Source organism: Ranitomeya variabilis, chromosome 1 (genome assembly GCF_051348905.1).
Source record: "Ranitomeya variabilis isolate aRanVar5 chromosome 1, aRanVar5.hap1, whole genome shotgun sequence".
Classification (NCBI taxonomy): Eukaryota; Metazoa; Chordata; class Amphibia; order Anura; family Dendrobatidae; genus Ranitomeya; species Ranitomeya variabilis.
In genome coordinates this window covers 1046072337-1046144425 of record NC_135232.1, presented here as the reverse complement: position 1 = coordinate 1046144425, position 72089 = coordinate 1046072337, and the positions used below count along the sequence as shown (strand labels likewise).

Below are 72089 nucleotides of genomic sequence, written 5' to 3'. Positions count from 1 at the left end.
ATAGATACTCTCATTGGTGGTGTAGTGGTACTATAATATGGGTCTGTAACTTGAATCAACTCATGTATTTTATGCTTTACAGACTAATGATTATACAAGCCACCAGCCAAGTTTATAAACTCACTAGATGGTGGCCCGATTTGAACGCATCGGGTATTCTAGAATACGTATGTAGTTTATTTATGAAGATTTTAGAATAATGCAATGAATACACAGGATTTTCCGGTTAAAATATATACATTGTCATTAAATGTTATTGCTCATAGAACTTAATACAACTGAACTGACAGTTTACTGGCACTGTGACTAACAGAACTTGTTCAGTAAACGTGACTGAACTACGTGGCATTGTGACTGACAGAACTTGTTCAGTAAACGTGACTGAACTACGTGGCACTGTGACTGACAGAACTTGTTCACTAAACGTGACTGAACTACGGGGCACTGTGACTGACAGAACTTGGTCAGAAAACGTGACTGAACTACATGGCACTGTGACTGACAGAACTTGTTCAGTAAACGTGAGTGAACTGTGGCGACCAATCAGCAGCGCGGGATTTCCGTTACAGACAGAATTAGACGATTATATAGTAGATGTGCATGATCCAAGTTCTCATTGGTGATGCAGCGTTATTAAACTTTAAAAATAGGTGTACTCACTCAGTTGCTGAGTTGACATGAAAGTCCTGTTTGCAGCGACGTTGCTGTGAGGGGTTAAGGTGAGCGCTGCATCCTTGGAGAGGAACGGATGCACACTTTTGTGAGTAGGCAGGGGAGCAGCACCAGGGGGAGGTGAAGCCACATGTGCAGAGCCAGGGAACGCTCTGGCCGGTAGCGTCCCTGGATACCCAAATCTAAGATGGATGGTGGCACTGAAAAAAGAGTGTGACATCACACAGTGTGGTGTCCAGGAGGAGAAAAAAGGAAACCAACGCGTTTTGGGGAATACTGTATTCCCATTCATCAAAGTATCTGCTCTAGGCTGCCTTCTTCTGAGCTCCTCTCTGCTGATTTATGGCTGAAAGTTCAGGAAAATAAAAACCCTCCTGATGACTGAGGGTCCTGGATTAACCACGTGACCGGCCTACACTGGACCATTTAAACGTACCACCTATTCCTCCCTCATATATGGTTCTGATCACTGCCTCAAATAGCCCATCTGTTCAAACTTGACGGGCTGAACATCTGTTACCATACAGGGTGCCCAAGACAGGGCATCCGCATTTCCTTGCCACTTTTCAGCTCAATGTTCCACCGTGAAACTAAAATTCTGTAATGACAACAAACATCTGGTGACCCAAGCATTCCTCTCCTTGGCATTCCTCATCCAGACGAGGTGTGAGTGGTCCATTACCAAGCGGAACCACTGTCCCAGCGAATAATATTGTAGGGATTCCAAGGCCCATTAAATGGCCAAGCAATCCTCTACTATGATTGATGTTCTTCTCCGTGCACCTCCTGCGACAGAACCTACTTCAGAGCCATCCATTTGAACAAGAAAACAGTTCCTAAAGTTAAGAATGGTGAGATCAGTCAAGGACAATCCTCAGACCACCTCCAGAGAGCTGCAGCATCAACTTGCTGCAGATGGTGTCACTTTGCATCGGTCAACTATACAACGCACTGTGTTTTTTTGCCGCCATACATAACGCCTTTTTGTATTACCAAACAACTCAATCTTGGTTTCATCAGTCCACAGGACCTTCTTCCAAAAAGAAATTGGCTTCTCCAAATGTGCGTTTGCATACCTCAGCCGACTCTGTTTGTGGCGTGCTTGCAGAAACGGCTTCTTTCGCATCACTCTCCCATACAGCTTCTCCTTGTGCAAAGTGCGTTGTATAGTTGACCGATGCACAGTGACACCATCTGCAGCAAGTTGATGCTGCAGCTCTCTGGAGGTGGTCTGAGGATTGTCCTTGACTGATCTCACCATTCTTCTTCTCTGCCTTTCTGATGTTTTTCTTGGCCTGCCACTTCTGGCCTTAACAAGAACTGTACCTGTGTTCTTCCATTTCCTTACTATGTTCCTCACAGTGGAAATTGACAGGTTAAATCTCTTAGACAGCTTTTTGTATCCTTCCCCTGAACAACTATGTTGAATAATCTTTGTTTTCAGATCATTTGACAGTTGTTTTGAGGAGCCCATGATGCCACTCTTCAGAGGAGATTCAAACAGGAGAACAACTTGCAAGTGGCCACTTTAAGTAGCTTTTCTCATGATTGCATACACCTAGCTATGAAGTTCAAAGCTCAATGAGGTTACAAAACCAAAAAAAGTGCTTTAGTAAGTCAGTAAAAAGTAGGTAGGAGTATTTAAAACAAGAAATTGATAAGGGTGCCCATACTTATGCACCTGTCAAATTTAGTTTGAATGCAGATTGCACATTTTCTGTTAGTACAATAAACCTCATTTCAAGGCAGAAACATTACTGTATCCAACAGTTATTAGATATATGAAACTGAAATAGCTGTTGCAAAAAAACAATTTTTATAAAACATTTAGCTTAAGATTAATAGGGGTGCCCAAACTTTTTCATATGACTGTATCAATATCCAGCTACCAAACCCGCAAGCAGTCCTTGGGCAGTTGCCAGAAACAAGTCCTTGCCCTTGATACCACTAGCACCTTAGAGCGGTGACACTAGTCCACGAGACTGGTTTAAGGGAAACTGGTCTCTTGTCACCCTCACTCCAGAGTACCCGCTCAGTATGGGCTCGGTTTTCACTGACCCCAGCAGAGTGTTGTGTCCCTTTTCCAGGCTCAATGGATTGATGGGTCCGGTGTGATCCCTGCAGTGGGGCAGAGTTCTGTGCCAAGTCCTGGGTGGTTACATAACTGTTATGATCTGGTGGCCTAAGAGCAGCATGGGATGTACTCTGGAGAAGGTGGTACCTGTACTGACCGCAGACCCTGAACCTAACACCGCAACTAGAAGTAGCCGTGGAATGTACCTAGCGCTCCCTAGACATCTCGACACAGCCGGAGTACTAATTACCCCTAGAGATAGAAAAGGGAAAACTATCTTGCCTCAGAGAAAATCCCCAAAGAACAGGCAGCCCCCCACAAATATTGACTGTGAGAGGAGAGGGAAAAAACATACACAGACTGAAATGAGAATTTAGCAAAGGAGGCCACTTCTAGCTAAATAGAAAGGACAGGACAGAGTACTATGCGGTCAGTATTAAAAAAATAGAAAATATCCACCACAGAAAATACAAAAACTCCACAGCTAACTAAAGATATGGAGGGTATATCTGCATCTCCAGAGATACCAGCTTGGCTAAAAAAAATCCTAATACAGACCAAGCTGGACAAGACAAAACATAGAAAGGAACTGAACAATAAGACCACAATATGTGGACAGCAAATCAAGGCCAGAACTTATCTTTGTTGAAAAGAACTGCAAAGCAGAAGGAACCAGGCAGGGATGTGAATCCTCCAGGAACAATGGACAACTGGCACTGACTAAAGGGTGAAGCAAGACTAAATAGCCCTGTCCAAATTGCAAAAGGTGAAAACACCTGATAAATGCTGTGATTCAGAGACAGCCGCGCTACCACTTACAACCACCGGAGGGAGCCCAAGAGCAGAATTCATAACAGTACCCCTACCTTGAGGAGGGGTCACCGAACCCTCACCAGAGCCCCCAGGCCGATCCGGACGAGCCAAATGAAAGGCACGAACCAAATCATCAGCATGAACATCGGAGGCAACAACCCAAGAATTATCCTCCTGGCCACTGCCCTCACTAAAGTCTCTAATGACCTACTAACAGCTAAATCTAATGGTCACTACTCCATGCTAATTCTCTTGGATCTTTCCGCAGCATTCGACACTGTGGATCATCAGCTCCTCCTCACTATGCTCCGCTCCATCGGCATCAAGGACACCGTTCTGTCTTGGTTCTCCTCCTATCTCTCTGACCGATCTTTCACTGTATGTTTTTCTGGTTCCTCCTCCTCTCCCCTTCCCCTTACTGTTGGGGTTCCTCAAGGATCAGTCCTAGGCCCCCTCCTCTTCTCTTTGTATACTTCCCCTATTGGACAAACAATCAGTAGATTTGGTTTCCACTACCATCTCTATGCTGACGACACCCAATTATACACCTCTTCTCCTGCTTTCACACCGATCTTCTTAGAAAACACCAGTGATTGTCTTACCGCTGTCTCTAACATCATGTCCTCCCTCTATCTGAAACTGAACCTGTCAAAAACTGAACTCGTCGTGTTCTCTCCCTCTACTAACCTACCTTTGCCTGACATTGCCATCTCCGTGTGCGGTTCCACCATTACTCCCAAGCAACATGCCTGCTGCCTTGGGGTCATCCTTGATTCCGAGCTTTCATTCACCCCCCACATCCGATCACTGGCTCGCTCTTCTTATCTGCATCCCAAAAATATTTCTAGAATTCGCCCATTTCTTACTTTCGACTCTGCAAAAACTCTTACTGTCTCACTTATTCATTCTCGTCTGGACTATTGTAACTCTCTACTAATCGGCCTCCCTCTTACCAAACTCTCCCCGCTCCAATCTGTCCTGAATGCTGCAGCCAGGATCATATTCCTCACCAACCGTTACACCGATGCCTCTACCTTGTGCCAGTCATTACACTGGCTACCCATCCACTCCAGAATCCAGTACAAAACTACTACCCTCATCCACAAAGCACTCCATGGCTCAGCACCACCCTACATCTCCTCTCTGGTCTCAGTCTACCACCCTACCCGTGCCCTCCGCTCCGCTAATGACCTCAGGTTAGCATCCTCAATAATCAGAACCTCCCATTCCCGTCTCCAAGACTTTACACGTGCTGCGCCGATTCTTTGGAATGCACTACCTAGGTTAATACGATTAATCCCCAATCCCCACAGTTTTAAGCGTGCCCTAAAAACGCATTTGTTCAGACTGGCCTACCGCCTCAACGCATTAACCTAACTATCCCTGTGTGGCCTAATAAAAAAAACAAAAACAAAACAAAACAAAAACAAAACAAAAAAAAAACAACAACAAACAAATAAATAAAAAAACAGGTTCCTCGCATCATGTTCTCATACACTTTATGCAGTCAATAGCCTCTGTGTCTGTACTGCTACATACTTAGGCTGTTAACTGGTTCATGCAGCTTTACATGAACACCCGAGCCTTACACTATGGCTGGTCCAAATAACTAAAGCAATTGTTACCATCCACCTCTCGTGTCTCCCCTTTTCCTCATAGTTTGTAAGCTTGCGAGCAGGGCCCTCATTCCTCCTGGTATCTGTTTTGAACTGTGATTTCTGTTATGCTGTAATGTCTATTGTCTGTACAAGTCCCCTCTATAAGTTGTAAAGCGCTGCGGAATATGTTGGCGCTATATAAACAAAATTATTATTATATTATTATTATAACCCTTCCATTTGACAAGATACTGAAGCCTCCGCCTCGAAAAACGAGAATCCAAAATCTTCTCAACCACATACTCCAACTCCCCATCAATCAACACCGGGGCAGGAGGATCAACAGAGGGAACAATGGGCACCACATATTTCCGCAACAAAGATCTATGAAAAACATTATGGATGGAAAAAGAGGCTGGAAGGGCCAAACGAAAAGACACTGGATTGATAATCTCAGAAATCCTATAAGGGCCAATAAACCGAGGCTTAAACTTAGGGGAAGAAACCTTCATAGGGACATGACGGGAAGACAGCCAGACCAAATCCCCAACCCGAAGCCGGAAACCAACACAGCGACGACGGTTAGCAAAACGCTGAGCCCCCTCCTGAAACAGCACCAAATTGTCAACAACATGAGCCCAAATTTGCTGCAACCTGTCAACCACAGAGTCCACCCCAGGACAATCAGAAGGCTCAACCTGCCCTGAAGAAAAACGAGGATGAAAACCAGAGTTACAAAAGAAGGGTGAAACCAAGGTAGCAGAACTAGCCCGATTATTAAGGGCAAACTCGGCCAATGGCAAGAAAGCCACCCAATCATCCTGATCAGCAGACACAAAGCATCTCAAATAAGTTTCCAAAGTCTGATTAGTTCGCTCGGTTTGGCCATTTGTCTGAGGATGAAATGCGGAAGAAAAAGACAAATCAATGCCCAGCCTAGCACAAAAGGCCCGCCAAAACCTAGAAACAAACTGGGAACCTCTATCGGACACAATGTTCTCCGGAATGCCATGCAAACGAACCACATGCTGAAAAAACAACGGAACCAAATCAGAAGAGGAAGGCAACTTAGGCAAAGGTACCAAATGAACCATCTTAGAAAACCGGTCACAAACCACCCAGATAACTGACATCCTCTGGGAAACCAGAAGATCCGAAATAAAATCCATAGAAATATGCGTCCAAGGCCTCTCAGGGACCGGAAAAGGCAAAAGCAATCCACTAGCGCAGGAACAGCAAGGCTTGGCCCGTGCACAAGTCCCACAGGACTGCACAAAACAACGCACATCCCGTGACAAAGAAGGCCACCAAAAGGACCTACCAACAAAATCTCTGGTACCAAAAATCCCAGGATGACCGGCCAACACAGAACAATGAACCTCCGTAATCACTTTACTAGTCCTTCTGTCAGGAACAAACAATTTCCCCACTGGACAGCGGTCAGGTTTATCAGCCTGAAATTTCTGAAGAACCCGTCGTAAATCAGGGGAGATGGCAGAAAGAATCACCCCTTCCTTCAGAATACCGACCGGCTCAAGGACCCCAGGAGAATCAGGCAAAAAGCTCCTAGAGAGGGCATCAGCCTTAACATTCTTAGAACCCGGAAGATACGAGACCACAAAATCAAAACGGGAGAAAAACAGGGACCATCGGGCCTGTCTAGGATTCAGCCGTTTGGCAGACTCGAGATAAATCAGATTCTTATGATAGGTCAAGACCACAATACGGTGCTGAAAAAAATCAAAATATCATCCAAATATACAATCATGAATTTATCAAGATAATTCCGAAATATATCATGCATGAAGGACTGAAACACAGATGGAGCATTAGAGAGTCCGAATGGCATCACAAGGTATTCAAAATGGCCTTCGGGCGTATTAAACGCAGTTTTCCATTCGTCCCCCTGCTTAATACGAACCAGATTATATGCCCCTCGAAGGTCAATCTTAGTAAACCAACTAGCCCCCTTAATCCTAGCAAACAGATCAGAAAGCAAAGGCAAAGGGTATTGGAATTTGACCATGATCTTATTCAAGAGGCGATAATCAATACAGGGTCTCAAGGAGCCATCTTTTTTGGCAACAAAGAAAAAACCTGCTCCCAATGGTGAAGAAGATGGCCGAATATGCCCCTTCTCCAAGGACTCCTTCACATAGCTCCGCATGGCGGTATGATCTGGCACAGGCAGGTTGAAAAGTCGGCCTTTAGGGAACTTACAGACTGGAATCAAGTCAATAGCACAATCACAATCCCTATGTGGTGGAAGGGATCTGGACTTGGGCTCATCGAATACATCCTGGAAATCTGACAAAAACTCAGGCATTTCAGAAGAGGGGGAGGAGGCAATTGACATCACAGGAACGTCACCATGAACCCCCTGACAACCCCAACTAGTCACAGACATAGATTTCCAATCTAATACCGGATTATGCATCTGTAACCATGGGAAACCCAGCACAATAGCATCATGCAAATTATGCAACACCAAAAAACGACAATCTTCCTGATGGGCTGGCGCCATGCACATGGTCAGCTGTGTCCAAAACTGAGGTTTATTTTTAGCCAACGGTGTAGCATCAATGCCCCTCAAAGGAATAGGACTCTGCAAAGGCTGCAAGGGGAAACCACAATGTCTGGCAAATTCTAAGTCCGTTAAATTTAGAGCGGCGCCTGAATCCACAAATGCCATGACAGAAAATGACGATAATGAGCAGATCAGGGTCACAGACAACAGAAATTTAGGTTGTACAGTACTGATGGTAACAGAACCAGCGATTCTCTTGGTACGCTTAGGGCAATCAGAAACAACATGAGCAGAATCGCCGCAGTAAAAACACAACCTATTCTGACGTCTGAATCCTTGTCGTTCAGCTCTAGACACAATCCTATCACACTGCATAGGCTCAGGACTCCGCTCGGAAGACAATGCCATAGTGTGCACAACTCTGCGCTCGCGCAAGCGCCGATCAATCTGAATGGCCAGAGACATAGAATCACTCAGACCAGCAGGCGTGGGGAACCCCACCATAACATCTTTAACGGATTCAGAAAGACCCTTTCTGAAGATTGCCGCCAAGGCATCCTCATTCCATTTAGTCAGAACAGACCATTTTCTAAACTTCTGGCAATATGATTCTGCCGCTTCTTGACCCTGAGACAGGACCAACAAGGTCTTCTCAGCATGATCCACTGAATTAGGTTCGTCATACAATAACCCAAGCGCCTGAAAAAAGGTGTCTACATTAAGCAACTCCAGATTCCCAGGTTCCAGGGCAAATGCCCAATCCTGGGGGTCACCACGCAGCAGAGATATAATAATTTTAACCTGCTGGATGGGATCACCAGAGGAACGGGGTTTCAGAGCAAAAAACAGTTTACAGTTATTTTTAAAGCTCAGAAATTTGGACCTATCCCCAAAAAACAAATCAGGAGTTGGAATTCTAGGCTCTAAAACTGGAGTGCGAACGATATAATCGGAAATACCCTGTACTCTAGCAGCAAGTTGATCCACACGAGAAGCCAGTCCCTGAACATCCATACCAGCGCCGAACTCCTGAGCCACCCAGAGGCAAAGAGCGAAGAGAAAAAAAAAACACAACAGACTACAGAAAAAAAAAATGGCTCAGCACTTTCCTTCCCTTCTTCTGAGATGCGGTTAACTCATTGTTGTCCAGTTGTACTGTTATGATCTGGTGGCCTAAGAGCAGCATGGGACGTACTCTGGAGAAGGTGGTACCTGTACTGACTGCAGACCCTGAACCTAACACCGCAACTAGAAATAGCCGTGGAATGTACCTAGCGCTCCCTAAACATCTCGACACAGCCGGAGTACTAATTACCCCTAGAGATAGAAAAGGGAAAACTATCTTGCCTCAGAGAAAATCCCCAAAGAACATGCAGCCCCCCACAAATATTGACTGTGAGAGGAGAGGGAAAAAACATACACAGACTGAAATGAGAATTTAGCAAAGGAGGCCACTTCTAGCTAAATAGAAAGGACAGGACAGAGTACTATGCGGTCAGTATTAAAAAAATAGAAAATATCCACCACAGAAAATACCAAAACTCCACAGCTAACTAAAGATATGGAGGGTATATCTGCATCTCCAGAGATACCAGCTTGGCTAAAAAAATCCTAATACAGACCAAGCTGGACAAGACAAAACATAGAAAGGAACTGAACAATAAGACCACAATATGTGGACAGCAAATCAAGGCCAGAACTTATCTTTGTTGAAAAGAACTGCAAAGCAGAAGGAACCAGGCAGGGATGTGAATCCTCCAGGAACAATGGACAACTGGCACTGACTAAAGGGTGAAGCAAGACTAAATAGCCCTGTCCAAATTGCAAAAGGTGAAAACACCTGATAAATGCTGTGATTCAGAGACAGCAGCGCTACCACTTACAACCACCGGAGGGAGCTCAAGAGCAGAATTCACAACACATAACGTTCAATCAGGCTAGCCACCTGATCTAGATTGCCCAGGTCCCCTTGCCCCACCCAGCTCTGAATGGCTACCAGCAGACTTCACATCAACCAGTCGACTACTACCAATCTTGCTACCTCTTTACCATCTAAGCTCAGCTCAAGGTCTCAGGCTGGAGCCACGTTTTTACAGGATGCAGTAAATCATATGCCTGAGACCTAGCGGGTTGGGCCTCCACAAAGGACCATTTGTACACCCGTTGTGCCCATACATACATTAACCCTCACCCGGGCCACGATTTCACCTTTGAGTCTCCCATAGTACTGGACATCCTCCTGGCTGAGGTCGACATTTGCCTTCCAGGCATCACCCGTCAAGAATTAGGCCAACATTTTAGGCTACTGAGAGACCAACTAACTCTCCTGCTCCGCTGTTCCTTAGAACATGGTGAGAAAGGCTTTCAGGTCATCCTTTGGACTCATCTTTCTCATAGCCGATCTGACTTTGTCACGGGCCTCGGGAAGGACCAGCATTGAGGATGAGGGTCTCTCTCGCGAGGCCGCAATTTGTTGTACTAAAAGGCTGTTAGTCTGCTGCACATAGAAGAGAACCAACTGCATTAGGAGTTCCTCCATCTTGTCAGTTGGCCTGAGTTGTAGCGTTGCAGGCTTAATCACAGACATGCAGTTTTCTTCGGGGTATGCCTCAATTTACACTACTCGCATTCTCCACCATATGTAAGGCAGCAGCGTTTCCACCAGTGAATTAGTGAAGCAGTGACCCAAGTAAGATCAACATAAAGGGCTTATTTGCCAACTTACAAAATAAACTCACAGCTTTATCATCCGGTTTGCAGACAAAAACGCCTGTATCCAATTTAATGCCGTGGGCACCTGCACCATCGTAGGAATCTTGGGTGCATAACAGCTTTGCCCAAATCTCTGGTCTGTGTTCAACCTCACCCAGCCAGGCACACACACAGAACCTCCGGCCTTTCTGCACAGGATAACAACACTTACACACCCAACCCTTACCTGCAGGTTTAAATGTGAATTGTGGGTATGGGCTCCTTGCAAGACCCGGACTGGAGGGAAAGATCCGTTCCACTACCTTTCTACCGATCTTTCCAAAATAAAAGCCCATATCAGGTTTTCCTAAATCTGACTTGGTCAAATAACTTGTCCCAGTCCACACTTACCTTTTATTTTGTGTTGTAATTACAACACTCTCATATATAGAGAAAATAGCGGGCACCACAAGGATAAGTAGGTCAGGGATCAACCATGTGCATATATAAAGGACAATCGAAAACCAGAACAAGAAAAAAGATATGCACATCAATGGGATCAACCTTCAAAGAACATATATAGCTTTATTAATACAAAAAGGCACAGCAAGACATGCATTTAAAAGCATTTAAAAACAAAAAAAAGGCACATGGCAAATACGCCACATGTAATCCCCCAGACACTTGGAACACAAATACCAAAAAGCACCATCTAAAGTACATCAGTTGACAAAATATATATGGACACATACACCAATAAATAACCATCTGCTACCAGCTATGTACTGCAGGCATAAAATAAACTTTTACAAGGGAATATAGACATAGGCTAAGGCTCCCCATCCCGGACCTGTTTACCAAGTGCGTGCGCAAAAATAGCAGAGTTTAAAGGAAATGTTACCCAGGAAACTGGGAGCAAACCGAACACATATTTACCAAATTGTGTCATACAGAAATGAAAGCCACAGGATTAGGTCACCCAGAGAACTGGGAGCAGAGCAGATAATATACTCAGCGAAGCCTGAACGTGCAAAAAAGCCAAGCAGCAAGGTGGTAGCAAAATACAAAGTGCTCGTGCTGGGGGGGGGGGGGACTGGTGCCCCACGCGTATCGATGCTATAGAAGCGTCTTCATCAGGGGAAGTATAGAACACACAGTTAGTCTTGCTCTGATATAGCCACATAATTAAATTAAATAAACATCAACTGTGAGGACGGCGTGTGGTTTCCTGATGGCTTGTGCAGACCGGCAAATACTTCCGGTTCAACAGGTTAGCCCAGCCGCGCATGCGCAGTAGGTTATTTCTGCCACATTTCCGAGGCTGTGTAGTATCAAACACAGTCCCGGCGCTGGGGTTACTATAGCTACAGTGACTCCGGATTGCTCAAACACTGCGCCTGCGCAAATGCATCAGAGGGGTTATTTCTGCCACACTGCCGAGGCTGTGTAGTATCAAACACAGTCCCAGCGCTGGGGTTACTAGAGCTACAGTGACGCCGAACTGTTCAAACACTGCGCCTGTGCAAATGCATGAAAGGGAAGCTCCCACACAGCAGAAGTACCAACATGAAGCGCCTGCGCAGTCCGACGAACTAGCTGCAAGGAAAATATATAGAGAGTGCAGCATGGACGTACACCCATCATAGGCGTAAAAAGCAGAGGTATGTAAAAAAAAGGATTTACAACAGCCAGACAAACCAATAGCAAGCGCCCCAGCTATGCGATGACCTAGTTAAATAGGTATGATTGAAATATCATTGCGCAAATTGCCGAAGGCACCTGACCAGGTGAATATATCTAGTAAAGAAGGAGTACAAAAAACAAATGCACACTCACAATGAACAAGGGTCAAAAAAGTGTATTAAGTGGGACCCCAGATGGTCAAGGAGGTGCAACAACATGGTTAAAAGGATATATATATAAATCAGCATAGAGGTCAGCAAAAATGACCACGCTATGAAGAAAATATATATAAGGTGCCATGTGAGAACACACTCATTATAGGCGAAAATAAGCCCGAGTATGTCAAAGAAAATAATTCCTTACAGACGCCAAACCAACCAATGGCGGGCGCTAATACAACGCAACGACCTGGTTAAGCAAATGTACGCATGGATGAGTATGGTCGAAATACAACGGCACTAATTGCCGAGGGCGCCCGAACAGATAAACATACCTAATAAAGAAAGGCACACTCACAGTGGGCAAAGATCAAAAAAGTGTATTGAGAGGAGCCTCAAATAATCAAAGCAGCCCAATTGTAGGCGCCTGCACAGTACGATAACCTTGTTAGGAGGATATAAGGATAGGTCAGCATATTATATAGGTCAGCGTTAATAACAAGAAATGCCAGAGGCACCAAACTAGGTCGGCATCTCCAATCGGGAATTGCAGCCAAACAGAAAATTCACAGTCTATAGATGGTAATACAAACATCAGAAGGACAAATTCAATCATGCATGTCAAAAGCGGACATGCTAGTAAGTGCCAATACATGTTGGTAAGCACCTTTAATTAGTCCCAATAAATTACCTGGGTAGTAGGGGAATGTACATGCCCCAGAAGGCCCCATAGACAAATAACGAGTAACAAACAGGCTATAATATCCAAAACATAGCATAGCTGATAGCAGACACAAGTCATCAAGAATAAAGATAAACAGAAGAACAGAACACAGAAATATAAACGACGCCGAGGAGTCTGGAACCATAGGGCCAGCAGTCCTGGGATAGTCCATCCTGCTGCTTGCTGCTGTAGCTAGAAGGGAATCAAGGAATGTGAGCATGTCCACAGGATCTACAATGAGACACAAAAGAACGCAAAAATAATAATAAATACAAACGAGCAAGAGGGGAAGAAGAGGGGAGAAGCCAAGAGGAAAGCAGTTACTCATGTTTGTTTATAAAAGCCAGTATATAAAAGTTCCTCATTCATACCCGCCGGAGCCAAACTGTTCAAATTGTAGATCCATTTGGATTCTTTCCTGAGTAACTCGGGTACTATACTCCCACCCCTAATGTCAGTTTTAACCCCCTCCAAACCCATGACCCTGAGTCCCCTTGGTGATCCCCCATGATGGTGTAAGAAATGTGTGGCCACTGAAGAAAGATTCTTACCTTTGTCAAGGTCTTGAGGACAGAGAATGAACTTCAATCCAATATTGCGGCCAGCATGCAGCCAGTGGGTAAGGAAAGGGTGAATCAAAACACCGGAAAACCCCGACCATATGACCCAAAACTGGTCCCGCCAAATTCAGGTGACAGGTTCCCTTTAAGGGGAATGGTCTGGTCACAAGCTTACATCACAAGGAAACGGCTACAAACAGTTTGCTTCACTACACAAGTGCCCACCCGGCCCATTTACGCAATAGCATACCGAGGGGCCAATTCCTTAGATTGAGGAGGAACTGCACCACCTTGCCTGATTTCCAGGAGGAATCACATAAGCTCACGGAGAGGTTTCGGGCCAGAGGGTACCCTCGAAAGATCATATCCCAGGCGTACCAACACTCCCAGCGAGTGACAAGGGAAGAAATATTGAAGCCTAAGAACAGGATCTCCGAGTATTTGTAAGTGCTCCGAGATTTCGTTTTGTTGACACAGCTGCATGATATACAGCTACTAGCCAGCATAAGTACATGTGGGGGTTGCCTGGTTGCTAGGGAATCCCCACATGTAATCAAGCTGGCTAACAGATGTAAATCATTCAGCTGCGGCGAAGAAAACTAAATCTCCGAGCACTAAAAAATACTCGGAGGACACCCGAGCGTGCTCGGGAAATCTAGAGTAATGAGTATACTCGTTTATCACTAGCAACGACCCTTGTATATTGTTCCCATCAATGCCTCACAGTGTATAATCTAACAAGTGGGGGTTCCATTTCTCAAACTTTCTCTAGTGTAAACAAAGAGGGTCCTCTGATCCCCTATTTATCACGCTAGAAATAAGGAGTAGGATGACCATACAAGTTCAGGAACCCTGCTGTTATTGAAAATCCTCTATCTGTCCCATATGCATATTCCCTATGATATAGTCACAGAGTTTTTATAGAGGATTTTGAGGTGGATTTTCTTCATAATCCACAATAAAAAAAATCAGTTCAAATATTAAAAAAAGTTTTACTAATGGGAAATCCACATTTCTGTTAATACAGTGAGGTCTTTTCCAACAAGGTTTTGAAAACTTTGCTAGCGAAACCAAAGAAGTAACTGGTCACAGAAGTGGATTCCTCATAGAATCTCGTCTAAACTTTACAGTTATAGGAAAAAGTTTGGGCACCCCTATTAATCTTAATTTTTTATAAAAATAGGTTTTTTTTGCAACAGTTATTTCAGTTTCATATATCTAATAACTGTTGGACACAGTAATGTTTCTGCCTTGAAATGAGGTTTATTGTACTAACAGAAAATGAGCAATCTGCATTCAAACAAAACTTGACAGGTGCATAAGTATGGGCACCTCACCAGAAAAGTGACATTAATATTTAGTAGATCCTCCTTTTGCAAAAATAACAGCCTCTAGTCGCTTCCTGTAGCTTTCAATGAGTTCCTGGATGAAGGTATTTTTGACCATTCCTCTTTACAAAACTATTCCAGTTCAGTTAAGTTTGATGGTCGCCGAGCATGGACAGCCCTCTTCAAATGATCACACAGATGTTCAATGATACTCAGGTTTGGGGACTGGGATGGCCATTCCAGAACAGTGTAATTGTTCCTCTGCATGAATGCCTGAGTAGATTTGGAGCGGTGTTTTGGATCATTGTCTTGCTGAAAGATCCATCCCCTGCATAACTTCAACTTTGTCACTGATTCATGAACATTATTGTCAAGAATCTGCTGATACTGGGAGGAATCCATGCGTCCCTCAACTTTAACAAGATTCCTGGTGCTGGCATTGGCCACACAGCCCCAAAGCATGATGGAACCTCCACCAAATTTTACTGTGGGTAGCAAGTGTTTTTCTTGGAATGCTGTGTTTTTTTGCCGTTATGTATAACGCCTTTTTGTATGACCAAACAACTCAATCTTGGTTTCATCAGTCCACAGGACCTTCTTCAAAAAAAGAAATTGGCTTCTCCAAATGTGCTTTTGCATACCTCATCCGACTGTTTGTGGCGTGCTTGCAGAAACGGCTTCTTTCGCATCACTCTCCCATACAGCTTCTCCTTGTGCAAAGTGCGTTGTATAGTTGACCGATGCACAGTGACACCATCTGCAGCAAGTTGATGCTGCAGCTCTCTGGAGGTGGTCTGAGGATTGTCCTTGACTGATCTCACCATTCTTCTTCTCTGCCTTTCTGATGTTTTTCTTGGCCTGCCACTTCTGGCCTTAACAAGAACTGTACCTGTGTTCTTCCATTTCCTTACTATGTTCCTCACAGTGGAAATTGACAGGTTAAATCTCTGAGACAGCTTTTTGTATCCTTCCCCTGAACAACTATGTTGAATAATCTTTGTTTTCAGATCATTTGACAGTTGTTTTGAGGAGCCCATGATGCCGCTCTTCAGAGGAGATTCAAACAGGAGAACAACTTGCAAGTGGCCACTTTAAGTAGCTTTTCTCATGATTGCATACACCTGGCTATGAAGTTCAAAGCTCAATGAGGATACAAAACCAAAAAAAGTGCTTTAGTAAGTCAGTAAAAAGTAGATAGGAGTATTTAAAACAAGAAAATGATAAGGGTGCCCATACTTATGCACCTGTCAAATTTTGTTTGAATGCAGATTGCACATTTTCTGTTAGTACAATAAACCTCATTTCAAGGCAGAAACATTACTGTGTCCAACAGTTATTAGATATATGAAACTGAAATAGCTGTTGCAAAAAAACAACTATTTTTATAAAACATTAAGCTTAAGATTAATAGGGGTGCCCAAACTTTTTCATAGAACTGTACATTGTCAAGTCAAAAGGCTGCAAAATAACATATGGAAAATAAGAAATGCTTCAAGAACCACATAATGAAGCTCTTCAACAACCATGCCAGATCTGAAAACATCTTAAAAATAAAAATTACATGCATAACTGTCATGCATTTCTTTAGAAAAGCATATCGGCCTCAAAAAGACTCTGTAGGAATGTACCAATGCTTGGATTAATTATAACTCTGTAGATAAATCCACTTTTCAGGAAAGAAAAACCATCAGGAATGCGTAAGATTCCACTTGAGATTACAAACATGGACCTGGCTTACAATGACAGGTGTCTTGTAACTAAATACAAAAGTTTTGTTTTTGATGATTCACAATGAGATAAATGACAGAAGCACAACAAATGAAAGTCATTGTGGTACTCGTAGACTGACACTTATCAATCATGATAACTATACATGACAAGAAAGTGCACAATGCAGCCATTGAACATTCATGCAGATATGATCAACAAACAGATCTGACAGATTTCTGACTAATCTTTTCTCATACAACATGTTGATGGAAGGCTACGAGCGCAATCCGAGCTGCTTCTGATTCTTCCCATTCAGCCATTTCCGACCCTTTGACACTCTGTGGGTCAGTTCTCCCAATGCTTCTATGTTTTTCATGGTTTCTTTCAATTGCTTGATGTTCATTCCTGCGTCATTCTTGATGGTATCCAATCAACCGATCTTTGGTCTTCCCTGTTCCCTTTTACCACTGACCATTCCGAGTAGTATTCCCCTGTCTAATGAATTTACCCTCATCAGATAAACTTTAAGCATACATTATGGAGATTAACTGACCTGGGAAGGGAATAATAATATAATCCAATTGCCTACAAGGGCAAAGACCCACTGGAGATCAATAAAATGTTACCTTTATTAAATTAAGGCCGGCACCCCTCACCTTACGGGGTCGTACAGGCCAGCACCCCATGTGGTGGTACAGGCCAGCGCCCCATCACCTCATGTGGTGGTACAGGCCAGCGCCCCATCACCACATGTGGTGGTACAGGCCAGCGCCCCATCACCACGTGGTCGTACAGGCCAGCGCCCCATCACCTCATGTGGTGGTACAGGCCAGCACCCCATCACCTTATGTGGTGTTATAGGCCAGCACCCCCTCACCTTATGTGGTGGTACAGGCCAGCACCCCATCACCTTATGTGGTGGTACAGGCCAGCGCCCCATCACCACGTGGTCGTACAGGCCAGCACCCCATCACCTCATGTGGTGGTACAGGCCAGCGCCCCATCACCACGTGGTCGTACAGGCCAGCGCCCCATCACCTCATGTGGTGGTACAGGCCAGCGCTCCATCACCTCATGTGGTGGTACAGGCCAGCGCCCCATCACCACGTGGTCGTACAGGCCAGCGCCCCATCACCTCATGTGGTGGTACAGGCCAGCGCCCCCTCACCTTACGGGGTCGTACAGGCCAGCACCCCATCACCTCATGTGGTGGTACAGGCCAGCGCTCCATCACCACATGTGGTGGTACAGGCCAGCGCCCCATCACCACGTGGTCGTACAGGCCAGCGCCCCATCACCTCATGTGGTGGTACAGGCCAGCACCCCATCACCTTATGTGGTGTTATAGGCCAGCACCCCCTCACCTTATGTGGTGGTACAGGCCAGCACCCCATCACCTTATGTGGTGGTACAGGCCAGCACCCCATCACCACGTGGTCGTACAGGCCAGCGCCCCATCACCTCATGTGGTGGTACAGGCCAGCGCCCCATCACCACGTGGTCGTACAGGCCAGCACCCCATCACCTCATGTGGTGGTACAGGCCAGCACCCCCTCACCTTATGTGGTGGTACAGGCCAGCACCCCATCACCTTATGTGGTGGTACAGGCCAGCACCCCATCACCACATGGTCGTACAGGCCAGCGCCCCATCACCTCATGTGGTGGTACAGGCCAGCGTCCCATCACCACGTGGTCGTACAGGCCAGCGCCCCATCACCTCATGTGGTGGTACAGGCCAGCGCCCCATCACCTCATGTGGTGGTACAGGCCAGCGCCCCATCACCTCATGTGGTGGTACAGGCCAGCGTCCCATCACCACGTGGTCGTACAGGCCAGCGCCCCATCACCTCATGTGGTGGTACAGGCCAGCGCCCCCTCACCTTACGGGGTCGTACAGGCCAGCACCCCATCACCTCATGTGGTGGTACAGGCCAGCGCCCCATCACCTCATGTGGTGGTACAGGCCAGCGCCCCCTCACCTCGTGTGGTGTTATAGGCCAGCACCCCTTCACCTCATGTGGTGGTACGGGCCAGTGCCCCATCACCTCATGTGGTGGTACAGGCCAGCGCCCCCTCACCTCATGTGGTGGTACGGGCCAGCGCCCCCTCGCCTTATGTAGTGGTACGGGCCAGTGAACCGCACATTATACAGGGAGACTCAGGCAATTGCAGATGAGTGATGACACCAATCAGCTCAGAGTTAACGCGAGCTGCACAAATAAAACTGTATTGTGATTGGTTGATATGGATGCCTGGTGAGCCTCCTCAGGCAGGGCATGCCGGGAGTTGTAGTCCAGTATCAGCTGTGCAGCGTCAACAGCAACACACAATCCTGCACTGCCTAGAGATGGAGGGGCGGAGCCCAGGCGGATGTGTAGAAATCCCGGCAGCGCTGCAGGTGACAGGACAGTCGGCCATGTTGCTCCTCCCCGGGACCGGGTTCAGCCTGGTGGCCGGCTTCTGGTCGATCTTAGACGTGGTCTTCCTGTCGGCGCTCTTCTTGCATCTGATCGGGGACTGCAGCAGCCACCGCGTCGGACTGTGCAGCGTCTTCCAGGACCTCATCCGCTATGGGAAGACCAAGCTACGGGCGCGTCCCGCGTGGCTGCGCTGGTTCGACCTGCCGAAGAGGTGAATGCTACGGTCACGTGTTGGGTCGTTGTTGTCCGTAGCAACCAATCAGGTTGCGACTTTCATCTGTAATGTGATTGGTTACTGCCCCCAGTCCACGTTCTGCCTGGACTCTTTTGCCACCTGGCAGCATTGCATGCTGGAACTTGTAGTTCGACCTCAGACCCTACGTGTGTGTGTGTGTGTGTGTGTGTGTGTGTGTGTGTGTGTGTGTTATATGTGGGGAGTTATTTTATTTTCAGGAAGCAGGTTTTCTCTTAGGGTATGTGCACACATTGCGGAATAGTGTTCGGATTTTTCAGCTGTGGTTTTGCAAAATACGCAGGTAAAGTGCACTGAGTTTTACCTGTGGATTTACCGCAGAATTCCTGCGGATTCCACCTGCGGTTTTACACCTGCGGATTCCTATTGAGGAGCAGGTGTAAACCACTGCGGAATCCGCACAAAGAATTGACATGCTGCGGAATAAACAATGCAGCGTTTCCGCACAGTATTTTCCGCAGCATGTGCACTGCGGATTTTGTTTTCCATAGGTTTCCATGGTACTGTACTATGCATGGAATACTGCTGCGAATCCACAGCGTGTGCACATACTGTAGCCTTAGGTGTGGGGGCTCCTGGGCGCCCACTGCACACACTGGCTGGTGACAGTTCTCAGAATCCGGCGTGGCCTCACATATTACATCAGTAATTTCCACTAATGTTTGTAAGGCAGATTCTCAGCACTTGTGACCGCTCCTGGTTTTGTCTTACAACTATCACCATGACCCTTCAGAGTGGCCCGAGGCTCCGCTGTGGGTTGGATTTCCGGTAACACTGAGCGCTGTAGTCACCTGTACACTGTCAGCTCGCTGCACACACGGACCGTGCTGGGAGTGCTGACCGCGCACCTACTCTACAGTGCAGGAACTAGCTGCTCCCGGAACACTCCGATGGCTGGAAGTGAGCGGCCGCAGGAAGGATAACAGTGAATTTTCTCCCTGTAGTTGCTGCTCCAGTACGGCCACATTCACACATTCAGTATTTATAAGTCAAAACCAGGAGAGGAACAATCAGGGGGAAAGTATAATAGAAACACGTCACCACTTCTGTATTTATCACCCACTCCTGACTATGGGTCAGTGTAACAATGGTGCGTGTAAGTTCATTGTCAGTCGCACATTTTTATCATTGTAAACTTTTCCTCACAGGAAGTAAATAAAGCTACAGCCCAATTCATTATTATTATACTTTGTTTTGAATCCTTTTTTTGTGCACCACTTTGGGCGGAGATTAATGAGGCACATGTGCACCGCCCTATAGAATAACTTTTGTCCAAGTGCGATCCAATACTTTGTCATTTCACACTTGGTCTATAAATATGGCCACGTGCACAAGCCCTTAGGGTATGTTCCCACGGTCAGTAAATGCTGCGGGTTGGATGCTGCCTACTTCCAGATGTTATAGCTTAGTGGATGTAATTTCAAGAAATCCAATCTCCATTATGTGTGCACGGACCCCCATGGCATCCCTGCGGAGACGGACATGTGGAGCGTCTTTCCAGACCGCAGCATGTCTATTTCTCTTGGGGAGCCGAGAGCCTCTGCAAGATAAATCTCACCCATACAATTTATTGGACACGGTGATTCCGCATGGTTCAATGATCACATGCACAATCACCTGCATTGAAAAGCCAGCAGCGCTTTGGACGGAGCGGACATGTGCTACATCCAAAGCGCTGCCTAATACTGACCGTGGGAACGTACCCTTAGATGTGTGCAGATACGGCATTGCACTCAGCTGCCCATGTAAATGATCCTCGTGTTTTATTGCACGATCTACAAAGGTTTTATTTTCCATAAAGGTGACCCTGTGCAATTTGGGCAAGAATGACAGACCACCTAATGTGTGTGTGTGTGTGTGTGTGTGATGGCTTTGTGGAGCAAGCAGGGGCAGGCTTGTTGCATTTTAACGTGCAGTTGTTTATTCGTGTGCGACAGCTTCTTACTCTGAGAAGCCGCGGACTCCCTCCTGTATACTTGGGACAACCACGTGTGCTGCCCACAGCTATAGAAGGGGTAGCGGCATTTTTATGTGAAACCCGCATACTTCCCTGGACACATCCAGAATCTCCCACCCCCCTACTGTACAGTCACGCCCCACATTCTAATCCTGGGGTGCTATACACGTGCCTACAACATGAGGGTACTGATATTAGTAGATTTATTGTTTGTGGAGTGACACTCCTAGGTGCAGCATCCATCTGATGGGTAGATTATTAGGAGACACTGATCACATTTCATTTATACCACTTTTTTTGTTTACAGGTGGTTTTGGCATTTCTATTTTTTGTCTGTAATCTGGAATGGGGCATTGCTGGGACTTCTTGTGCGCTCCTCACTGCTAGGTGTCCGATTACCACAATGGATGCAGCTGCTACTTAACTTTTTCCACAAGGACTCCAATCAAAAGATATCGGGTGAGCACACTGTTGCATTTCCTTTTCATAAACTCGCTTACAATAGGAATCCTAAGGCTATGCACCTACAAAAGGGCATTAATAAAGAGGACAATTCGCATTGTCTGTGGAGGTGGGGCAGAACAGTAGCCATCATTACTTATCAGCCATCCAGAGAAAATAGTTCATATTTGCAGACGTCTGTAATTTGTATCTATGAGGCCATGTCACACGGGATGTTTGGTTAAAAAGCCGCTACGAGAGAACGTGTTGTATTTGCACATAGGACTTGTCTGCTTGTTGCAGGAATACTCTGGATTTTCCCTGCATCATAAAGTGTGAGATCTGTGGCAATCATTGATTTTCTGCACTGTTCCCATCAGGTGCATCTTCAGTGTGCTCCAATACTATGTTCCAGTTTCCGCAGCTGCATGTCTCACGGCTGCCGCAACACATGAAGGGATTGGCGGATTGTTAGACCACCCCTGCTTGTGTTGCGGCTGACGAACAGCCATGAGACATGCAGCCGCGGGGACTGGAACATGGAGTATCTTCAGGTGCTCTAGTACTATTGGCACCCGAGCATGCTCGCTCCTCTCCTGATGCCTCCAGGTGCCATAATGAATCCTGTCAGAACAGAACACAAGCCTTTAGGGCTCATTTCCACATGCGAGGCACACGTCCGTATCTCGCATGTGGAAACCAAGCTGTGGAGCCGACACTCCAGAGCGGAGCGTGCGGCTGCATAGGAACACATGGAGCTGCACAGCTCCGCTCCAAAGTGCCGGCGCCAGAGCTTGGTTTCCACATGCGAGATACGGACGTGTGCCTCGCATGTGGAAATGAGCCCTTAGAGGCGCTGTTCATGTTCTGAGTACCCCTTTCTGCATTGGCTAAAGTCAGTGCCTGTTTGCCTTAAGGAGAACCTGTCAGAACGACGTCTATAATCAGACTAGTAGTATGGCTCTATAAGTCATAGAGCAATAATAAAAAAAAAAAAATAATAATAATAATCTGAGCCACTGCTGATAAATTGAGCATTGCAGGAACATGCAGAATAGCTTGGAAGTGCAATGTGGGTGTTTCTATGTACTCGGTTCACGCCCTCAATACACTTCCAGGCTAATCTGCATATGATTTGAAAACCCTATTTCTCAGTGATGGGGTTTTTAATTGCTACAAGAAATGTGGTGTTCCACAACCAATACCACTGGTAAACATGAATATGACACACAACTGAAAAATTGTGATAAAATGTTAATTTTTATTATTATAGATCACACAATAGCGATAAAAACATTAAGGGAAAAATATCCACAAGTGGAATGAGAAAAAACAGGAAGTGGGGTTACAGTAGGGTGCAGTTTTTATATCACAAATTGATTACGCAAATTGGAAAAATAAATAATAAAGATGCAAAGAGTAATAGTATTCAGTAAAAATAGACCGATGCATAGAATTGTATATAATGATTACAAGTAAAATAGAATAATATAACACATCTATGCAAAATAAATTAGCGCAAGTTCAATTAAATAAGATCAGAAAAGGGGGGTCACTATAAATAAATAACAATTAGTGTAACACAAAATGATATGGTCAGTAAACTAAAATGGCATCAGTGATGTAGATAAATGATATAATTAAATAAAAACCAAATAGCGTAGCTCATAGATTTAGTAAAGTGATGGTGCTAAAAATCACTCAAAAACTACATACTATGGTACTTTATTGCATAAATACACAAATAAAGGGACAGAAAATAAAATAAAAAGGAGTTTTCATACATCAGTATTACAAAGTGCCAAATTAACCTTTTAAAAGCTCAGGTGAAATGTGCGTTGTGCAGCTGCAGTGTATGTGGGGGTTTGTATCAATCGGCCAGCTTATTCATTTGGTACCGGCACCCTGTAATATTGATGTATGGACACCACTTATTTTCTGCCTCTCTATTTGTGTACTTGTGCACAGCATACCATAGTATGTAGCTTCCTGAGTGATTTTAGCACTGTCACTTTACTTAATCTATGTGCTACGATATATATATATATATAATTTTACTAATTCTGGTGGATACACAACGCTAGCTGTAATCAATTACATGTTTTGACCTATGCTACAAGTTTGATAACAGAAATCGGCCTGACGGGTTCCCTGTACTCTCGCCATGGGGCACATACTTGCTGACTAAACATTTATGAAGACGTTTGCCATCATGTGCACAATGGCTGATTTTGCTACTGAAGGTTTTCCTTTCCGCACGCTATGTGTTACAGATGGAGAGCTGTCTACCCTTATGGCTCTGTCCTTGCTGTGGCTACACAGTCTCAGACGGTTACTTGAGTGTCTATATGTGAGCGTCTTCTCCGGTGGTGTCATCCATCTTGCTCAGTATTGTCTTGGAATTGGCTACTATCTCCTCCTTGGGATAACTGTACTCGATCATGCAGAGTTGGATTACAAGAAGGGTGAGTGTGAAAAATATATTCTCAATTTTCAATATTAGATGTGAATTACTTTTCCTTTAAAAACCAGAATTTAAGGGGACATATTGAAGTATTCAATCCTGGGGAAGGGCTAGCTGCAAGGGGTGGAGGAAGAGGAAAGCACAATTTGTGTAGAAAACTGTCATGATCTATTGCTAAATCTTCCCTGTTGCATTGATTCATATGAAGAGGGTCCACGGTAAGGATACAGCCAGAATTGTGGCCATCAGTTAGCGGAGCTTTGCCTGCAGCCAGCCGCACCGTGTTGCCATAATCTTTGAACCGTCACCTGCCCATGCTCCAACTCAGCTTTGCCTTTAAAGTGCATTAGTAAAGGGGTGTCCTCCTCTGTGTTCAGGAGTACACCACACCTCAGCCTAACTGATTCCTGCGTGCCGGGGGGGTGCGCTTCTGAAGATGCTTACATCAGCGGCATGGTCCCATTGCTGATCCAGGCTGCGTGCTCTCCCATGTTTCAGCAGAGGTAGCCTTGTCTCTGCAGCATCTAGCCATCTGGCCATCTTCAAAGTTGCATTTTGCAAGCACCTGCTCCTTGCCTAGTAGTAAACCAGCCACCTCTAATACACTGCAGGGGTGGTCGGTTACTTGGGTAACAAGCTTTAACCCCTTCATGACCTTGGGATTTTCCATTTTTCCGTGTTCGTTTTTCGCTCCCCTCCTTCCCAGAGCCATAACTTTTTTATTTTTCTGTCAATTTGGCCATGTGAGGGCTTATATTTTGCGGGACGAGTTGTACTTTTGATTGACATCATTGGTTTTGCCATGTTGTGTACTAGAAAACGGGAAAAAAATTCCAAGTGCGGTGAAATTGCAAAAAAAGTGCAGTCCCACACATGTTTTTTGTTTTTGCTTTTTTGCTAGGTTCACTAAATGCTAAAACTGACCTGCCATTATGATTCTCCAGGTCAGTACGAGGTCATAGACACCTAACATGACTAGGTTATTTTTTATCTAAGTGGTGAAAAAAAAAAATCCAAACTTTGCTAAAAAAATTTTTAAAAAAATTGCGCCATTTTCCGATACCGGTAGCATCTCCATTTTTCATGATCTGGGGTCGGTTGAGGGCTTATTTTTTGCATGCCGAGCTGGTGTTTTTAATGATACCATTTCGGTGCAGATACGTTCTTTTGATCGCCCGTTATTGCATTTTAATGCAATGTCGTGGCGACCAAAAAAACGTAATTCTGGCGTTTCAAATTTTTTTCTCGTTACGCCGTTTAGCGATCAGGTTAATGCATTTTTTTTATTGATAGATCGGGCGATTCTGAACGCGGCGATACCAAATATGTGTAGGTTTGATTATTTTTTTTTGATTGATTTATTTTGAATGGGGCGAAAGGGGGGTGATTTAAACATATATATATATATATATATATTTTTATATATTATTTTTTTCACTTTTTTTTTACTTTTGCCATGCTTCAATAGCCTCCATGGGAGGCTAGAAGCTGGCACAACACGATCGGCTCTGCTACATAGCAGCGATCTGATGTTCGCTGCTATGTAGCAGAAATGCAGGTGTGCTATGAGCGCCGACCACAGGGTGACGCTCACAGCTGCCGGGGATCAGTAACCATAGAGGTCTCAAGGACCTCTATGGTTACTATTCAGAAGCATCGCTGACCTCCGATCATGTGACGGGGGTCTGCGATGCGCTCATTTCCGGCCGGAAGCGCCGGTTAAATGACGCTGTCTGCGTTTGACAGCGGCATTTAACTAGTTAATAGCGGCGGGTGAATCGCGATTTCACCCGCCGCTATTGCGGGCACATGTCAGCTGTTCAAAACTGCTGACATGTCCTGGCTTTAATGCGGGCTCACCGCGGAGCCCTGCATCAAAGCGGGGTTCTGACCTCGGACGTACTATCCCGTCCGAGGTGAGAAAGGGGTTAAACTATAGAATTAAAAAAAAATGTGTGTATATATATATATATATATATATATTACACATTACACTCACCGGCCACTTTATTAGGTACACCATGCTAGTAACGGGTTGGACCCCTTTTGCCTTCAGAACTGCCTCAATTCTTCGTGGCATAGATTCAACAAGGTGCTGGAAGCATTCCTCAGAGATTTTGGTCCATATTGACATGATGGCATCACACAGTTGCTGCAGATTTGTCAGCTGCACATCCCAAAGATGCTCCATACAAGGCAGGATGGATCCATGCTTTCATGTTGTTTACGCCAAATTCTGACCCTACCATCCGAATGTCGCAGCAGAAATCGAGACTCATCAGACCAAGCAACGTTTTTCCAATCTTCTACTGTCCAATTTCGATGAGCTTGTACAAATTGTAGCCTCAGTTTCCTGTTCTTAGCTGAAAGGAGTGGTACCCGGTGTGGTCTTCTGCTGCTGTAGCCCATCTGCCTCAAAGTTCGACGCACTGTGCGTTCAGAGATGCTCTTAGGCCTACCTTGGTTGTAACGGGTGGCGATTTGAGTCACTGTTGCCTTTCTATCAGGTCGAACCAGTCTGCCCATTCTCCTCTGACCTCTGGCATCAACAAGGCATTTCCGCCCACAGAACTGCCGCTCACTGGATTTTTTTTCTTTTTCGGACCATTCTCTGTAAACCCTAGAGATGGTTGTGCGTGAAAATCCCAGTAGATCAGCAGTTTCTGAAATACTCAGACCAGCCCTTCTGGCACCAACAACCATGCCACGTTCAAAGGCACTCAAATCACCTTTCTTCCCCATACTGATGCTCGGTTTGAACTGCAGGAGATTGTCTTGACCATGTCTACATGCCTAAATGCACTGAGTTGCCACCATGTGATTGGCTGATTAGAAATTAAGTGTTAACAAGAAGTTGGACAGGTGTACCTAATAAAGTGGCCAGTGAGTGCGTGTGTGTATATATATATATATATATATATATATATATATATATATATATATATATATATATATATATATATATATATATATAATTTTTTTTTTTTTTTTACTAAGAGGTAAACTGCAACGGTGCTTGTTTTTAACACTTTGCAATTTTACCCACTTAACCACATGAGACTTTAACCTCTGCTTATAAACAAAAATTCAGACTTGTATAACAGCAGCCGATGAAGAGAACCAGGAGGTGCGATATAAAGTCAATTTTTATTTAACACAATAATATAATCATACATAGAAAAAAACCTGTAAAAGAGCAGAAGGGGGAAGTTCAAAGCTAATTTTTATTTTTTTCCCCACTGTTTTATTGCCTTGTTCAGCATTGGTTGCTTACCCTGCATAGTAATGCCTGCTCTGGCCTTATGCTAATTGGTTAATTGCTGATTGTGGCCATTTGGTGCCTAATGCTAGCAGTCATTTCTTTTCATATACAGTTAGGTCCATATATATTTGGACAGAGACAACATTTTTCTAATTTTGGTTATAGACCTTACCACAATGAATTTTAAACAAAGCAATTCAGATGCAGTTGAAGTTCAGACTTTCAGCTTTCATTTGAGGGTATCCACATTAAAATTGGATGAAGGGTTTAGGAGTTTCAGCTCCTTAACGTGCCACCCTGTTTTTAAAGGGACCAAAAGTAATTGGACAGATTCAATAATTTTAAATAAAATGTTCATTTTTAGTACTTGGTTGAAAACCCTTTGTTGGCAATGACTGCCTGAAGTCTTGAACTCATGGACATCACCAGACGCTGTGTTTCCTCCTTTTTGATGCTCTGCCAGGCCTTCACTGCGGTGATTTTCAGTTGCTGTTTGTTTGTGGGCCTTTCTGTCTGAAGTTTAGTCTTTAACAAGTGAAATGCATGCTCAATTGGGTTGAGATCACGTAACTGTCTTGGCCATTCAGGAATATTCCACTTCTTTGCTTTAATAAACTCCTGGGTTGCTTTGCCTTTATGTTTTGGGTCATTGTCCATCTGTAGTATGAAACGACGACCAATCAGTTTGGCTGCATTTGGCTGGATCTTGGCACACAGTATGGCTCTGAATACTTCAGAATTCATTCGGCTGCTTCTGTCCTGTGTCACATCATCAATAAACACTAGTGACCCCGTGCCACTGGCAGCCATGCATGCCCAAGCCATCACACTGCCTCTGCCGTGTTTTACAGATGATGTGGTATGCTTTGAATCATGAGCTGTACCGCGCCTTCGCCAAACTTTTCTCTTTCCATCATTCTGGTAGGGGTTGATATTGGTTTCATCTGTCCAAAGAATGTTCTTCCAGAACTGTGCTGGCTTTTTTAGATGTTTTTTAGCAAAGTCCAGTCTAGCCTTTTTATTCTTGATGCTTATGAGTGGCTTGCACCGTGCAGTGAACCCTCTGTATTTACTTTCATGCAGTCTTCTCTTTATGGTAGATTTGGATATTGATACGCCGACCTCCTGGAGAGTGTTGGTCACTTGGTTGGCTGTTGTGAAGAAGTTTCTCTTCACCATGGAGATTATTCTGCGATCATCCACCACTGTTGTCTTCCGTGGGCGCCCAGGTCTTTTTGCATTGATGAGTTCACCAGTGCTTTCTTTCTTTCTCAGGATGTACCAAACTGTAGATTTTGCCACTCCTAATATTGTAGCAATTTCTCGGATGGGTTTTTTCTGTTTTCGCAGCTTAAGGATGGCTTGTTTCACCTGCATGGAGAGCTCCTTTGACAGCATGTTTACTTCACAGCAAAACCTTCCAAATGCAAGTACCACACCTCAAATCAACTCCAGGCCTTTTATCTGCTTAATTGAGAATGACATAACAAAAGGATTGCCCACACCTGTCCATGAAATAGCCTTGGAGTCAATTGTCCAATTACTTTTGGTCCCTTTAAAAACCGGGTGGCACATGTTAAGGAGCTGAAACTCCTAAACCCTTCATCCAATTTTAATGTGGATACCCTCAAATGAAAGCTAAAAGTCTGAACTTCAACTGCATCTGAATTGTTTTGTCTAAAATTGATTGTGGTAATGTCTATAACCAAAATTAGAAAAATGTTGTCTCTGTCCAAATATATATGGACCTAACTGTATATTTAGTCTGGCTGGGATAGCACGTGTGCCGGGTCACGTGCAACAGTATAAAGTGCTTGGCAGTTAAGACAGGTAAGGTGCATAAGTTTTTCATACAATCATGCTTCTTGGTCAGTCATACTACATTATGCATTGATCATATCAATCTGCTTCTTATTTGTTTTTACCTCTGCTTTCTCACAACTCGCCTGCCCTTTAACACATTCTGTGCACTCTCTCCATATCCACCCCTCTTTTCTCCCTTCTCCCATGTATAACTCTGAGGCTCTACTGACATTTCTTAGGCTAGGTTCACATTGCATTAGGGCAATCCGTTTAGCGCTAGCGGATTGCGCTAACGCAATGTTTATTTAGGGGCCGCGTTCAGGGGTCGCGTTAACGTCCCCGCTCTCGCAGATCCCCGATCTGCGAGAGCGGGGAACGGACCTCGGGCGCGCCGCGGACGCTGCAAGCAGCGTCCGAGGCGCGTCACAGAAGAACGGCACATCACTAGCGCGAGCCGAAAAAGGCACGCGCTAGTGATGCGCTGCAGGCGAAATTTACATTGCTGTCAATGGGTGCGCTAACGGACCCGTTGCACGGCGTTAATTGCGACATTTTCGCCGTGCAACGCTGTCCGTTAGCGATCACCCACTAACGCAATGTGAACCTAGCCTTACCCACTCCAAACCATCCAATACCTCCATGCAGCACTGAAAACGTTCATACAAATCATCCCACCACCTGCTCTTTCTGTTTTTTCTCCTTTTACTAGTTGCAGGCGACATCTCCCCCAACCCTGGGCCTCCCTCCACCAGCATTTATTACTCCCCTCCAGCTACATATAGAAATCCTGCTAATCTTACTAACATTCAGTGCATGCCTTCTCCTATCGCTTTCCACTGTGCTCTCTGGAATGCACGGTCTGTGTGTAACTAACTTACATTCACGATTTTTTCCGTTTCTAATTCCCTTAACCTTTTGGCTATTACAGAAACCTGTATCCAGCATTCAGACACTGCTGCCGCTCTCTCGTTTGGTGGGCTGAAATTTTCACATACCGCCAAACCTGAGAACAGATAAGGGTGGAGGTGTTGGTTTGCTCCTTTCATCACAATGTGCTTTCCAGGTTCCCCCCCCCCCCCCCCCATTTCCCTCACTTACATTTCCTTCCTTTGAAGTCCACGGCGTCAGACTCTTTAAGCCCTTCTCCTTGCGAGTGGCGGTTGTTTATTGCCCTCCAGGCTCTTCCCGCCAGTTTCTAGACCACTTTGCCACCTGGCTTACTCGCTTTCTATCCTGTGACATCCCCGCCCTCATCATGGGAAACTTTAACATCCCTATCAATGATCCCCCTCTCCCAATCTGCCTCTCATTTTCTTTCTCTAACTTCTTCATTCGGCCTCTCACAGTTTGCTAATTCTCCTACGCATGAGGACGGGAATACTCTGGACCTGGTTTTCTCCCGTCCCGGCTCGCTGCACGACTTTACTAACTCCCCTCTCCCACTCTCGGACCACAATCTTCTTTCCTTCTGTCAAGAATTGTCTCCTCACCCGGGACACCCCCACTTACCACACTTATCGGAATACACGTACCATTAGTACCCAGCAGCTTATGGATAATCTCCACACATCTTTAGCCCCCATGTCCTTCCTATCCTGTCCAGACTTAGCATTGTCACACTTCAGTAATACACTGAAGAATGCCCTAGATGAAGCAGCACCTTCTACACGCAGAAAGACCCGACACAGACAACGGCAGCCCTGGCACACTATGCAAACACGCGTTGCTCAAGGTGTGCAGACCGACAGTGGAGAAAATCTGTCTTAGCAGAAGACTTCATCCACTAAGTTCATGCTCAAAACTTTAAACTCTGCCCTTCATCTGGCCAAACAATCCTACTTCACCACCCTCATCACCTCACTATCCGACAACCCAAAACGACTTTTTGAAACCTTAAACTCCCTCCTGTAACCTAAAGTACAGGCCCCCATCACCAACCTCAGCGGTGAGGATCTGGCCACATATTTAAAATCAACCACATCCATCAGGATATCTCAGCCCAATCTCCTCACTGCCTGAATCCCCCTTCCCTGCCGCACCTCAAGCTCACTAGACATCTTTGAGCCTGTTACAGATTAAGTTTCCAAGCTCCTTGCTTCTGCTCGGCCTACAACCTGCAACAGTGATCCCATTCCTTCACATCTCCTGCAGTCTCTCTCACCAGTGGTTACCGCTCACCTGACTAAAATATTTAACCTCTCTCTTTCTTCAGGTATCTTTCCCTCATTTAAACATAGAACAGACGAGGAAATGAATCCAAAAAGATAACCTTATGTCTATAGTTAAATTGCTTTATTAAAGTGCAAGGCAAGAGAACAGTGATGACAACAGAGTCGCCCAACAGTGAATAAAAACAGAATGTAGGACACTAGAAAAATGCACCTGCTGACTCATAGAAATAATCACTATGAACATTAAATAATAATACATAGTCAGAATAACATAACCAGCAGGGGATATTACCTATACCCAATAGACCTATACTATATACCTATTGGAAGACCGCTATAGCCCATATATAATTGCACAGTAGTTCATAGACAATACCATCATTACAGAAGCTATAGAGAGCGGTACAGATAGCTAATACATCACCCTGAAACACGGTGTTGGACAGGTGCAGAGTCCCGGTGTCTGCCCCAACGCGCGTTTCGGCACTCCTTCGTCAGGGGGGGCACAGAGTGGACTACAGAAATTGTGCAGTATAAAAGGCCAAGAACCGGAAGTGAACCCGAGTCGTGCCCCGGATGTAACCTCGCGTCTCCTAGCAGCCGCCGGTACAACAAAGGAAGGTAGCGCTATCCAGGCTGTGAAGGCCGATACACGTGGGGCCCCACGTGATCCGCCCACAACAGACACTGTATCGACGCACTGTATGCATTATGGCAATGCCCCGCAAGTTGTAGGTAATTTATGTCTACGTAAGACTATCAAAATAACCCCCCCTCCCCTTCCCTCTTGTCTATATAGTGATGATGATGATTTCGCCCTTGTATGTACCTCTGCGCATGCACCCGCCGGTTTTTTTCCCTTGGAGAGCGGCAGTACAGTGTCTGTTGTGGGCGGATCACGTGGGGCCCCACGTGTATCGGCCTTCACAGCCTGGATAGCGCTACCTTCCTTTGTTGTACCGGCGGCTGCTAGGAGACGCGAGGTTACATCCGGGGCACGACTCGGGTTCACTTCCGGTTCTTGGCCTTTTATACTGCACAATTTCTGTAGTCCACTATGCGCCCCCTGACGAAGGAGTGCCGAAACGCGCGTTGGGGCGGACACCGGGACTCTGCACCTGTCCAACACCGTGTTTCAGGGTGATGTATTAGCTATCTGTACCGCTCTCTATAGCTTTTGTAATGATGGTATTGTCTATGAACTACTGTGCAATTATATATGGGCTATAGCGGTCTTCCAATAGGTATATAGTATAGGTCTATTGGGTATAGGTAATATCCCTTGCTGGTTATGTTATTCTGACTCTATGTATTATTATTTAATGTTCATAGTGATTATTTCTATGAGTCAGCAGGTGCATTTTTCTAGTGTCCTACATTCTGTTTTTATTCACTGTTGGGTGACTCTGTTGTCATCACTGTTCTCTTGCCTTGCACTTTAATAAAGCAGTTTTACTATAGACATAAGGTTATCTTTTTGGATTCATTTCCTCGTCTGTTCTTTGTATGCTATTTTTGATAACCGTCTTTTTCCAATACCTGGGCAAAATTACCTCGGCTGGGAGTAATTACTACCATTACTTAAATTAATTTAAATTATAAACTTCCCAGATGGTATATTATGTACGTTTTTTGCCCTTGGTTACCCCTATTTTGTCTCATTTAAACATGCCATCAAAACCCCTTTACTTAAAAAGCCATCCCTGGACCAGAACAGCACTGCTAACTACAGACCTGTCTTTAGCCTTTCTTTCATCTCTTAACTCCTGGAACGCTTGGTCCACTCCCGTCTAATCCGCTATCTCTCGGATAACTCTCTTCTCGACCCCTTACAATCTGGTTTCTGCTCTTTTACACTCCACTGAAACTGCCCTCACTAAAGTCTCTAATGATCTAATAACAGCTAAATCCGAAGATCATTGCTTCCTGCTGATTCTCCTGGATCTCTGTGCCGCATTTGACACTCTGGATCACCAGCTCCTCCTCACTATGCTCCGCTTTACAGGCCTCAAGGACACAGCCCTCTCCTGGTTCTCCTCCTACCTCTCTGACTGCTCCTTCACTGTATCATTTGCTGGCTCCTCTTCCTCTCCTCGTCCCCTTACTAACGGGGTTCCGCAGAGCTCAGTCCTAGGCCCCCTTCTCTTCTCTCTATACACGGCCCCTGTTGGACAAACAATCAGCAGATTTTGGTTCCAGTATCATCTCTATGCTGATGACACCCAATTATACACTTCTTCCCCCGACATCACCCCTACCCTAATTCAAAATACCAAGGGTTGTCTGTCTGCTGTCTCTAACATCATGTCCTCCCTCTATCTGAAACTAAATCTCTCCAAAACGGAACTTCTTGTGTTTCTCCCTTCTACTAACCTTATTCTACCCAACATCGAAATTACCCTGGAGGGTTCAACCATAACTCCCCGCTGTCTTGGGGTCATATTCAACACCGAACTTTCCTTTACTCCCTATATCCGATCACTCACTCGCTCTTGTCACCTGCATCTTAAAAACATCTCCAGAATCCGACCTTTTCTCACCTTTGAAACTGCTAAGACTCTTACTGTCGCTCTTATTCATTCTCGTCTGGACTACTGCAACTCTCTTCTGATCGGTCTCCCTCTTACCAAACTTTCTCCTCTCCAATACATCTTGAATGCGGCAGCCAGGGTCATATTTCTGTCCAGCCGCTTCACTGATGCCTCCATCTTGTGCCAGTCATTACACTGGCTACCCATTCGCTACAGGGTCCAATATAAACTCATCTCAGCCACAAAGTCCTCCACAGTTCTGCACCGCCTTATATCTCCTCTCTCATCTCTGTCTATTGCCCTACACGTGCCCTCCGTTCTACAAATGACCTAAGACTAACATCCCCCATAATCCGATCCTCACACCTCCGTCTCCAAGACTTCTCTCGTGCTGCGTCAGCTCTCTGGAATGCACTTCCCCAGACGATCAGACTGATACCTAGCCCCGACTTATTCAAGCGCGCTTTAAAAACCCATCTCTTCAAACAAGCCTACCACATCAACTACTCAGTAAACTAACTTTGCCCTGTTCCCTCCTTCCAAATATTATTCTGAATCTGCACCCTACTATTCATCTGTCTCCACACCCTCCATGCACACGATAACTGCACTTGATACTTGACTATTGCACTTAAACACACGGGCTAATGACCGGATCATGCAGCTTTATATGAAAATCCCTATTAATTATAATTGCCAGACCTGAAATAACAATCACTTTTAACCTATTGTGTCCCCCCATTTCCTTGTAGATTGTAAGCTTGCGAGCAGGGACCTCACTCCTAATGTCACTGCTTTAAATTGTCTTAACTTGTATTGAATTTGTCTGTACATGTCCCCGCTTAAATGTAAAGTGCTGCGGAATATGTTGGCGCTATATAAATAAAAATGTATTATTTTTTTATTATATATATATATATATATATCTTATTGAGTCATTTAGTGTGTTTATCCTCCTCCTATTTAAATGTATTATATGAAAACTACACAGGATTTTTTACACCATAGACTCTTACAACAGATTAAATATAACTAGCCTTGATCTAGACTAATTTATTGGCAGGCATCTTGATTCAGTTTTGTGCTGGGTATTTGTAATCTCTTACAATACAAGCATAGTCCTACTTCCATCTCCTATATACTATTGATGGTATACACTTCCCCCTTCTGGGCACTCTGCTCTTTTACAGGTTTTCTTTTCTATGTATGATTTTATTGTTAAATAAATTGATTTTATATCTCACCTCCTGGTTCTCTTCATCGGCTGCTGTTACACAAGTCTGAGGTTTTGTTTGTATACTAAGGTATGAAGTGCCAGTCTCTCTATATACGGACAACTTTTGATAAACTATTTATTTAACTTCTGCCTGACTGTCCTATATTTGCTGTTTTACTGACTTGGCACCTGTTTCATAATGTTTCAGATTTTGAAAATGTATGTAGGAGTAAATTAAAAAGAAGAAAAAAAAAATTCTTGTGACTAAATAGTGCTGTGCATGCGTCATGCAGCTGCTGGGTTGTGTGCTTGGTTCCCTTTTTTGTGTGTGTTGGATGAGCGGAACAAGTTATGTCTTAAAGGGGTTGTCCGATCAAAACTGACAAGTCTCCAGTCAGTCCGTATGACTGCAGATTTATGAATATCCTCGCCCCACCCCACCTCCTTACTTATATATATATATATATACACACACACACACACACACACACACACACACACACACACACACACACACACACACACACACACACACACACACACACACACACACACACACACACACACACACACACACACACGAATTCGCCGGTTTGTGACCCGGGACCGGAGGGTATGTATGAGTTGCACACACCCCAGGCCAGTGGGTGCGGCGTCGCTCCATACAATTAGGGTAAGGTTGGGTTGTGCAGATAAGAGCCGTCTCGTCACTGCGCAGAACATACGTTGTACTATTACTCTTTCAGGATATATATTTTGTCTTCTGCATACATATCTGAACACCCCTGTCATGATTCTCTACTTTTGCAGTCACCGTTCCAGGTCTCGTACTACAGCTGCGCTGGTACCACATATTTGGGTGTCTTCTTTATATTTGGGCCTCTATGCACCAGAACAGATGTCATATGATTCTCGCTGGGCTCAGGAAGGATAAATCTGGTAAGTGAAATACTGATCTAATGTCTGGGGCTGAGCTAGCTCAGATCGCGGCATTTCTAACCATTAGATCTCTTGCTACTGCGGCATCTGAGTGGTTAGATGGCAGGGTGTTGATCTGAGGCAGATGAAACCCAGTTTCCATACATGAGATGTGAAATCGGTCACATGTGAACGTACTCCTACTGCGCTCCGATTATCCGCTAGTAACCATATAGACACTGCTTTAGCGTCATGACGCACTTTGCTCTGTTCTGTTGCAGGTAAGGTGGTGACCATGCAGCACGTGATGCCGTCTGGAGACTGGTTTGACAGCGTGTCCTGCCCTCACTATTTTGCTGAACTGCTGATTTACATTTCCGTCGCCTTCCTCTTTGGACTAACACATCTTACTTGGTGGCTGCAAGTTTTGTTCGTTTTGTTTAACCAGTCGTTGGCTGCTATTTTATGCCATGAGTTTTATCTTCAGAAATTTGATTCGTACCCCACTAACAGAAAAGCATTTATACCGTTTGTGTTTTAACAACAAATGACTGACACAGCCCATCAGGAGCGGGTGTCAGGTCTCGCTTCGCTCATCACTATTAATCCTCATGGCCAATATAGGAGAATATGTGGACAGCTCTTCGGATCTCTGTTTTTAGTAAATACTTGCATTTCCAATAAAATAAAAATGTGTATAAATTGACAACTGGATGTTGCCATCCCCCTGCTACACGCTATGTATGACTGGTAAGGATAAGTAAGCATTTATTAACACAGACGTATCAGCAGAGCGCTTGCTCAGGGTGATCAGCTGAAATACATTGTAAAGGTTTTTGGTGTAATAGAACTTGCAATTCTTTTGGGGGGGTTTCACTTTTGTACTGCAATTATGTCTCATCACCAACATTAAATGCATGTTTTCTAGAGAGATGTGTGCGCTCTGTATTTAAGAAAAAAAGTGATTGTTCCTTATTGATAGAACTGGAAGCCAAAAGTTCTATGGATTGTTACAGACTCAGTCTTCACGGCATTAGGCCAGGTCCCATTAGCGTATGGCATCCGATGATTGTCTCTGCTGCCTGCGGGAGCCGAGTGTCTGTGCTCTGTGCTCCAATCCTCTAGCATTAGAAGGATCAGAGCCCAGCTCCAGAGGAGACAGAGAAAGTAATTTCTCCATCTTCTCTGCTCCCGGCGTTAGCGGGAATCGCACTGCACTCGGGTGATATCAGAGTGCAGTGCGATGTTCCATGCACACCCATAGGCTTATACGGGTGCGTGCGATCCGATTCTCAGGTGCAATCACATCATGCTGCGATTGTTTTCACATGACGAGCAGGAGCTGAGGCACCTCCTTCCCTGCCAGTCAGACGCTGGTCTGATGCTCTGCAGTGCAGGAGCATTTCAGCATAGCAGATCAGCGATCTGTCAGTATAAAAATGATGTCCCTTAGTGGGACAATGTAAAACAATATATTATGTGTAAAAATGTTTAAAAAAAAAAAAAAAATTGTAAAAAATAAAGTACACATGTGGTATCGCTGCACCCAGAACGAGCATAGTGCCACATAAAAAAAAGTTATACAGTTGTGGCCAAAAGTATTGACACCCCTGCAATTCTGACAGATAATACTCAGTTTCTTCCTGAAAATGATTGCAAACACAAATTCTTTATTATCTTCATTTAATTTGTCTTAAATGAAAAAAACGCAAAAAGAATTGTCCTAAAGCCAAATTGGATATAATTCCACACCAAACATAAAGGGGGTGGACAAAAGTATTGGCACTGTTCGAAAAATCATGTGATGCTTCTCTAATTTGTGTAATTAACAGCACCTGTAACTTACCTGTGGCACCTAACAGGTGTTGGCAATAACTAAATCACACTTGCAGCCAGTTGACATGGATTAAAGTTGACTCAACCTCTGTCCTGTGTTCTTGTGTGTACCGCATTGAGCATGGAGAAAAGAAAGAAGACCAAAGAACTGTCTGAGGACTTGAGAAACCAAATTGTGAGGAAGCATGAGCAATCTCAAGTCTACAAGTCCATCTCCAAAGACCTGAATGTTCCTGTGTCTACCGTGCGCAGTGTCATCAAGAAGTATAAAGCCCATGGCACTGTGGCTAACCTCCCTAGCTGTGGACGGAAAAGAAAAATTGACAAGAGATTTCAACGCAAGATTGTGCAGATGTTGGATAAAGAACCTCGACTAACATCCAAACAAGTTCAAGCTGCCCTGCAGTCCGAGGGTACAACAGTGTCAACCCGTACTATCCGTCAGCGTCTGAATGAAAAGGGACTGTATGGTAGGAGACCCAGGAAGACCCCACTTCTTACCCCGAGACATAAAAAAGCCAGGCTGGAGTTTGCCAAAACTTACCTGAAAAAGCCTAAAACGTTTTGGAAGAATGTTCTCTGGTCAGATGAGACAAAAGTAGAGCTTTTTAGGCAAAGGCATCAACATAGTTTACAGGAGAAAAAAAGAGGCATTCAAAGAAAAGAACACGGTCCCTACAGTCAAACATTGCGGAGGTTCCCTGATGTTTTGGGGTTGCTTTGCTGCCTCTGGCACTGGACTGCTTGACCGTGTGCATGGCAATATGAAGTCTGAAGACTACCAACAAATTTTGCAGCATAACGTAGAGCCCAGTGTGAGAAAGCTGGGTCTCCCTCAGAGGTCATGGGTCTTCCAGCAGGACAATGACCCAAAACACACTTCAAAAAGCAATAGAAAATGGTTTGAGAGAAAGCACTGGAGACTTCTAAGGTGGCCAGCAATGAGTCCAGACCTGAATCCCATAGAACACCTGTGGAGAGATCTAAAAATGGCAGTTTGGAGAAGGCGCCCTTCAAATATCAGGGACCTGGAGCAGTTTGCCAAAGAAGAATGGTCTAAAATTCCAGCAGAGCATTGTAAGAAACTCATTGATGGTTACCGGAAGCGGTTGGTCGCAGTTATTTTGCCGAAAGGTTGTGCAACCAAGTATTAGGCTGAGGGTGCCAATACTTTTGTCTGGCCCATTTTTGGAGTTTTGTGTGTTTCATTTAAGACAAACTAAATGAAGATAATAATACCAAAGAATTTGTGACTGCAATCATTTTCAGGAAGAAACTGAGTATTATCTGACAGAAATGCAGGGGTGTCAATACTTTTGGCCACAACTGTAGCTCTCAGAATAATGCAAAAATATTTCTTTCTTTCTATAAAATGATTTTATTGTGTAAAAGCTGCAAAACCTAAAAAAAACAAAAAAAAAACTGTATAAATGAGGTATCGCTGTAATCGTACTGACCTGAAGAATAAAACTGCCTTATCAATTTTACCACACACGGAATAATATAGAAAACAGTTCTTGAATTGCTGGCTTTTGTTCATTCTACCTCCCAAAAAATCAGAATACAAAGCGATCAAAAAATTTCATATTTTTATTGGTACAATTTTTGGGCACGTCAACTCGTCCGGCTATAAAAACAAGCCCTCACATAACTGTTGGCTGCAATATGGTAAAATGATAGCTCTCAAAATATTTGGTTGTAAAAACGATTTTTCAGTTAAATCCATGCGGAGCAGGGGGAATCGAAAAAGGACCCATAGATTGGAAATTTTACTGATAATGAGAAAAGAATAATATTAAAAACAAGATAAAAACCGAACAATAAATCCGGAAGAAGATGATGGGGTACAACATCATGATAGAAAAAGAACCAAGAAATTAAATTAAACAGGTCATACTAAAGATAGGAGGCGAAGCTCAAAGATTCATTGAGACCTCTAGGAGTCAGAGTATCTAGCAAAACAATCCATTTGGTTTCGATCTGTGCCAAGCGTTTTTTGTTGTCACCACCTCTGATGCCTAGATGGAGTACATCAATCCCCCTAACTGAAAGCAGTCTCTCATTACAATTAGGCCGGGATCACACATGCGAGAAACACGTCCGTGTCTCGCATGTGAAACCCAAGCTTTGGCGCCGGCACTGTGGAGCGGAGCGTGCGGCCGCATAGGAACACATGGAGCTGCACGCTCCGCTCCAAAGTGCCGGCGCCAGAGCTTGGGTTTCACATGCGAGACACGGACGTGTTTCTCGCATGTGTGATCCCGGCCTTATGGTGTGACCCAAAGTGATGAGGGATCGTTTTTAAGTCAGTCGTAGTAGACACTGTCCTGGCTGCGCCAATGTCCCGCACATGCTCCCGTACACAAACTCTGAGTTCACGAGTAGTAAGACCAACGTATACCTTCGGGCATGGACAGGTGGCATAGTATATTACGTTGGTAGTGCTGCAGGGTTTGCGTTGTCTTATTGGGAATTCTTTAGAGCCATCGCTCAAAGTAAAATTCGAGCAGCGCAGGACATTGGCGCAGGCAAGACAGTGCCCACACGGAGTGGATCCTGGGCGAGTCCCACTTGTACCGAAAGTGTTTATTGGAGCAGGAGTGTAATGGCTCCTAACCAACATGTCACTAAGGTTCTTACACCTTTTCGGGGTCATGAGGGGGAGACTGCCCAAGGCGGCAGCCAGAGAGGGTTCTGTTCGAAGGACAGGCCAATGTTTCTTTAGGATGGAGCGCATACTCTCCCATTCGTGATTATAGGTGGAGACTAACCTGATAGGTCCACCGCCACCCACAGCACGAAGTTGCGTAGTAGAGTGTAATAGATCACTCCGAGGGGTTTTCTTGGTACGATCGTAGCCAGCTTTAACAGATCTGCGGCTATAGCCGCGGGCCATAAACCTCTGTTTTAGGTCAGTTGCCTGTAATTCAAATTTGGCCTCAGAGGAGCACATTCGCCGCATCCTGAGGAACTGTCTGACCGGGACGGCCCTGACCGTGGCTGGATAATGGGCAGAGGTAGCGTGCAGTAAAGAATTAACAGAGGTTGGCTTCCTGAATACATCCGTCTGGATGCGCCGGTCGGAATCGACCTCGAGACGAATGTCCAAGAAGTCAACCGTAACTGCATTGAAAGTATATGTGAGCCGTATGTTGCACATGTTGTCATTAAGAGTCCTCATGAAGTCCTCGAGCTGTGGACGGATCCCCCCCACAAAAACAGGATGTCATCAATATAGCGATACCAGCACAGCACATGACATGGGCAGCGGACAGTGGGCCCCCATCGCCAAAAATATCCCTCTCCCAGGCGCCAAGGAGGAGATTGGCATACGAGGGCGCACACGCCGTGCCGCGCTTCTGTAAATAGAAATTGTCCTTGAAGACAAAAAAGTTGTGGATGAGGATATAGTCCACCAGCTCGAGGATCAGCTCACACAAAGGGCCGTCCAGGTCGGAGGTCTCCAGGAAACGGCAAACAGCATCCAGCCCCTGGGAATGGTCGATGCAGGTATATAGGCTCTCGATGTAGGCTGTGACAAGAATTGTGTCATGGTCCACAAGGATGCCATCGACCCTCGACAGAACGTCCATAGTGTCTCTCACATACGAGGGTAGGGTCTCAACCAGGGGTTTGAGATAGTAATCAATACATTGACAGATGGGATCACAGATCCCATCAATCCCAGACACAATAGGACGCCCCGGAGGGTCAAGATAAAATGTTGGAGCCCTGGGTGACTTGACCATCAATCCATGAAATACCTGTTTAGTGATAACATTTTCCTCAAAAGCCCTGATAAGGATATTTTGTAATTCCCGCAAATAAGAGACCGTAGGGTTGGAGGACAGCCTGAGGTATGTATTAGAGTCCTTGAGCTGGCGGTAAGCTTCCCGCTTATACTTCACACACGGCCAGACTACCACATTCCCCCCTTGTCCGCCGGTTTAAAAACATCATCTTTCAAAGATTGTAATTGGTCAATGGCTTGATGCTGTTTAGATGTCAAATTGTCATATGTCCGAAATCCTCGCCTACCAATTTGGTAAAGATTTCTATTGCCGGAGACAGGGACAAGGGGGGAAACCTGGCAGATCTTGACCGAGCGGAAGGAGGAAACTTACTTATATCAGATGTATTTTGTTCCTCAAGCAGGTCCTCCAAATCACAGAGTGTCTCCCTCTCGATATCACTCATCGCCTCAGCGGTATCTCTTTTGGTATGGAGCTTCTTGAGGATTAATTTGCGGGAAAACAAATGGAGGTCCTTCAGGGCTGCAAAATAATTAAAGGGATTAGTGGGGGAGAAGGTCAAGCCCCTACTCAGGACATCCAACTGATCCTTCCTAAGGATATGTGCTGAGAGATTTAACACCTGTAAACCCCCCTGTGTACCCACGCGGGCAGTCCTTCCTCCCGATGTTTTGTTTTTGGTATATTGTCTCATCACAATTCTTTTATTAATGGGCCCTGAGGTGGATGGAATACTAGGTTGAGACACAGTAGTTACATCTTCATCACAGGTAGATCTATTGGAGCGTCTAGATCTAGACCTGGAATAGTTAGTATTCCTAAATTTGGCACGAGATCGTCCAAATGGATTCTGCCATCTATAAACTGCAAAGTTGTTTATCCTGAGCATCTCGCTGAAATTTCTTCGCTTTGGTGGATTGAATGTCGCTAGCCCATTTCTGGAGCTCAGCATCGACCTCATCATTCAATTTTTTGAGAGCGTCTCCTGTCATGTCTTTTTGTAGAATAACCTGTAAACCGTCAATTTCTGTCTCAATAGACTCCAATGACTCATGGTTCATCTGTTTAAGAAGGACCATGAAACCCTTTGAGCAGGTATTAGTTAAATCTTCCCATTTGCCCTTGAAGTCCTCATCAGCTATAGGAAATGAGGGAAAAACCTGTATTAAGTGAGCAGGACGGGGTGTGGCGACTCCTGACCGCCGCATTCATAATAAGTTATGCCACTTTAGTGGTGTACCTTCCGCCAGAAATGTTACGCCAGTCCCGGACTGGAGGATCAGTACTAGCGAAGGGCACGCCCCTAAGAAAAAGACCAAATTCATTAACTGGCATGCGCTTTGGTTTTGCCCACCTTTGAGGACATGTTTTTTTGATAAATTCATACAATTCAACATTTTTTTTGCCCAACAGAAATGTTCACCCTTTGTTTTTTAGGCTAACTACATATCATTACCCCGTACATAGTGGCCACTGACTGTCTGGCCCTATCTATAAGATCACATGGGCATATAAAAAAAATTGTCTGCACTTCATCCAGAAAAAATGGGCGATTTTCATCTCGCTTGTCATCCGCACGCCGTCCATTTTAATACATCAGCAGTTACAAATTTACAAGATCTAATTCAGTTTCCTACGTTAAAGAAACACTCCCAATATTCCTTCATTGCTAAGCCTGTGTAACAGCGTGCACCGTAGTGTCACTGACCGCCGTGTTCCCAGTTCCCAGCCCGGCTCCGCTCCTCTCCGCTGACCCTCCTGGTCACACTGCGCTCCATGTGCAAGCTCAAAGTGGATTTATCCTGCTAGTGATCGTCCTCCGTGTTATACCGCCGTCTGCCTGTCTCCTCAGACTGCAGGGGCGAGCCTTGTCAGACATAACGAACAAATAAATACATGCTGCCATTATTTTCCTGTGAAATTCAGTCCGTGAAAAAAACACGCAGAACATTCCAACTGAGTAGCATTGAACAGACTGCTGTTGCTTTTTCCATGAACAGACCGAAAATATTGTTGTGTGAACCTGGACTAAGGCCACATTCACCATTTGTAAGACAAAACCAGGAGTGGGGATAAATACAGAAGTGGTGACGTGTTTCTATTATACTTTTCCTCTGAATGTCACACTCCTAGTTTTGGATTACAGATCCTGAGGTAAAAAAAAAAGTTTTTGCCAATTACCAGAGCTGATCACTAGGGGCGCTAGCGTTCGTGTTTCTATGACCACTAGGGGGAGCTAGGAGCAATCCAGCATTCCTAATACTGTTCCGTTGCTCACAGGATTGTCACGTGTCCATGTTCTGAACACTAGAGCGTACCTCTGTAGCCTCCTGTTGTCTGCTATCCTAGGCCGGCTTGTTGTAGCAGCTGATGTGTCTCCGAGTCCACATTCCTTCAAAAAAATGGCGTCTGTTCTTGGCTGGAGCCCAGTGCAGTCCCTGCTGTCGTAATCGTCACGCACTTCCTCTGTCACTGCCTCTCTGACCAATGGGCCGCGGACTGGTTGATCTGGTCGCCTCAGCGGGTTAGATTTTCTGCAGCTGACGATGGCAGAGGGGCGGGCTGTGTGAGAGCGGTGTGGAGACGGGAGAACCGGCCGGACGGGAACGGCGGCCAACAAGTTCCTCTAAGACCGAGCTCCCAACGACTCCATGGAGGCGGCACAGCGGGGAAGATGCCCGCCGGCCCTGCTCATCTGCGGCCTCTGTGTGCTGCTACTCCCCGGCCTGGTGCCGGCCATCCAGGAGGACGACGGGACTCACCGCAACCACGAGCCGCCGCTGCCCCAGAGACCCGAGGAGGTGGCCCGGGCGGAGGTGAGGCCAAGGCCTGGGTTATATGGTGCGAATGTGTGTTAGTATGTGTGTGTGTATATATATATATATATATATATATATATATATATATATATATACTAGTATAGTGTGTGTATACATGTGTATGTATAGTGTGTGTGCATACATGTGTATATATGTTACTATAGTGTGTGTGTATACATGTGTATGTGTTATATGGTGTGTATATATGCTAGTATAGTGTGTGTGTGTGTGTATATATATATATATATATATATATATATATATATATATATATATATATATAGTGTTATATGGGGTGTGTGTGTGTATATACATGTGTGTGTGTGTGTATGTATGGTAGCATAGTGTGTATATACATGTGTATGCGTCATATGGTGTGAGTGTGTGTATATATAAACGTGTGTGTTATATGGTGTATGTATGGGTGTGTGTACATATATGTATATACTAGATGGTGGCCCGATTCTAACGCATCAGGTATTCTAGAATATGCATGTCCACGTAGTATATTGCCCAGCCACATAGTATACAGCATATCCCTGATAAAAAATAGTTACATACTCCCCCTCCGTTGGCGCCCAGAAGCGGCCGGTCACCGATGCTCCTCGCGTGCTCCGGTCTGAAGAGTGCATTGCGGTCTCGCGAGATGATGACGTAGCAGTCTCGCTAGGTCATCATCTCATGAGATCGCAGCATGGACCGGTTACCGGAGCGTCACGATCGGGAAAGGCCTATTGTCGATCCGGGGGCCAACGGAGGGTGAGTATGTAACTATTTTTTATTTTTTTTAAAATTATTTTTAATATTAGATCGTTTTACTGTTCATGCTGCATAGGCAGCATGAGTAGTAAAAAGTTGGTCACACAGGGTTAATAGCAGCGTTAACCGAGTGCGTTACACCGCGGTCAACACTGCCATTAACCCTGTGAGCGCTGACTGGAGGGGAGTACGGAGCGGGCACTGACTGCGGGGAGGAAGGAGCGGCCATTTTTCCGCCAGACTGTGCCCGTCACTGATTGGTCGTGGCTGTTTTGCCACGACCAATCAGCGACTTGGATTACATGACAGACAGAGGCCGTGACCAATGAATATCCGTGACAGACAGACAGAAGGACAGACGGAAGTGACCCATAGACAATTATATAGTAGATTAGTGTGTGTTTATATACATGTGTATGTGTTATATGGTGTGTGTGTGTGTGTGTGTGTGTGTGTGTGTGTGTGTGTGTATGGTAGTATAGTGAGTGTGTCATATGTATAAGTGTGTGTGTTATATGGTATGTATGTATGTATGTTAGTGTATATACAGACACACACACACACACACACACACACACACACACACACACGTACGTGACTGGACAGAGGGTGACACTTCAGGATGGAACTCATTTTTGTTTTTTCCCTCTGCCCATAGCTGTACAAGCTAAGATAATACTATATGCATATATTAAAGTTAAAATAGACAGCTTTTAATAAACTAAGTTTCTTCTGTCACTTTAGTAACCTTGTTTTACTTTAGTCCCCCTGCTGAAGGCTTCCATTCTGCTTTGTTATACTCACTATACCAAAGCATCCTTGTCTGTAGGTGATAAACTGACGGGCAATCTGTAGCCATCGTGGCCATGCAGCTGTGGCAGGTGTAGTGGCTCCTGTTAAGGCCCCGTCTCACATAGCGATTTACCAACGATCACGACCAGCGATACGACCTGGCCGTGATCGTTGGTAAGTCGCTGTGTGGTCGCTGGGGAGCTGTCACACAGACCGCTCTCCAGCGACCAACGATCAGGGGAACGACTTCGGCATCGTTGAAACTGTCTTCAACGATGCCGAAGTCCCCCTGCAGCACCCGGGTAACCAGGGTAAACATCGGGTTACTAAGCGCAGGGCCGCGCTTAGTAACCCGATGTTTACTCTGGTTACCAAAAAAAACAAACACTACATACTCGCCTTTCGGTGTCCGTCAGGTCCCTTGCCGTCTGCTTCCTGCTCTGACTGAGCCGCCGTACAGTGAGAGCAGAGCGCAGCGGTGACGTCACTGCTGTGCTCTCACTTCTCACTGTACGGCCGGATCTCAGTGAGAGCAGGAAGCAGACGCCAAGGGACCTGACGGACATCAGAAGGTGAGTATGTACTGTTTGTTTTTTTTTTACATTTACGCTGGTAACCAGGGTAAACATCGGGTTACTAAGCGCGGCCCTGCGCTTAGTAACCCGATGTTTACCCTGGTTACCAGTGAAGACATCGCTGGATCGGTGTCACACACACCGATTCAGCGATGTCAGCGGGGCCTCAACGACCAAAAAAAGGTCCAGGCCATTCCGACACGACCAGCGATCTCGCAGCAGGGGCCTGATCGCTGGTACGTGTCACACATAGCGAGATCGCTATGGAGGTCGCTGTTGCGTCACAAAACTTGTGACTCAGCAGCGATCTCGCTAGCGATCTCGCTATGTGAGACGGGGCCTTTAGGCCTCAGGTTGGTATTGCCACCATCATGTCCCAGGGAGCAGATTAAGATATAGAAGATCCCGCTTCCTTGTAGCTAAACATCTACATGACCATTGACTCTCTAAATGGCCTGGATCAGAGTTATCTTTGATCCTGGTCATTACAGTGAGTGGTCGGCTGTATACTCACAGCTGCAGCACACGGCCTTTTCTTCTGATATAGGGCAGAGTTGCACATCAAAGCTCTTTGTATTTACATGTAAAAGAAAAAAAACACAGTGCTTGGATTGTGGTAAAGATTACAAGTTCTCCTGTCCTTTCTCTTTATGATCTGTCTTTAGGATGGGTCACCAGTAGTGATGAGCGAGTATGCTCGTTATTCGAGTTTCTCCAAGCATGTTCGGGTGATCTCTGAGTATTTTGGGCGTGCTCGGAGATTGTTTGTCGACGCAGCTGCATGATTTGTGACTTCTAGACGGGCTGAATACATGTGGGGATTCCCTTACAACCAGGCAACCCCCACATGTATTCAGGCTAGCTAGCATTCACAAATCATGCAGCTGCGACGACTTAAACTAAATCTCCGAGCATGCCCAAAATACTCAGAGATCACGTGAGCTTGCTCGGAGAAACTCGAGTAACGAGTATACTCGCTCATCACTAGTCACCAGTTATCAGATCGTGGGGGGGTCTGAGTCGTCTGACACCTGGCATCCCCCATTGACCTGCTGTTCTAACCTCTGGCTGCAACTGGATGTAGACAGGTAGTTTAGTTGTCCAGATTTGCAGATAACCTCCTGTTCAAATAATTAGATCATGAATAATAAGAGAAGTGAACTGTTCCTTTTCCGAGGAATTTTCTGTATTTAGCTCGCTGCTTTAGGGTGACCTTACTAAAGGTACCGTCACACTAAACGATATCGCTAGCGATCCGTGACGTTGCAGCGTCCTGGATAGCGATATCGTTGTGTTTGACACGCAGCAGCGATCAGGATCCTGCTGTGATATCGCTGGTCGTTGATTAAAGTTCAGAACTTTATTTGGTCGTCAGGTCGCCGTGTATCGTTGTGTTTGACAGCAAAAGCAACGATACCAGCGATGTTTTACAATGGTATCCAGGGTAAATATCGGGTTACTAAGCGCAGGGCCGCGCTTAATAACCCGATGTTTACCCTGGTTACCAGTGTAAAATGTAAAAAAACAAACAGTACATATTCACCCTCTGATGTCCGTCACGTCCCTCGCCTTCCGCTTCCTGCACTGACTGAGCGCCGCCCGTAAAGTGAAAGCACAGCACAGCGGTGACGTCACCGCTCTGCTGTTAGGGCCGGCACTCAGTCAGTGCAGGAAGCGGACACCGGGGGACGCGAAGGTGAGTATGTAGTGTTTGTTTTTTACATTTTACACTGGTAACCAGGGTAAACATCGGGTTACTAAGCGCGGCCCTGCGCTTAGCAACCCGATGTTTACCCTGGTTACCCAGGGACCTCAGCATCGTTGGTCGCTGGAGAGCGGTCTGTGTGACAGCTCTCCAGCGACCAAACAGTGACGCTGCAGCGATCGGCATCGTTGTCTGTATCGCTGCAGCGTCGTTTAGTGTGACGGTACCTTAACTGTAATTTCTACAAAAGAGATTGTGAAATCCCAACCCTGAAGTAGCAGAATAGGTGAGCCCGTAATTCGGGGCTTGCTGCGAATATTCTGCACATTGATGTTGTGGATTGCACAAGGCAGCATACAGGCGTCTGATGTGCCAGCATCATATAATGCAGGGTCTTGGTGCGGCTCTCAGCATCGGCCCACAGTTTCCAGATCTCTCCATACTTCACTGACGTTGAATGGATTCTAATCCGAAATCCTCTCCACTTCTTCCTATGATTAGTAAAGCAAACTGTGTGCAGGATGACGTTCCATGGTTATTACAGGCTTGTCGGCGGCACCTTCTTGCTGAGCTCACATTGTGCTACAACTCGGTGATGCAGTGGCTGGGATACAGTACTGGTCCTAGTCATTCGGATACACTGAGCTTATTATCATGTTCTTGGAGCAGGCTTTCTTCCACTTGCTCCACTTCTATAAGCCGCTAACAGAAGTGGCTCTAGCCGGCAGAGGATGTGCATGTATGATAAAGTCAGCCAAAGTGCTACATTGTGCGCACATGGACATGTTGGGACTTCTTTTTTTTCCTTTTACATAAATTCATTTTTTGGGCTGAACCTCATCTTTGCATTGTGGCTTTTGTTAAAAATGTGGAACTTTTTGTGTTAGTGAAAGCTGTCATGAGCTTGTCAGACACCCTGGTCTGTAACCCTTATCTTTGTATCCGCACTGAAAATCTGCAGCAAGTGACAGTCCTTTATATAGTATAAACCTGAATCTGGTGGAAAAGACCTGCACCGATAGAATGGTTTTCTACTTTACACCATGTCTACTATATTGCGGAGTTGACACGGATTTTGGCCTTTGATACATGTAGATTTTTCTGTCTGAGTAGTGAATTAAGTGGAAAATCATAGCACATGTTTTCTGCGACGTGTGTGATGCTTTAAAGGGAAATTTGAGATTTCTTATCAACAGAATATGCCATAAATGTCTGATAAATGCGGTTCCCACTGTGGGTACTGAATCTGTGTGAACAACTGAGTAAATGATGCTTACAATTCAAGATGGAAAGGTAGACAGCATGCCTGGGGTTCTCCATTAGCTTTCTTGTTTAGCTGTTTAAAGAGCTGCATATTAAAATACATAAGTCTCGATTAGTGATGAATAAACGTGATCGAATAAGGCGTTATGCGACAATGCTCGGCTCCTAACAGTGTGTCTATAGCGTGCTCGAAAAATATGTTCAAGCCCCCGCAGCTGCATGTCTCGTGGGTGTCTGCAGGACCCCTCACTTTGCTGCAGCTTACCCCATACAGGACCCCCTGGCCTGTTTTATAGGAGCTACTATTGGACTTACAAGGTATCCATAACGTTATCCTCTGTATCACTGGGGTATCTCCTGTATTGGCTCTCACATAGACTGCCCCTTAGTCACCCCATTACAACACATTCCTTGGGACTGACTCTTTACCTTTATGACAGAACATATCTGATAACCCCTTCCATACTCACCGGAATTTTGCTGTCCTATTGCGTATACATTGCATAAATGTTGACTTTCTATTATAATGACAGGTTATACTGTAAAGGACCTTTGTCTTGCCTACCAACACTGCCACCCCTATGTATGTGTAACAAAAGAGTGAAGGTAAACATTATTATGATTTTCTCCCTTAAACAGGGAATTGCTGACATTACCCTTGTACCATAGACTGAGTTTTCGCTGCTCCCCAGAGTACCCCTATTGTCACTTCTGGTTGCTCTGTATATATTGTACATAGTATGTTTTTATTATGCTTTGGTATTTTGTTTTTTGTTTTTGTTCTTGTGTATTTTCGGTGTATAACATGTCACAAACAGCTGCTTATACTGTCTATTTGTTTCCTAGTAACCCCATGAATAAGACCCGGGAGGGTCGAAACGTTGGGTTTCCTCACTACAAACCTACACAGTGGCAATTGTTGACATTTTTTTGTGTTAATAAATCTGGCATTTACCTTTTTGCATCATATCAACTTTGAGTGTGCGGTACTTTTCTTTTACTATTGACTTGACCACACGGTCTGATTTACCAGCACCTCCACAACTCTTGACCAGAGTGCACACCATTACCCTCTCTATCGTGGGTGTTAGACAGCCACAACGCATGCATGGATTTCCTGTTTGTTATGCAATTGCTGCATCTGTTGCGGCTGTCGAACAGACTCAAGACATACAGCCACGGGGACATGAACATATTTTTCGAGCACGCTGAAGAGATTGTAACGCACCTGAGCATGCTCAGATAACACCTTACCTGAGCACTTCGCTCATTGCTAGTGTTGATTCATCAGATGTGATTTTCTTTCTTTTTTTTTTTCTAGTGAGTTTTGGGCGACAATCCTTAAATTGTCTCTTTTAAATAGGCTTTATATTGTTGCATGTCAGTCCTCAGCTGCACCAAAAAGTCAGATTTTGCGCTCCAGTGTAGCAACTTTGCTCAAGAGTTTTGAAAATGAATTAGCCCAAATCATCAGGATAATGAAAACCACTTCCATATTGTCGCGTACACTAGAGTAAAAATGTTGCAAAGGCCATAATGAATTGGGCACTAAAGTAAAAAATGCTAAAAATCCAAACTTCAAAAAGGCGTAAAAGAATGATGAATCTGAATCACCGTGTTCTCTCCATAGTGGAACTGTAAAGGTGTGACTTTACTTAAGAAGCGCACAGCTTCCTCATTCCTGGGACATTAATATTCTGACGATTAGTTGGTATCATTGTGTGTACCATGAAATACCATCGTGAGTTGCCCAGAAACCGGCTGCATTATTAATGAGCAGCTGTGCCTAGCGCAGAGATGTTAATGCTCCGCTGGAGCCTGCCGGGTGCTAGTCATTATAAGGCCAGTTTCACAGTTCCAAGAACAGATCGCAATGTCCGGACTGGCAGGTGGGGATCCGAACTCGAGCCACATAGGTGCGACCCGTAGCCGGTCCATATATCACAATCTGTACTCGGATCGTGAATATTAGATATGTGAAACAGGTCTAATAAGGTGATTGCAATTGTTTTATTTTTAAATTGCAAAACTATCTTAAAATCTCTTGTGCATGGATATGATTGATACAGTAATAAGATGCCATCTTTTTGGAGAAATTCAGTTTGTTTAATTTTTTTTACCTTCAAAATGACCAACTGCAAACTGTGAGTGGTATTATTAAAAAGTGGAAACAGAGCAACTCAGCCATTACTGGAGATCACATAAAGCTAAAGAACGGGGGTCACCAAGGCTTGAGGAGAATAGTGCATAAATACCACCAACACTCTGCAGACTCCATAACTGTAGAGTACCAACCTCCTCTGGTATTAACAGCACAAAACTATGCTCTAGGACCTTCATTACATGGGTTTCAATGGGAAAGCAGCTGCATGCAGCCTTACATCACCAAGCACAGTGTCAAGCATTGCATAGAGTGGTGTAAAGCTGCCATCACTGGACTATGGAGCAGTGGAAACGTGTTCTGTGGAGTGATAAATCTTCTCTATCTGGCAGTCTGATGGGTCTGGTTTTGACAAATGCCAGGAGAAAGTTACCAGACTATTGTGCCAGCTGTACAGCTTGGAGGACAGATAATGCTATGGGGTTGTTTCTCGGGGGTCATCATATGCCCGTTAGAAGAAAGTAAACTGCTGGAGGAAGTCTTCCTCTGTAAGTCCATCTGTGGTCCATCATGTTTTGGGCATTATTCCCCAAATGATTTTTTTTCCTTTTGACTTTCAAAAAGCATAGATGGCTACTATCTTATGGGCCTTTTTATATCATAAAGATTGTCGGTGATTAATCTACAGCCCAGAACATTGATATGTAGCCTTCAGCAACGTACTGTGAGCTGCAAACTGGTTCTTACACCTCCAGAGAGAACCATTGACACACACACATTTTCTTTTCTTACCTTGTATTGGGAAGTCAGCAAATAGTAAAAAATGATGTAGAAAAGCCAATTTCCCTTCAAAGAAGTACGATACTACTGTTTGCTCATCCTGTTTGTGTCATGACCTCTTACTGAATGTCCTGGTCAATGAAGTGATGGACATTTCGTCATCGATACGTTTTGTGCCAATTTTGGTTCCAGCTTTCCACTGTATCTTCTACAGGGGCTGCAGCGTTCATGATGAGACCTTTTATTTTCTCCTTCATTGATCTGGTTAATTAAAATGAAATGCTTGTGCGTCCTGCAGAAAGGCCGTGGCCTGCTGTACAGTCAGCTTCTCTATCAGATTATTGCTCCTAGGGGTTTCTGCTGTATTGTGAAGGCAGAGAGTGTCCATCCTGAGCCCATCAGCTATCATAATTCAGTCCTAGAAGGCTTACCAAAGATTGTTTCCTGGATCCGAGGTTTCTTTATTTTCGGGTTATGTGGTGTAGTTGTAGTGCTATGGGAGCCAAGCAGATATATCGTCCAGAGGCACAAAGTGCAAAGCTTTGTCCTAGAAATGTCTCTGGGGTTAGGATTCTCTCTTTGTCCAGCTCTATGCACAGAATATTGAAATATTAGGGCTATTCTGGAGCAACCACTGCCCTATATCAACAGAGGACACATTGTGGCAACTGGAAAACACAAGGATTGCTCCCTTATGCTTAACCCCTTCACCCCCAAGGGTGGTTTGCACGTTAATGACCGGGCCAGTTTTTACAATTCTGACCACTGTCCCTTTGAGGTTATAACTCTAGAACGCTTCAACGGATCTTGGCGATTCTGACATTGTTTTCTTGTGACATATTGTACTTCATGATAGTGGTAAAATTTCTTTGATATAACTTGCGTTTATTTGTGAAAAAAACGAATATTTGGCAAAAATTTTGAAAATTTCGCAATTTTCCAACTTTGAATTTTTATGCACTTAAATCACAGACCTATGTCACGCATAATACTTAATAAGTAACATTTCCCACATGTCTACTTTACATCAGCACAATTTTGGAACCAAAATTTTTTTTGTGACGGAGTTATAAGGGTTAAAAGTTGACCAGCAATTTCTCATTTTTACAACACCATTTTTTTTTTAGGGACCACATCTTATTTGAAGTCATTTTGAGGGGTCTATATGATAGAAAATACCCAAGTGTGACACCATTCTAAAAACTGCACCCCTCAAGGTACTCAAAACCACTTTCAAGAAGTTTATTAACCCTTCAGGTGTTTCACAGGGATTTTTGGAATGTTTAAATAAAAATGAACATTTAACTTTTTTTCACACACAATTTATTTCAGCTCCAATTTGTTTTATTTTACCAAGGGTAACAGGAGAAAATAGACCCCAAAATTTGTTGTACAATTTGTCCTGAGTACGCTGATACCCCATATGTGGGTGTAAACCATTGTTTGGGCGCAGGGCAGAGCTCGGAAGGGAAGGAGCGCCATTTGACTTTTCAATGCAAAATTGACTGGAATTGAGATGGGACGCCATGTTGCGTTTGGAGAGCCCCTGATGTGCCTAAACATTGAAACTCCCCACAAGTGACACCATTTTGGAAAGTAGACCCCTTAAGGAACTTATCTAGATGTGTGTTGAGCACTTTGACCCAACAAGTGCTTCACAGAAGTTTATAATGCAGAGCCGTAAAAATAAAAAATCATATTTTTTCACAAAAATGATCTTTTCGCCCCCATTTTTTTATTTCCCCAAGGGTAAGAGAAGAAATTAGACCACAAAAGTTGTTGTGCAATTTGTCCTGAGTACGACGATATCCCATATGTGGGGGTAAACCACTGTTTGGGCGCAAAGCAGAGCTCGGAAGAGAAGGAGCGCTATTTTACTTTTCAATGCAAAATTGACTGGAATTAAGATGGGATGCCATGTTGCGTTTGGAGAGCCCCTGATGTGCCTAAACATTAAAAACCCCCACAAGTGACACCATTTTGGAAAGTAGACCCCCTAAGGAACTTATCTAGATGTGTTTTGAGAGTAGACCCCAAGTGTTTCACTACAGTTTATAACGCAGAGCCGTGAAAATAAAAATTCTTTTTTTTTTTTCACAAAAATGATTTTTTAGCCCTCAGTTTTGTATTTTCACAAGGGTATCAGGATAAATTGGACCCCAAAAGTTGTTGTCCAATTTGTCCTGAGTACGCTGATACCCCATATGTGGGGGGGAACCACTGTTTAGGCGCATGACAGAGCTCGGAAGGGAAGGAGCGCCATTTGGAATGCAGACTTAAATGGATTGGTCTGCAGGTGTCACGTTGCATTTGCAGAGCCCCTGATGTACCCAAACAGTACAAACCCCCCACAAGTGACCCCATATCGGAAACTAGACCCCCCAAGGAACTTATCTAGATGTGTTGTGAGAACTTTGAACCCCCAAGTGTTTCACTACAGTTTACAACGCAGAGCCGTGAAAATAAAAAATCTTTTTTTTCCCACAAAACTTATTTTTTGGCCCCCAGTTTTGTATTTTCCCAAGGGTAGCAGGAGAAATTGGATCCCAAAAGATGATGTCCAATTTGTCCTGAGTACGCTGATACCCCATATGTTGGGGTAAACCCCTGTTTGGGCACACGGGAGAGCTCTGAAGGGAAGGAGCACTGTTTTCCTTTTTCAACGCAGAATTGGCTGGAATTCAGATCGGATGCCATGTCCCGTTTGGAGAGCCCCTGATGTGCCTAAACAGTGGAAACCCCCCAATTATAACTGAAACCCTAATCCAAACACACCCCTTACCCTAATCCCAACAGTAACCCTAACCACTCCTCTAACCCAGACACACCCAGCCCTATTCCCAACCGTAAATGTAATCCAAACCCTAACCCTATCTTTAGCCCCAACCCTAACTGTAGCCCCAACCCTAGCCCTAGCAATAACCCTAGCCCTATCACTAGCCCTAGCCCCAACCCTAGCCCCAACCCTAGCCCTAACCCTAGCCCCAACCCTAACCCTAGTCCTAACTCTAGCCCTAACCCTAACCCTAATGGGAAAATGGAAATAAATACATTTTTTAATTTTTTTATTTTTCCCTAACTAAGGGGGTGATGAAGGGGGGTTTGATTTACTTTTATAGCGGGTTATTTAGCGGATTTTTATGATTGGCAGCCGTCACACACTGAAAGACGCTTTTCATTGCAAAAAATATTTTTTGCGTTACCACATTTTGAGAGCTGTAATTTTTCCATATTTGAGTCCACAGAGTCATGTGAGATCTTGTTTTTTGCGGGACGAGTTGACGTTTTTATTGGTAACATTTTCGGACACGTGACTTTTTTTATCGCTTTTTATTCCGATTTTTGTGAGGCAGAGTGATCAAAAACCAGCTATTCATGAATTTCTTTTGGGGGAGGCGTTTATACCGTTCCGCGTTTGGTAAAATTGATAAAGCAGTTTTATTCGTCGGGTCAGTACGATTACAGCGATATCTCATTTATATCATTTTGTTTATGTTTTGGCGCTTTTATACGATAAAAACAATTTTATAGAAAAAATAATTATTTTGGTATCGCTTTATTCTCAGGACTATAACTTTTTTATTTTTTTGCTGATGATGCTGTATGGCGGCTCATTTTTTGCGGGACAAGATGACGTTTTCAGCGGTACCATGGTTATTTATATCAGTCTTTTTGATCGCGTGTTATTCCATTTTTTGTTCGGCGGTATGATAATAAAGCGTTGTTTTTTGCCTCGTTTTTTTTTTTTTCTTACGGTGTTTACTGAAGGGGTTAACTAGTGGGGCAGTTTTATAGGTTGGGTCGTTACGGACGCGGCGATACTAAATATGTGTACTTTTATTGTTTTTTTATTTTATTTAGCTAAAGAAATGTATTTATGGGAATAATATATATATATTTTTTTTCTTTATTTAGGATATTTTTTTTATTTTTTTTTTACACACATGTGGGGAATTTTTTTTAAACTTTTTTACTTTGTCCCAGAGGGGGACATTACAGATCATTGATCTGACAGTGTGCACAGCACTCTGTTAGATCGACGATCTGCTGTGCAGGGCTGCAGGCTTACCAGCGCCTGCTCTGAGCAGGCACTCGGTAAGCCACCTCCCTCCCTGCAGGACCCGGATGCCGCGGCCATCTTGGATCCGGGACCTGCGGCGAGGAGGGAGGTAGGAGACCCTCGGAGCAATGCGATCACATCGTGTTGCTCCGGGGACTCAGGGAAGCCCGCAGGGAGCCCCCTCCCTGCGCGATGCTTCCCTATACCGCCGGTACACCGCGATCATGTTTGATCGCGGTGTGCCGGGGGTTAATGTGCCGGGGGCGGTCCGTGACCGCTCCTGGCACATAGTGCCGGATGTCAGTTGCGATATGCAGCTGACACCCGGCCGCGATCGGCCGCGCTCCCCCCGTGAGCGCGGCCGATCGCGTATGACGTACTATCCCGTCGGTGGTCATACGGGCCCACCCCACCTCGACGGGATAGTACGTCTGATGTCAGAAAGGGGTTAAAGGGCACCTGTCACCTCGTTTTTTTCCGTATGAGATAAAAATACTGTTAAATAGGGCCTGAGCTGTGCATTACAACAGTGTATTTTGTGGACCCCGATTCCCCACCTATGCTGCCAAAATACGTTACCAAAGTAGCCGTTTTCGCCTGTCAATCAGGCTGGTCTGGTCAAAAGGGCGTGGTGTCTTCCCCCAGATCTTGCTTAGTTTTCCGTTGGTGGCGTAGTGGTTTGCGCATGCCCAAGGTCCCGAATCCACTGTACAGGGGAGTGAAAACAGCGCGATGTGTTCTATTTCCCTGGTGATCGGTGGGGGCGGCCATCTTCCTTTGGCCGTGTGTGCGCAGATGGAGCGCTCTGCTGCCCGCGGCTTCAGGAAAATGGCCGCGGGATGCCGCGCGTGCGCAGATGGAGATCGCGGCGGCCATTTTCCTGAAGCCGAGATGCGAATTCTGCTTCAGGAAAATGGCCGCCGCGATCTCCATCTGCACACGCGCGGCATCCCGCGGCCATTTTCCTGAAGCCGCGGGCAGCAGAGCGCTCCATCTGCGCACGCGCGGCCAAAGGAAGATGGCCGCCCCCACCGATCAACAGGAAAATAACGCACATCGTGCTCTTTTCACTCCCCTGTGCAGTGGATTCGGGCCTTGGGCATGCGCAAACCACTACGCCACCAACGGAAAACTAAGCAAGATCTGGGGGAAGACACCACGCCCTGTTGACCAGACCAGCCTGATTGACAGGCGAAAACGGCTACTTTGGTAACGTATTTTGGCAGCATAGGTGGGGAATCGGGGTCCACAAAATACACTGTTGTAATGCACAGCTCAGGCCCTATTTAACAGTATTTTTATCTCATACGGAAAAAACGGGGTGACAGGTGCCCTTTAACCCCTTCCCGACATGTGACGGAATAGTACGTCACATGTCGGGACCCCCGCTTTGATGTGCGCTCCGGCGGTGAGCGCACATCAAAGTCGCAACATGTCAGCTGTTTTTTACAGCTGACATGTGCGCGCAATAGCGGCGGGTGAAATCGCGATCACCCGCCGCTATTAACTAGTTAAATGCCGCTGTCAAACGCAGACAGCGGCATTTAACTACCGCATCCGGCCGTGCGGCCGGATATGAGCGCATCGCCGACCCCCGTCACATGATCGGGGGTCGGTGATGCTCCTCCATTGTAACCATAGAGGTCCTTGAGACCTCTATGGTTACTGATTGCCGGTGGCTGTGAGCGCCCCCCTGTGGTCGGCGCTCACAGCACACCTGCATTTTAGCTACATAACAGCGATCTGATGATCGCTGTTATGTAGCAGAGCCGATTGGGCTGTGCCTGCTTCTAGCCTCCCATGGAGGCTATAGAAGCATGGCAAAAGTAAAAAAAAAAAAAAGTTTTTAAAAATGTGAAAAAAATAAAAAAAATATAAAAGTTTAAATCACCCCCCTTTCGCCCCAATCAAAATAAATCAATAAAAAAAAACCCCAACCTACACATATTTGGTATCGCCGCGTTCAGAATCGCCCGATCTATCAATAAAAAAAAAGCATTAACCTGATCGCTAAATGGCGTAATGAGAAAAAAATTCGAAACGCCAGATTTACGTTTTTTTGGTCGCCACGACATTGCATTAAAATGCAATAACGGGCGATCAAAAGAACGTATCTACACCAAAATGCTATCATTAAAAACGCCAGCTCGGCACGCAAAAAATAAGCCCTCACCTGACCCCAGATCACGAAAAATGGAGACGCTACGAGTATCGGAAAATGGCGCACTTTTGTTTTGTTTTTTGCAAAGTTTGGAATTTTTTTTCACCACTTAGGTGAAAAATAACCTAGCCATGTTAGGTGTCTATGAACTCGTAGTGACCTGGAGAATCATAATGGCAGGTCAGTTTTAGCATTTAGTGAACCTAGCAAAATAGGCAAGCAAAAAACAAGTGTGGGATTGCACTTTTTTTGCAATTTCACTGCACTTGGAATTTTTTTCCCGTTTTCTAGTACACGACATGCTAAAACCAATGATGACGTTCAAAAGTACAACTCGTCCCGCAAAAAATAAGCCCTCACATGGCCAAATTGACGGAAAAATAAAAAAGTTATGGCTCTGGGAAGGAGGGGAGCGAAAAACGAAAACGGAAAAAGCTCTGGGGGTGAAGGGGTTATAGGGGTTTTCCCACAGGTATCCTCTATCCATAGGATAAGGAACAAACTCCTGATCAGTGGGGAGCCCAGCTTCTGAAACCCCCAGTAATGCCAAGATTGGGGCTCTTTAGTGCCCAGCCTGAATGGAAAGGAGGTCTGTCATGGGTACATTGATGCTATTCTTTCTCTGTCGGCTGTAGCCTAACTCTGTACGTGGCTACCCTGACAGTCCCATAGAGAAAGTGGGGCCCATGATCCATCGCTGCTTTATTCAGACTGGGCTGCAGAGCCCCATTGTCAGGATCGCTGGGAGTCTCAACGGTTGTCCCCCTAGTAATCAATGTTATCCCCTATCTGATGAAAGGGGGATAATTTACCTTGTGATACCTCAATCATAGTGTCAAATAGCTCCAAAAAAGGGAAAGCTTACTTATTGGAAGAGTTAGCAAAACTGGAAACTAATTAAATCGGGTTCCATTTTTTATTTTTTACTTTTCAGAGGAACATTTTAAAATCAGCAATGCGGCTGGCAATGGCTTCTGCTCCTCTTCTCCATAATGTCACCACTTGGTCTCACATTGCCGTACATGTCGTTTTCTCTAGGAATGTCATTGGACAATTTTGATTGTTGTTTTTTTTTTTTTTTTTTTTATAACTGGCTACAGCAGACGTATCTTCCCCATTTGCTACTGTATTAGCGTCCTTTCTTGTAGTGTCTACTGTTAGATGTATTCAGCTGGCAGTGATTTTCCATGGTCTTCGCTGCCAATCTTATTCTATAAGTTGGCTTAGTCATTTTCTTTTTGACAGCAGTGCTCTATCGTACTCCCTTGTGACCATTTCCCATACACATGCACTGTGATATCGGCTGCTGGATGTTTCCATTACACTGAATATTGGGTCAGCTCGCCAGGACGGATGGGAGACTGTATGTACACTGGATTTTACGTACCTGCTGGAAATACTTGTGGCTGAAGTCGGTAATTCCAGTAATGAGGAGAGTGTGCACATACCTGTGATGATTTATTATTACAATGTAACGCCGATATTAATACGCAGACTGATTGTAATAATGTGCAGGTGCGGACTGCCAGGATGTTATTTGGTCTCATGGTTATGTTTCACCTTGTTCCACAGCAGAATCCCACCCAACCACCTGCTGTTCATGTTGGGAATGCAGACTTCAGCCCCACGACTAACCTGGGCTTCATCCATGCCTTTGTGGCGGCCATATCTGTGATCATTGTGTCAGAGCTGGGAGATAAGACCTTCTTCATAGCTGCCATCATGGCGATGCGCTATAACCGCCTGACCGTCCTCGCTGGAGCAATGCTTGCCTTAGGACTGATGACTTGTTTATCAGGTGACTTTTTTAGCATAGTTTATTATGGCGTCATGTGTTTTAATATAAAAAGGCGCAGATTCTGACCTGCGTTTTCTGCCAAGAAATGCAGAATCTGCACAGAAAATTCCACAGTCAAATCTGCAACGTGTGCACATAGCCTAAAGCTGTGCTCATGGCTACATTGACAGCATAGAAAGATATTGGTAAAAAGAACCTAAATTGAATGTGGAAAACGCCAAAGGTATGTCTGCCATTCACTTGTTAATTGTATAAACCGTGGGGGGCTGACTGGTGAGATCCCCACTGATCCCAGAAATGGGGAACCCTTGTCTGTTTGGAGTAGTAGTGCACGTGCATGATCACTGCTCTGTTCCCTATGGGAGCTGTGGTTATGCACGCACACTGCCACTACCGCAGAAGTCTATGGAGACGTAGTCATGCATTAGCGCTCCATTCACACAATAGACATCTATTCTTGGATTGTGGGGTCTAAGCAGCAATGTCCCCTTCAGTCACACATTTATCACCTCTCTTGACATTTTAGGTAAAAATAATCATTTTGTGGGACCCCTTTTTAAGAAAGGTTAATTCTTGTTGTCCATGACTACATTACTATCGCTGCTTGATGCTTTTTCTTTGTCCCCCTCCTTAGTGTTGTTTGGCTATGCCACCACCGTCATCCCCAGGGTTTACACCTATTATGTATCCACGGCTCTTTTTGCAATATTTGGCATTCGAATGTTACGGGAAGGGTTAAAAATGAGTCCAGATGAAGGTCAGGAGGAGCTGGAGGAAGTTCAAGCTGAAATTAAAAGAAAGGATGAGGAGGTACTTATCAATCTGATTTTGTTAACCAGTGTGATCACTCTTGTTACTTTTGTACAATTTTTGTCAAGCTGCAGTGAAAAAATGTCACCCACACAAATTTCTGACAAAAGATCCCTTAGAAATTCACACCTGTCGTGTTTTGTACAGATATTCTATGTTCTTCTTTCTTTTCTTTTTTTTATCTCCAAGCTTCAGAGAACCAAGCTCCTGAACGGTCCCAGTGATGTGGAAAGTGGAGTTGGACCAGCGGTTCCCAAGAAAAAATGGATGCAGTTCATCTCCCCAATTTTTGTCCAAGCGTTCACTTTGACGTTCCTGGCAGAGTGGGGGGATCGCTCACAGCTAACTACTATTGTCTTGGCTGCACGAGAGGTTAATATTTTTTTTCTTTGGAAAATTTTTATTTTAAATAGATTTTAAATCTATATATCACAGTACAAACTGCACACAGTACATAAATAGATCTGATGAGGCTGATGTACTTGCTGTGAAATTACAGGAATGGCAATATAATCCTCTTTGAAGGTTTACTCTAAATCTAGTATGTAGTTGGATTTAGCTGGTGCGTAGTGTAGTGAAGAGCACGCCCAGATTTTAATGCACATTAACCTCATCTTCACAGGACCACCTCTCTAAAAGCCATTTTTTCATGATCATTTTGAATAGTCATCTCCAACAGGTTTGGTGATTTCTCTTGCTAGTAACTGCAAACGTCATGGTGTTTTCCCTGCAGGACCCGTTTGGCGTCGCTGTTGGTGGTACTGTAGGACATTGCCTTTGCACTGGGTTAGCAGTCATTGGTGGAAGGATGATTGCACAGAAGATTTCAGTCCGAACCGGTAAGTAGACAAGTTGATTTGTTTTTATTACTTTTAACAACTACCGTAATTGGGAAATAAATTCTATATAACTCTTCAGTACATGTACAGGATCATATAATGGCCGGCCATAAGCTGGCTATAAACATCACTTGGCAGTCTGCCCAACTGCTTCATCCGCTTGTAATCTGCAGTGACAGAGGATATGCCATGGTCAATGTGCCCAATTTCTAATTCTCCTAATATGCTTTTGAGGGGGTAGTTTTGGGGCTCCCAATGTACTTTATACTTTCTGTTTTTAAGACTAGAAAAAATAAATAAGGCCCTCCTCTACATAGTGATAGTGTAGTCTTATGTTCCATCTGTGAAGTGTTCAGATCCTTATGCAGAAGGAAAGAGTTTTCTTCTAACCAAACTGCACGTTATTTCCCCTGTTGGGATCCATTCCTGTTAAAATATATGGACAGGATCATAGATGTGTGAATGAGCCTCAAAGCAGGAAACGATTCGGGTAGATTCACAAATGTCACTGGTTCTCTCTGCTTAGTCTTCTGCTTCAGGTCTGGCCAGATTCTAGAATACCATGTTCTCTGGGCTAAAGCCCCCCAGCCCCCATACATATGAGATAGCAGTTGGCCAAATGATTTGGACAATCGCTCTCCCTCCTGACTGCCCCATATTTGGGTTCGGTTGAGTGCTCCTGTGTAGAGATGAGCAAATTTGATCGGGCCAGGGTTTATTCGGCAAGCTATAGTGCTTACTGAATAAGCTGCAGAGGGAACCCGGCTTCCTGGATTGCTCCGGCTGATCAGCTCTTTGGCTCCGCAGCTGCATGTGTCGCGGCTGGGTGACAGTCACAACGCATGCATGGATTGGTTTGAAATGACTGTCACACAGCCGCGACACATGTAGCTGAGGAGCCAAAGAGCTGATCAGCCGGAGCGATCCAGGAAGCCGGGTTACCTCTGCAGCTTACTCAGTAAGTGCTATAGCTTGCCGAATAAGCCCTGGCCCGATCAAATTCGCTCATCTCTACTCCTGTGTTCTTTGAGTGGGCAGCTGCCAGAGGTTTTTCTCAGAGAACCAAAGGTTTGGTTGCTGAAATTCAGTTAATGGTGGAGGCGTACACATTAGACTAATGGCCAATATCTGCAGCCTTAATTAAAAAAAAACTGGTAATGGTCAGGAGATGTGTTTAGAATAATACAAACATGAATTACTAATTCAGACCAGTCCAGCCCCGAAGCTGAGGTGGTCTCCACCACAGCGGACTCTACTGTGGACTCGTGCTCCTCATTCACATGAGTGCCGTACAGTACCTGGCCTCGGGTTATGTTTGTGTGTCGAAATAGATAAATTTAGATCGGTTGGATTGATGAGTGAGTGAAATTTGCAAAGCAAAATATCCAAACCAGTCCTAACTTGTCTCGTCTGTTTTGTTCCTCTTTTTCAGTGACTATCATCGGTGGAGTAGTTTTCCTTGCTTTCGCTTTCTCAGCTTTATTTATAAGTCCGGATGCTGGTTTTTAGCTATTTTTTTTTTTTTTTCTTCATGAATTCAGATTGTGGAAAGAGACTCCTTTTTGTACTGTAGCTCTGTATATAATGTACAAAGGTGTAGATGAGGAGATGTCCTCTGTACAGAATCACTCAATGCTGGTGACTATTTTTATGTTTTGTCTCTTAAGTTTTTGACTCCTGTTTTCCTTCTCCTTTGTGAATTCAGCCATATTTACAGATGTAAGGTCAACTCTACCCTTAGCATTTTGTCATCATTTTGCTTGCATTTTCTTATGAAACGGGTACCGATTCTACACACTTAAAAGCAGGATCTGGTCTACTGTCGACATCATGATACCTTAAAGCTATTATTGAAGTATTTGAAAGGCATAGTTTTCCTCGTAAACGTTTATCCTCAAGCATCTCACCAACACTATTGTGCCACGACCGGGCACAGTATCCAGAATGTAGAAGTTGTCAATATTTGACATGTCTGTTCAATTTGGTTAACAGCAGAAAAGTCTTGGTTTATGGATGTGAAATGTTTTCATTTCATCTGAGGAAATAAAATAGAAAAATGTTTTATTTGCTTGTCAGGCTTGTTGAAAGAAACCCACAGTGTTTTTTCGTTTCTAAAGAAGAAACTGATTTAACATGGCACTCTAGCAGTATTCTTTTTTTTGCATGCGTAATGCTAACTTACCAGCAATGTTCTAGTATTTGGTTTTATCCCATCTCTGTTACATCCAATCATTTTGAACTGATCACAGGTAGTTCTGTGTGTAGATTCTCCAGTGTATGCTTTCAGGAGAAGTTTTGACTATGCTGCTCCTGCTTGTTAGAGCTGACATGGAGAAACCTGTTACTAGCAGAGGGCAACACATAAGATACTCAGAATGCAAATTATGGCTCAGCAGTTCTACACTACACTGCACTTACCAGTAATATAGGTCAGTAATGAGACTCTGCCCTCTGCAAAGCCAGGGGTATTACAGGAAGCCTATCAGAGCAGAAGGAACCAAGATGGCAGACAACTCATAATTGGCATGTATACTAAAGCATGTTTTTTCTTATGAGCAGCATTTAATTGAGTTGGGCAGAGGTGTAATGCCAGACCCATCCCTGGGGCAGTCGGGCCCTCACCGTGAGATGCGAATCATGACTTTCAACTATGGAGTGAAACTTTATATTAATTTACCTCACTTTCTGTTAATGTACAATACAACGTTGTCCAGGGTTTCCTGCCACAAAACTATAAAAGAGAAAGTATTACACATACTGCACGTCTCTTACCCATGTTTTCAGACTGAAGCTGCTCTGACATTTTACCCCAGCACAAGCTCAGTTCCTAATTGTTTACCTGATCTTATTTGGCTTCATTATTTAATATCTGCCAGGGCTATGAAGTCGGTAAGCCAAACCTCCCCAGCACTGGTCACTACTGAGCATGTACATAAAGTGCAGCACAGATTCATCTCAGCTAAAAGCTGAGATCCTTAGATCTGGAACAGAACAGACATTTATAGGACATTTCATAACTTTCCCAAATTCTTATGAAAACACTTACAGCACATCCTGCATTGTACTACTGAACCCAATTTATTTTATATTCTTGGAATCTGCCCAATTTATACAGACTCAGGTTCTGCAGCCCTGATGTCTGCTCAGCTTCAGTATTATAGGTTCCTCCTTTCTTTCACCTCACCATCCCCCCTCCATCATTAGTGCCCGTAGTCAGATGCCTGTAATGACATTTTAACCTTAAACTCTCATCCTGATTGGCAGTGACCCAAACTAAAAGTGGCCATACACATTAGAAGACTGATGCTTCGGCCGTTCATTCAGCTGGCAGCCATCTCAGTCAACACTCATGTGTTCTCTATGAAAAAGTAAAATTCTTCAATGCGGTTCATGAATTTAGCATAAAGAAAAAAAAAAAACGTGTTTATGGCTTTGACTTGTTGCATTAATTATTTTTGTTTTAAACACAAAATTAATATGATGCAAAAAGTGTGCTGAATTAACTATCGTACATGAAATTACCCCAAGGGGGCATGGAGGATATTTGCACCAATGTAAAACGTTGCAAATGATAAGCTGAAATCATCTGGAATCCCTACTGATAATGGTGAATATAAAACTAAAAGCTGGCAATTCATATACAATAGACATAAAAAGGTGCAAATCAAAAGAAGAATTAGGCGCAAATGAAAACCAGCAAAAACTAGAAAAAAGGGGCACAAATGCAATAATGAATGTGGCCCTATATGTTGTTGGCTGCAGCTACCACTGTTACTCAGCTTACATATCTGGACCCTCGGTAACATGGTCTTTCAGGATGAAGTGCAGCGCTACACACACCTTCAGGAATATTTACTGTAAGCGGCTGAATACAGAGGAGCTGGGACGCCGTGTGTAATTCACCGCACAGCCATACTTCATCCTGTGACTCAGTTGATGTGTACGAGATGTAATTAGCCGCATTGTTAATCTTACCTTGATTTCAGTGCTTGGTGGAGTAAACACTAAAGAGCAACCGAAGCCGCATTCCACCACTTACATGGCTCAAATGAAATATGGGTTAATGAAAAATTATGTTTAACTGTTGTAAATTATTAAAATATTTTGTGATACCTTTGTCTGTTTAAATGTTTTATAAACAGTGGGTCCAGTATAGTGTCAACTGGGGAAAAGTACAGCCTGGCTCCTCAGACTAACAATATACGCGAAACACGGTCTAGTAGGGATAGGACCCCTATAAGCTACGCCTGCTTGCTGAACCCTTGGTATGTCCATGAGGCTAGGTGCACCATTCTGTCCTTTGGTTCTGCATGCCTCTCTTATTGGTGATTGACACTGCTGGCTTGCCTGGAGCAAGCACTGTCTGCAGAGAAAGCTCAAGTAGGCCAGTGAGTGAGGTGGAAGACATGCAAGACCAGTAGGTGGAGCAGTGCACTGAGCCTTCTGGCCACACCCAGGGTGCACTGAAGACCCCAATGTGCATATTTGATTTAATTTCTGTTTTTACAGACTGGCGGCAGCAGTTAAAGCATTAAAGGTGCACTTATTATAGGGTCTATATCCCCTACATGGCCACATGCTTAGTGTATACTGTCAATTGGAGCTGACAGAATCCCATTAAGATCAGTTGTAGGAAGCTACGGTAGTATTTGCATGACGTTTGGACCCCAAGTCAAGGTAGGTTCATGTAGTAGAAAAGTAAGATAACATTCACACATTCATATATCGCTGTCCAAGTACAGACTGGCTGTGGGACTCCTGACCTGGACTCGTCAGCCTTAATGCCTGTGAGGCTGCTGGGTTTGGGCTGGGAGCCCAGCAGCCGGTTTGTATATACACTGCTCATAAAAAATAAAGGGACTTAAACAACAGAATATAACTCCAAGTAAATCAAACTTCTGTGAAATCAAACTGTCCACTTAATGAAGCAACACTTTGACAATTTCACATGCTGTTGTGCAAATGGAATAGACAACAGATGGAAATTATTGGCAATTATCAAGGCACACTCAAAGGAGTGGTTCTGCAGGTGGGGACCACAGACCACATCTCGGTACCAATGATTTCTGGCTGATGTTTTGGTCACTTTTGACTGATGGTTGTGCTTTCACACTCGTAGTATGAGACGGACTCTACAACCAACACAAGTGCCTCAGGTAGTGCAGCTCATCCAGGATGGCACATCAATGCGCGCTGTGGCAAGAAGGTTTGCTGTGTCTGTCAGCGTAGTGTCCAGAGGCTGAAGGTGCTATGAGGAGACAGGCCAGTACACCAGGAGACGTAAAGGGGACCGTAGTAGGGCAACAACCAAGCAGCAGGACTGCTACCTCAGCTTTTGTGCAAGGAGGAGCACTGTCAGAGCCCAGCAAAATGACCTCTAGCAAATGTGCATGTGTCTGTAAAAACGGTTAGAAACCGACTCCGTGGGGATGGTCCGAGTGCCTGACATTCACAGATGGGGGTTGTGCTCACAGCCCAACACTGTGCAGGATGCTTGGCATTTGCTGCAGAACACCAGGATTGGCAAATTCACTGGCGGCCTGTGCTTTTCACAGATGCAAGCAGGTTCATGCTAAGCACATGTGAGAGAGTCTGGAGATGCTGTGGAGAGCGATCTGCTGCCTGCAACATCCTTCTGCATTACCGGTTTGGCAGTGGGTCAGTAAGGGTGTGGGGTGGCATTTCTTTGGAGGGCCGCACAGCCCTCCATGTGCTCGCCAGAGGTAGCCTGACTGCCATTAGGTACCGAGATGAGATCCTTAGACCCCTTGTGAGACCATATGCTGTGCTGGTGCGGTTGGTCCTGGGTTTCTCCGAATGCAGGACAATGCCAGACCTCATGTGGCTGGAGTGTGTCAGCAGGGCCTGCAAGATGAAGACATTGAAGCTATAGACTGGCCGCCCATTCCCCAGACCTGAATCTGATTGAGCACATCTGGGGCATCATGTCTCGCACCATCCACCAATGTCACATTGCACCACAGACTCCAGGAGATGGCAGATGCTTTAGGCTATATGCACACAAGTTGCATATTTGACTGGAATTTTCTGTGCAGTTTCTGCATTTCTTGGCAGAAAATGCAGGTCAGAATCTGCGCCTTTTTTTTGGTATGTGCACGCGTTGCAGGTTTTTGAGTGGATTTTCCTTCTGCAGATTTCTATTATGGAATGGGTGCAGAAACGCAGCAGATCTGCAAAAAGAATTGACATGGTCCTTTTTTTGAATCTGCTGCGTTTTCCGTGCAGATTTTTCCACACCATTAGCACAGCATTTTTTTCCATTGATTTACATTGTACTATAAATCACTTGCGGATCTGCAGCGTTTCTGCGTGGAAAAAACAGCTGCAGATGTGCACATACCCCTAGTCAGGTCTGGGAGGAGATCCCTCAGGAGACCATCCGCCACCTCAGGAGCATGCCCAGGCATTGTAGGGAGATCATACAGGCACGTGGAGGCCACACACACTACTGAGCATCATTTCCTTGTCTTGAGGCATTTCCACTGAAGTTGGATCAGCCTGTAACTTCATTTTCCTCTTTGATTTTGAGCATCATTCCAACTCCAGACCTACGTGAGATATTAGTTGTGATTTACGGTGATCATTTTTAGGTTTTATTGTTCTCAACACATTCCACTATGTAATGAATAAATATTTACAACTGGAATATTTCATTCAGTGATATCTAGGATGTGGGATTTTAGTGTTCCCTTCATTTTTTTGAGCAGTGTACTATTACATACAGATGTGTGGCTATACCTTAAGGGTACAGATACGTAGAGTACACTGCCCCATAATCACATATTAGCCTGCTTTGCTGCATTCTGATGGAATCTGACCGCTCTCCCAGAACAGCCAGATATCCTGCAAAACCTGCTGGTGGGAGCTGCTATTATACAAGGCAGAGTTCACACATTGTGGGCATGACCCTTTTTTGTTTTAAAAATTGTAGCAAAAACACGGAACAAGAGAACAAAGTAATGCAAGAATATGTACCATTATTCATAGAAGAATAAGGATGAACTCCACAAACATTTGGAAACACAGGGTCTTCACCTTACATAGAGACAATTCGAACATTTTTTTTTGTAAGCATTTTGAGTTTCAGCCTGCACTATCCATATGTGGCAGGAGCCTCTGTCATTTTTAAAGGGAACCTGTCACCCCGTTTTTTCAATATGAGGTAAAAATAGTGTTCAATAGGGCCTGAGCTGTGCTGTGCAATAGTGCCTTTATTATCCCGATTCCCCACCTTTGCTGCCAAAATACCTTAGTAAAGTCGCCGTTTTCGGCTGTCAATCTCGCAGGTCTGGTCAAATGGGCGTGGTGAAATCGCTGTTTCTCCCCCACCTCTTGCTTTTCCCAGCGTTGGCGTAGAGGTTCGCGCATGCGCAACTGCCGAATGCACTGCGCAGCGGCAAAGAGCGCGATCTGCGCTATTCACCGGCTTTTCCGTGGTGGCCATCTTCCTGAGGCCGCGCGTGCGCAGATGGAGTCCTCTGCTTCCCGGGGCTTCAGGAAAATTGCCGCGCGTGCGCAGATGGAGATCGCGGCGGCCATTTTTCTGAAGGCGAGATGCGAACTCGGCTTCAGGAAAATGGCCGCCGCGATCTCCATCTGCGCACGCGCGGCATCCCGCAGCCATTTTCCTGAAGCCCCGGGAAGCAGAGCACTCCATCTGCGCACGCGCGGCCTCAGGAAGATGGCCGCCGCCACAGAAAAGCCAGTGAATAGCGCTGATCGCGCTCTTTGCCACTGCGCAGTGCATTCGGCAGTTGCGCATGCGCAAACCACTACGCCAACGCCGGGAAGAAAAGCAAGAGGTGGGGGAGAAAAAGCGATTTCACCACGCACATTTGACCAGACCTGCGAGATTGACAGCCGAAAATGGCGACTTTACTAAGGTATTTTGGCAGGAAAGGTGGGGAATCGGGATAATAAAGGCACTATTGTACAGCACAGCTCAGGCCCTATTGAACACTTTTTACCTCATATTGAAAAAAACGGGGTGACAGGTTCCCTTTAATGTTTGCAAAGTTTTTTTTTAACGACTTTGGGGGGACGAACCCAGTAATCACATTTGCATAGTGGTGTGCACATAATTCTGCATCACTTGTTCTTTTGTCCATATTAGCATTGCTTTTGCAATTATTACACCCTGTTGTTTTTTGGCTGTGCCCATACCCACTGATACCACTTGGAAATGATGCAGTTTTGCCTCAATTGTAGAAAATCACTGCAATAGAAGAAAATGCACCAGATTCCCAAGCTGTGAAGCCATTCCCCAGAATCAAAGTGATAAGTGTGTTATTGCTGGAGGTCTCAATGCTGGAACCAATCTCCAATAGTGCTTTACCATTTCAAAGATGTTTGTTTGGATGTAAAAAGAATGTTCTCATTAACCACTGGCAGCAAATCTGCCTCCTGATCTATGCAATCCTGATAGGGTTTTTTTCTAACCGTCAAGTATCAGATTTGTTGAAAATACAGTGATAAAAGAAATCCATTCCATACAATGGGAATGTGGTTTTCTGCAAGCCATTATATAAAGAATGGTAAATCGCAAAAGAAAATACAATTAAATGTCAGCAGACTGAGGAATAAAGATAGAAACATAAATAACTGCAAACAATCAGAGTTTATAGGTCACACAACAGAAGGGGGTCGAGTGTTATATTGCACACAGAGTTCATAAAATGTTTAGATATGGACAGGAGAATGACATCTACAACATTTTCTCCAAGTCGTAATACACATTGCAGTCTGTATAAAGGCGCAAAGAGTTAAAGGATATTCTCAAATTTGTAAGGGCATATCTGTCATTACCGATCCCAAGAACAGAAGCGAGCCGTGTGTGAATGCCGCAGTGGTCTATCATCCACCGTATGGTGCCACGCATTTTTAACGGACGCTCCAGAGAAAGCTGAGATCATCGATGAAAGCCTCACTGATCACGACATTTTGTCCTGTACTATTGATAAAGAATAACCTTGAAACTTGAGAATATTTCTTTAACCCCTTTACCCCCAAGGGTGGTTTGCACGCTAATGACCAGGCCAATTTTTACAATTCTGACCACTGTCCCTTTATGAGGTTATAACTCTGGAACGCGTCAACGGATCCCGGTGATTCTGACACTGTTTTCTCTTGACGTACTTCATGATAGTGGTAAAATTTCTTTGATATTTCTTGCATTTATTTGTGGGAAAAAAACGGAAATTTGGCGAAAATTTCGCAATTTTCCAACTTTGAATTTTCATTCCCTTAAATCACAGAGATATGTTACACAAAAGACTTAATAACTTAGTAACATTTCCCACATGTCTACTTTACATCAGCACCATTTTGGAACCAAAATTTAGTTAGGGAGTTATAAGGGTTAAAAGTTGACCAGCGATTTCTCATTTTTACAACACCATTTTATTTTTAGGGACCACATCACCTTTGAAGTCACTTTGAGGGGTCTATATGATAGAAAAAAACAAAAAGTGACACCATTCTAAAAACTGTACCCCTCAAGGTGCTCAAAACCACATTTAAGAAGTTTATTAACCCTTCAGGTGCTTCACAGGAATTTTTGGAATGTTTATTTTACCAAGGGAAACAGGAGAAATTGGACCGCAAAAGTTGTGCAATTTCTACTGAACATGCTGATACCCCATATGTGGGGGTAAACCACTGATTTGTCGCACGGGAGAGCTCGGAAAGGAAGGAGCACCGTTTGACTTTTTCAACGCAGAATTGTCTGGATTTGAGATCAGATGCCATGTCGCGTTTGGAGAGTCCCTGATGTGCCTAAACAGTGGAAACCCCCACAAGTGACCCCATTTTGGAAACTAGACCACGTAAGGAACTTATCTGGATGTGTGGTGTGCATTTTGAACCCCAATTGTTTCACTAAAGTTTATAATTTAGAGCTGTGAAAATTAAAAAATCATTTTTTTTCCACAAAAATTATCTTTTAGCCCCCAATTTTGCATTTTCCCAAGGGTATTCAGAGAAATTGGACCCCAGAAGTTGTTGTCCAGTTTGTCCTGAGTACGGTGATACCCCATATGTGGGA

General features: G+C 44.6%; 2 protein-coding genes across 3 annotated transcripts; both read left to right on the top strand.

Moving 5' to 3' along the window:
- The first annotated feature begins 18816 nt into the window (after positions 1 to 18816).
- Positions 18817 to 36905, top strand: SRD5A3 (steroid 5 alpha-reductase 3). The gene is made up of 5 exons (XM_077279745.1): positions 18817 to 19171; positions 21478 to 21629; positions 23885 to 24076; positions 35869 to 35997; positions 36258 to 36905. The coding sequence occupies exons 1-5, from the start codon at positions 18888 to 18890 to the stop codon at positions 36515 to 36517; spliced, it is 1017 nt and encodes a 338-aa protein (XP_077135860.1). The 5' UTR covers positions 18817 to 18887; the 3' UTR covers positions 36518 to 36905.
- Positions 36906 to 44035: 7130 nt separating this feature from the next.
- Positions 44036 to 64090, top strand: TMEM165 (transmembrane protein 165). 2 transcript variants are annotated; one of them, XM_077279742.1, is made up of 6 exons: positions 44036 to 44380; positions 60152 to 60377; positions 61012 to 61187; positions 61377 to 61559; positions 61921 to 62026; positions 63459 to 64090. In XM_077279742.1, exons 1-6 carry the CDS (start codon positions 44216 to 44218, stop codon positions 63533 to 63535), a joined length of 933 nt encoding a protein of 310 aa, XP_077135857.1. In that variant the 5' UTR covers positions 44036 to 44215; the 3' UTR covers positions 63536 to 64090. The 2 variants fall into 2 exon arrangements, with proteins under 2 accessions (XP_077135857.1, XP_077135859.1); XM_077279744.1 differs by having other exon boundaries at positions 44073 to 44380; positions 60155 to 60377.
- The last annotated feature ends 7999 nt before the right edge of the window (positions 64091 to 72089 follow it).

Bases quoted from the DNA above. Each gene is read 5' to 3' on its own strand.
- SRD5A3 (XM_077279745.1), top strand. From the start codon at position 18,888: ATGGAGGGGCGGAGCCCAGGCGGATGTGTAGAAATCCCGGCAGCGCTG. The intron at 19,172-21,477 runs GTGAATGCTACG...TTTTGTTTACAG, and splicing joins TGGTTCGACCTGCCGAAGAG to GTGGTTTTGGCATTTCTATT. The intron at 35,998-36,257 runs GTAAGTGAAATA...GTTCTGTTGCAG, and splicing joins GCTCAGGAAGGATAAATCTG to GTAAGGTGGTGACCATGCAG.
- TMEM165 (XM_077279742.1), top strand. From the start codon at position 44,216: ATGGAGGCGGCACAGCGGGGAAGATGCCCGCCGGCCCTGCTCATCTGC. The intron at 61,188-61,376 runs GTACTTATCAAT...TTTATCTCCAAG, and splicing joins TTAAAAGAAAGGATGAGGAG to CTTCAGAGAACCAAGCTCCT. The intron at 61,560-61,920 runs GTTAATATTTTT...TTTTCCCTGCAG, and splicing joins TTGTCTTGGCTGCACGAGAG to GACCCGTTTGGCGTCGCTGT.